Here is a 72,089-nt window from a genome sequence, read left to right as displayed (position 1 = left end):
CACAATTGCTCTTTATCATATTGAGGAAAAGCCCTTGTATTCATGGTTTGCTAGGTGATTTTATCATGGAAGGTGTTGAATTTTGTCAAATCCTTTTTCTGCGTCAATGGAGATGAACAATTTTTCCTGTGAAAAATATTCCTATGAATATTTTTCCTTCATTCTATTAATGTGGTATATTACATTAATTTTCTATGTTGAAGCACCCTTGTATTTTTGGGATAAACCTGACTTGACCATTGTGTGTACTGCTTTCAATATGCTGTTGCATTTGGGTTGTTAGTATTTTGTTGAGGCATTTTTGCATTTGTATTCATACGTGATATTGGATTGTAGCTTTTTTTTGTGTGTGGTATCTTTGGCTTTGGTATCAAGTTAATAGTGGCATCATAGAATGAGTTAAGAAGTGTTCTTTTATTTTTTGGAAGCGTTTGAGAAGAATTGGTGTTAATTCTTCTTTAAATACTCGGTAGAAATCACCAGTGACGCCATCAGCTCCTTGACTTTTCTTTGTTAGGAGGTTTTGATTAGTGTTTCCATCTCTTTAATTGCTATAGGTCTTCTCTGAAAGGTCTTCCTTCCCTAACCTCCTTTCACAAAGTACTAAATCCTCTCACTAACTTTCACAAATGCTTTTCTTTCCCTCATGAATGACTTTTCTTCCTTATTTCTTCTAAGACCTTCTTTTTATTACCTCCCATCACATAGTACTAACCTCCCTCACTTCCCCACTCAAAGTACTAACCTCCATCACCTCCTCTCTTAAAGCTCTTCTACCCCTAACCTCACTTAAACCCCCCTCCCCAACCTCACCTGTCAAATTCCTTTTTCTATCACGTCCATTCACAGAGACCTTTCCTTGCTCATTTCCCCTCACAAAGACGTTCTCTTCTTTCGTGGCTGACTTCCCTGCTTCCTCTACCCTCACGATTGACTTTCCTCTTTCACTTCCTCCTTCAAAGTCCTCCTTCTCTCAAGCCCTCTACTCATCTCTGTTCTCAAAGAACTAGCCTCTTTTACGCATGCTCATAAAGACCTTCCCTGTGTCACCTCACTCCACAAATGCCTTCCCTCCCTCATCACCACTCCAAAAGTTCTTCTTAACCTTCAGTCAAGGACCTTTCATTTTTCACCTCCCCACCATGACTTTCCTTTGCTCACCGTATAGGCCTTGTGTCCCCTTCTTCAAAAACCTTGCTTCCTTGTCTCATAAAGCCTTTTACTCCCCTCACTCAAAGGTCTTCACTCCCTAACCTCCCTTTTAAAATGACTTTATTCTCTGACTCACATTGTCCTTCTCTCTCTAAGTGATCTTCACAAAGTCCTTCCCTCCCTCAGTCAAAATCCTTCCCTTACCTCCCTATTTGCCCTCCTCTAGGCCTTTGCTCAGCCCTCTCTGACATGCCACTTTTAGCCCTTCCAGGGCTCCCCTTCTTCCCATCCACAGGTTTCTCCTCCCTGAACACCCAAAGGTACTTTTTGCCTTCCCCCAAAATGTCCGTGATTCCTCCTTCTACTTAGTGGTCTTGCTGCCACCCTTTCTTCACACACAGTCTTTCTCAACAACTCCTCCAACTCTTTCTTGTTCTTCGCCCCCAACACCCTCAAATACTTTTACTTTATCTGTGGCCTATTCTCCTTGGCTTCAAGTTGGCCTCCTCAAAAGGGCCTTATCTCCCATGGCCTGCCCTCCCTCCCAAACCCTTCACGTAGTATTCCCCTCATCTGCATAAAGACCTTGGTTTTCTCAAAGCCTTCCTCCATCCCTCAAGCTCCAACCTCAAGCCCAAACACCTTCCACCTTCCCCACCTGTAATCTCAATGACTTCTCTCTCCCTGTCCTCCCCAGAGGCCTTCCATCCCCATACCCAAGGTCCACCCACAGTCAAAAAAGGAAGCAAAAATTGGGCAGAGGCATTGTAAGCAAAAGGAACAGTGACCTCTGTATACTGTGTCACAACCGTGTGGGTTTATAACTTTCTGTGAGGGATGAAATTCAAAATTAAATAAAGTATATACTGTGCATTCTTTCATCTAAACTACTTTAAGTAAATTAGAAAAATATGACTTCCGCTGTTCAAAAACTATTGAAAGATACCCTTTAATAATGGTTTACAAACCATGTTACTTATTTTTCTACTATTCATTTAAAATACTAAAATATTTCTGAATTTCTTTGACTGTGTTGATAAACGTTAGTTGCAAATACAACTCAGATCCTTGTAAACTGAGAGCTCTTTCATTCTCTGAAAAAGTTAAAAATAACACTATAAATTGGACATTCTTTTTTCTTAGTCTGTGAATTCCTCATTTTTCTATTTCTATTTTGAGTAGATCTACAAAAAAAAAGAATACTGTTATTCAGTGTGATTTCTTTATCTCCATGAGGACTTTTTCCAATATAGGTTTACCATGTTTTTCCCTAAAAAAAACAAAACTCTGACTCATTCTTTGTATTGTCAGATTTCCCAGATTCCCAGGAGATAATATGTGACTAGCTGGACTAAATTTCATTTAAAATGATTTAACTTAATGAATGTAACTAAATGCACTGGTGTGGCTTGAATGGTGTCCCACCACCAAATAATGTTGAAATATTAACCCCCAGTACCTCAGAATGTGACCTTATTTGGAGATAAGATCTTTATAGAGGTAATCAAGTTAAAATGAGGTGGGCCCTAATACAATATGACTGGTGTCCTTATTAAAAGGGGAATTTGGACACAGAAGTTATAGAGGAAAGACTATGTGAATAGAAGCAGGGAGAAGAGAGCCATCTACAAGGAAGAAGAAAAGCCTTCCCTCACAGACCTCAAACTAACCAAGCCTGTTTACATCCCGATTTTGGACTTGTCGCCTCCAGAACTGTGAGACAATAAATTTCTGTTGTTTTAAACCACCCAGTTTATGGTGCTTTGTTGCAACAAGTATTGCAAATGTATACTGAGAGGCAAGATATGGACCTGGAACATTATGGTGAAAGCAGGGACATAGTCCTAGAGCTAAAATTCCTCTTCTCCTTCCTAGACAGACCCATCTGAGTTCTCTTAGACTTAATGCCAGGGGAATTGAGGTTGAAGGACCTGAGGTAATTCTGAAATATCTCCACTTTGAATGTTTCATGCGAGTCCCTTCTGGCTTGCAAAGTTTCTGTTGAGAAATCAGCTGACAATCTTATGAGATCTCTTGTATGTAACTAACTGCTTTAACCTTTGTCATTTTATTTATAATATGTCTCAGTGTGGGCCTCCCTGGGTTCATCTTGTTTGGACTCTGAGCTTCCTGGGCTTGTATGTCTATTTCCTTTGCCAGGTTAGGAAAGTTTTCAGTCATTATTTCTTCAAATACATTTTTAATTCCTTGCTTTCTCTCTTTTTCTTCTGGTACCTGTGGGATGTGAATGTTGTTATTACACTTGATGTTTTCCTAGAGGCCTTTTACACTATCCTCATTTTTTGTTGGATTGTTTTTTTTTTGTTTGTTTTTTTTTTGTTTTTGTTTTTTTTTTTTGCTGTTCTGATTGGGTGTTTTCTGCTACCTTGTCTTCCAAATCACTGATTCGATCCTCTGCTTCATCTAGCCTGCTGGTAATTCCTTCTAGTGCATCCTTCATTTCAACTATTGTACTCTTCACTTCTGAGTGGTTCTCTTTTATGGTTTCCATGTCATTTTTTATGCTTGCTATCTCTTTGTTGAAGTTCTCACTAAGTCCTTGAGCATACATATAACCATTGTTTTGAACTCTGCATCTGGTAGGTTGCTTGCTTTTGTTTTATTTAGTTCTTTTTCTGGAGTTTTCTCCTGTTCTTTCATTTGGGGCTTATTTCTTTGTCTCCTCATTTTGGCTGCCTCTCTGTGTTTGTTTCTATGTATTAGGTAGGGCTGCTATGTTTCCCAGTCTTTCCAGGTGGCCTTATGTATTATAGTAGGTACCCTGTGGATTCCTGGTACAGTCTCCCTGTTCACCTGAGCCAGGTGCTCCAGAGTGCCCCTTGTGTGGGTTGTGTGTGCCCTCCTGTTATAGTTGAGCTTTGATTGCTATTGGCACGTCACTGAGTGGTATTGACCCTCAGGCTGACTGGCTGTGTGGTGTGGCCATGACCACAGCTTATGGGCTACTGTGCTGGGGGCCTACCCCATGGACCAAGATTGGCCCCAGTGGGCTCTGATGCCTGTTGAGACTGCCCTTTGTGTGTGCCGCTTGTGGGGATAATTGGGTGGGGCTCTGCTGTGTTCTGAAGCCAACTTCCAGGTATGTTGGTTCTCAGGCCTCTTTGGGGGGGGCTCCAGTGCAGGCCCAGGTCAGCCACTGCCTGTCACTGGCCGGAGAGTACCTGGTAAAAGCTACAAAGTGATCCATGGTTGGTTGCTGCCTGTGCTGTACCTGGAGGCAGGTGGGAGAGACCATGCTGCAAACCGAGGATGGCTGCCACCCTTACCGGGTCTGGGGAAGCTCTGGAAAAACTGAAGACACTCTGAGGCCTGCTGCCACCTGCCAGCTCCTGTAAGGTTCAGCTGCCAATAAAGCCTTCTGCAGTATTCAGGTTGGATGAGGCAGGGTCTCAGTGAGTCAGCAGGTTGGAGCAGCAGAGCTCACCAGGCCAATCAGATTCAGATTTTGCCTGTGGGGGCGGGCTCAACACAGGAAAGATGGCGCCCGCCTGCTTGCTGTAGGGGAGAAGGGCCCCACACAGGATGAATGGAGACTATTCCTCCAGTCCTTGTCCGGAAGTTACACAACTCAGTCTCTCCGCATATGTCTCTGACGGCCCCAGAGGCACTGTCCCTCCACCAGAACCCAGGGTTAGTGCCTGCGCAGGCCCTTTAAGAGGATGTCTGGGTGTCTTAGAGCCTTTCATCCCACCTGGATGGTCGGAATCCCCAATGTTTTACACAGCCGGAAGTTTTGGGGGCTCCTCTTCCCAGCACAGTACTCTGGGCTGGGGAGCCTGGTGTGGGGGGCTGGGGTCCCTTGCTCCTTCGTGGGGAATATCTATGGCTGAGATATCTCTCCCGATTTTTAACTGCCGACACAGGGGTGTGGGACCAGCCCATTTTGTGTCTCCCCCCCTCCTACCAGTCTCCACGCATCTTCTTCTTTATATTCTTAGTTATAAAACTTCTGTTCAGCCAGATTTCAAATGGTTCTCCAGGTAGATTGTTCTATAATTTAGTTGTATTTTTAATGTGTTCACGAAAGGAAGCAGGCACAGTGTTTATTTATTATGCCATCTTGGATCTTTCTTACTCTTGGTTTTCTTAATGCGACCAGTTGTTCATATTTTTCTTTAAACTGCCTCACTTTTTACATAAACATTTACTTTAAAAGGAAAGTGTAACACAATTATAAATGGAAAAGTGGCCATATTTACTATTAATGAATTATTTATAAAAATAAATATCCTGAAAACAATGTTACTGAATTTAAAATTATAAACAATAAAAATAAATTTACTTGTTTACATTGGCACTAGGCACTTCATGTATGATTTTATTTAATCCTTACAATCCTCCAAAACAAATATTATTTCCATTTTGCTGATGGGTAAACTGAGGCAAAGAGAAGTTTACTCACTTCCCCAAGTTCACCAACTACTGTGGCAGAGCCAGAATGCAAATTCAGGTCTATTGGAGGCCATGGCCCAGGAAGGCTACAGTTTAGGTAGACCTGCAACTTACTGAAGTCCAAGCAGAATACTTTCCAAGTTGATAGATGCCATTAGCCACTGCTCCCATTCTGTCTCCTCACCCTTTCTTTAATCCAGCTCCTCATCTAAAGACCTTGCTCTGAGCAGGGCTGGCAACATAATTTGCAAAATGAAAGTGCAGGGTTTCTTGTTCAAAATTTATTACAAATTTCAAGAATATTATAGCAAAGTTGGGGCCCCTTCTAAGAACCGGACTCTGCAGATTGCACAGGTTGTATGCCCGTGAATTCTGCAGATATGCATCTGTTTTATTCCCTTTGAAATGTAGTTATATTTTCAGTCTTTTTTTTGGTAATAGGGAAATTAAAAAATAAAAATTCTTTGTGACAGGCAAACGTAATTGGTTCTTTACCTTTTCTTGCTGCGATTTAAGGAAGCTGGCTCCTAAGCTTTTGTTTGCTGAGGATGTTAATGAGTGTACATATGCAAATTAGAGGCATAGAAGATGGAATTGGTCTGCATATGAAAAGTGTTGTGGGAGGGGAAGAGGCTAGAACCTAATAGGGTGGAGAGGAAGATCTGAGAACACATGGTTGCTGGTGGAGAGAAGAAAGGAGGACAGTTGCTCCCAGGGATGAAAGAACAGTAATGTTAAAAGGAGATTTTATAAAGGTTTGCCATATGGTGAGTGATGTATACCTTGTTTGGTGTCATGATAGCTTTTATTTTAATATATATATATATTTTTATTTTTCAGTTACAGTTGACATACAATATTGTATTAGTTGCAGATGTACAACATAGTGGTTAGACATTTACATAACTTACGAAGTGATCACAATAAGTCTAGTACCCATCTGACACCATACATAGTTATTACTATATTATTGACTATATTCCTTATGCTATACTTTACAACTCCGGGATGACTTTGTAACTACCAGTGTGTACTTCTTAATCCCTTCCCCTTTTTCACCCACTCTCCAACCTCCCTCCCATCTGGCAATCATAAAAATGTTCTCTGTATCTATGAGTTTATTTCTGTTTTGTTTGCTTGTTTATTTTGTTCTTTAGATTCCATGTATAAGTGAATTCATATAGCATTTGTCTTTGTCTGACTTCACTTAGCACAATACCCTTTCGGTCCATCCATGTTTTTGCCGATGGAAAGATTTCATTCTTTTTTTATGGCTGAGTAATATTCCATTGTACATATGTACCACCATTCCTTATCCATTCATCCATCAACAGACACCCAAGCTACCTCCACATCTTGGCCACTGTAAACAATACTGCAGTGAACATATGGATGCACATATTCCCTCAAAGTACAGTTTTGGGTTTCTTCAGATAAATATCAGAAATTGGGATTACTGGCTCCTTCTTTGTGTCTTGTTATAGCCTTTGTTTTAAAGTCTATTTTTTCTGGTATAAGTATTGCTACCGCAGGGTTATTTTTCATTTGTTTGTTTCCATTTTCATGAAATATCTTTTTCCATCCCTTTGCTTTCTGTCTGTGTGTGTCTTTCAATCTAAAGTGAGTCTCTTGTAGACAGCATATGTAAGGGTCTTGTTTTCTTATACATTCAGCCACCCTTTTGATTGGAACATTTAATCCATTTAAATTTAAAGTAATTGTTGATATATATATATATATTTATTGCCATTTTATTATTCATATTTTGGTGTTGTTTTTGTTGTTGGTTTCCCTCCTCCTCCTCCTGTCATCCTGTTCCTCCTTCTCCTTCTCCTTCTTCTTCAAGTCCCTTTAACATTTCTTTGGTGTTGTTGGTGATGAGTTCTTAGCTTTTTCTTGCCTGGGAAGCTCCTTATCTGTCCTTTGATTCTAAAGGATAGCTTTGCTGGGTAGAGTAATCTTGGTTGTAGGTCTTTGCTTTTCATCACTTTGAATATTTCATGCCAATACCTTCTGGCCTGCAAAGTTTCTGTTGAGGAATCAGCTGTCAGTCTTAGGGGATCTCCCTTGTAGGTAACTAATTGATTTTCCCTTACCAATTTTAGGATTCTCTCTTTATCTTTAACCTTTGGCATTTTCATTGTGATGTATCTTGGTGTGGGCCTCTTTGGGTTCATCTTGTTTGGGACTCTCTGTGCTTCCTGAGATTGTATGTCCATTTCCTTCACCAGGTTAGGGAAGTTTTCTGTCATTATTTCTTCAAATAGGTTTTCAATTCCTTGCGCTCTCTCTTCTCCTTCTGGTACCTCTATGATGTGCATGTTTGTATGCTTCTTGTTGTCCCAGAGGCCTCTTAAACTATCCTCACTTTTTTTCATTCTGTTTTATTTTTGCTGTTCTGATACTGTGCTTTCTGCTACTTTATCTTCTAAATCACGGATGCACTTCTCTGATTCATCTAATCTACTGTTGATTCCCTCTAATGTATTCTGTATTTCAGTTATTGTATTCTTCTGGTTCTTTTTTATGTTTTCTATCTCCATTTTTGTGTTTTCTATGTCTTTGTTGAAGTTCTCTCTGAGATTATTGAGTATCCTTATAACCAGTGTTTGGAACTCTGCATCTAGTAGATTGCTTGTCTCCATTTTGTTTTTCTGGAGTTTGGTTCTAATCTTTTGTTTGGGACATGTTCCTTTGCCTCCCCATTTTGGCTTCCTCCCTGTGTTTGTTTCTATTATTAGGTAGGGCTCCTATGTCTACTGGCCTTATAAAGTGGATGTCCTGTGGAGCCCCATGGCGCAGTCTTTCTGGTCACCTGAGCTGGGTGTTCCAGATGTGTCCCATGTGTGCCTTCCTGTTGCAGCTGAGCCTTCATTGCTGTTTGTCCATCAGTGCGATGGGTTGACCCTTAGGCTGATTAGTTGTGAGGACTGGCTGTGACTACAGTGGAGGAGCTGTTGTGTAGGGACTAACCCTATAGAGCAGGATTTGCTATAGCAGGGCGCCGGTGCTTGCCCAGTGTGCCCTTTGGGTCTGTTGTCCTTGGAGGAGGCCTAGCGATGCTCTGGCTGGGTCTGAAACTGGCCACTGGCCACCAGGCTTACTGGTTCTGGGGCTTCCTGGAAGGGGCCCTGACACAGCCCAAGTTCAGCAGCAGCCTGTGCCTTGCCCAGTGCCACCTGGCAGAAGCCACAAATCAATCCTCAGATGGCCGCCACGTGTGCTGGGCTTGGAGGTGCCTTGAGAGGCCAAGGCATGAACCAAGACTGGCTACCACTTGTTCCGGGCTTGGGGCTGCTTAGCAAGAGTTATGGGGCATGCTGAGGCCAGGCTTGTTTGGAGTTTTGTGAACCTTTGAGAGATTTTGGGAAAGTCCGCAGCATGAGCCAAGACAGGCCATTTGTATGGAAAAACCGCTGGAAGCAGCTTGGGTGGTCCCACAAGTTGGATGGGGTGGGATCTCAGGAAATCATCAGGACAGGGCAATAAATATATAAATAGCAAAGGTTAAACACATCCACAGATATTCAACTATGTTCCACCTACACTCAACTTATGTAATGCTGATGGTACTCACACCACACTGGGAAATATTGCTTCAGTTAATTTGTAAATAATTGTCTTTATAGGGAAAAAAACTAGGGGTAAAGGGCAGGTTAAATGTGTTGGAGACTTTTGGTTCAGGCCTTCACTTATGGTGCCTATCTGAGTAAATATTAACTGCCTCCTCCATTTCAAATGCCCACTGAAATGACCAAAAGATCTATAATGGTTGAAAACCTGGAGAACCAAGAAGGGTGCCATCTGCCATTGATATGCTAGAAATTTGGAGAACTTTCTGAAAGATAGAAAGAAGGCCAGGCCAGGCACTACTGAGAGAATTTGCTGCAACCTGTGTTTCACCAAGGCCAGTCCTGTTAGGGGCTGGATGCTAGGATACTCACAATGGGGCATCAATCTCTATCCTGGAGGGACTCCAGAGAGCACACCACCTGCAGAAGATAACGTAGAGTGAAAACTCAGGCTGCAATGTGCTACTGCCAGCCAACACTTCCTTCGGATGATGTGCTGCTAAGGACATTGGGGAAGAGAGGGGCACTGAGTGATCAAATGTTAATACAGATCACAGGTGCTGTGGTGGCTGCTTTCAACTGTAGCTCCTTTCCTGTATGGTGTAGGGCAGCAAACCCTCTAATCTGACAAAGTGTGCCTGCCTGGCAATATTAATCTCATTTTCTCCTGTGCTGGAAGCACTCTTCCTCTTCTAAGCCCATTGTGTTGTAGCCTTCTTCTAATCGGTTTTTTTTTTTTTCAGTTTAAACATTATCTTAGAGAGGCCAGCCCCTATTTAAAGTAGGTCCCCGACCTTATACTCTGTTGGAATCCACTTCCTTCAGAGCACTCATTACAATTTGTAATTATTTAATTTGTTAGTTTACTTCATTTTTGTATGCTTTCTCCCCTATATTGTAAGCTCCATGAGGGCAGGGATCTTATCTGATTTGTTCACTGATGCTTCCCCCAAACCTAGAATATATATAGTAGACAATAAATACATATTTATTTGAGTGAGCAGGAGTTAGTAGAACACAAACAGGACAAAATGGATTATTTTTTTGTATTGTCAAGATGTGTAATATACAGTGAAGATAAAACTGTAATGAATGAACATTTATGCATAGTGTTGAAATGCATAAAACAAATAGTTTTAGAAATTCTAGTAATGGACAAAATTACAATTGTGGTGGGAGACGAATACATATCTTTTAGTCCTTGACAGAAAACATAAAGATACTGAGCATTTGAACAATGCAATTTAGTTTGATTTAACATGTATAATGAAGTTCATATTCAAATAATAAAGTTCATATCACAATAAAGTACCTTACAGGCTGAAAATACACATTCAAGTGGATGTGTATGGAACTTGGCCTCATTAAAATGTGAAAATGGATGTTATCATTGATACAAAGGAGATTTAAAATTATCAGTGAATATTGTTATGATTCAATCCAAATAATTATTTCATAAGTGAATGATTTCCTAGGAAAATTAAAATTAAATTTGACTCATGAGCACGAAGGAGTGAAAAGTTGTTAAGGAGCCACACCTCTACAAAATACAGACTCAGACTATTTATAGATGACTTTCCCCAAACGTTTAATAGATTAAATATCTCCTATGCTGTTTAAGTTGTTTCAGTATAGAAGAAAAGACAAGAAGCCTCCCAGATTATTTTATGAAGCAGATATAATCCTCATGGCAAAATCTACAGAGATAGCACACAAAAGAAAACTGCAGACACGCTCCTCTTAGGAATGTTGACCCACAAATCCTACGTAAAGCATTAGCACTTATGGGCTTTATTTCAGGAATGCAAGAACATTTTAATATTGTAAAATATATTAAAATTCAGCAATTTATAGGCAGAGGGAAATATGATAATGGCAGTAAATATTAAAAGCATTTGATAAAATCCCATTTCCATTCTTTTATTATTATTATTTTTTCTTATTTTTATTTTTCCCCCTCTTCCATTCTTGATTAAAAATGAAACAAAATAGCAACAGAAAATTTTTAGTAAACTAGGACTAGAGGAATATATCCTTAAATTAATAAAAAAATATATCTATCTTAAGCCAGCAGCCAAAGTTACACTTAATGATGAAACACTAGTGCGTTTCTGTTAAAGTTAGGATTGACTCGAGAAAGCCCGTTATCATAGCTATTATTCAGCATAGATTCAGGAGTTTTAGGCATTGCATTGAGAGAAGAAAATAAATGAGCTGTTAACATTGGAAAGAAAAGGGACAAAACCATCTATATTTAGTGACAATGTGATTGTATGGATCTGGAATGAAACTGAAGAACAGTGAGAACTAACAAGAGTCAAATAAGGTAATAAGTTAGAAAATACTTGAACCCAAGTCAATAGTTTTTATACATATCAGCAGTAATCAGCTACAAAATGTGGTGAAATAGATCACATTCACATAATGACAAAATATATGTGATACATGAGAATAATAAGAAAGGTACAGGACCTGTATGAATGCGACTATAAACCCTACTCAAAGAGATAAAAAGAGACTTGAATGAGTCGAGAAACAAACCTATTCTTGTGTGAGAAAATTTTGTAGTTATCGGTTCTCTCCAAATGAATTTACATTTAACTGAATTCATGCCTAGCACACGAGACACACAATAAAAGGGTGTTGAATGAATGTTAAATAAGTGACCATAATTACAATAAAATATTATTATAATTTTTTTAACTTGACAAAACGATTCTAAGGTTCATCTAAAAGATTCTTCAGAATTGAGAATAAAATTTTGATAATGAAGACTAATGAAGTGATTGCCAGATCAGTTATTAAAACATATAACAATATAATATAAATTATAACAGTGGTATCGGTGTATGAACAGATAGATTAGTGGAACAGAGTATAGTAAGTCAAGAAACAGAATATGGTGGCGATGTCATAAGTAGGAAAGGGTGGATTTAATAAATGGTATTTGGACAACTGGAACACAATGTATTCCTGCTTCATAACATACTCCAAAATGTATTTTAGGTGAATTAAAAGTTTCAATGTAAAAAGTGAACATATAGAAGTGTTAGAAGGAAATATTAGAGTGTAGAATGTCTAAACATGATTCGAAAGGCATTTGATTGCATAAAACGTTTTGAACTTTTTAGCTTCCCAAAACGCCATAAAAAATATAAATGTAGCTGGCTAGCTTGAAAAATATTTGGAACATATGTAGCAGATTAAAGGTTACATTCTCTACTCTGCGACAAACGTATGAAAGATGTAAGCGCACTGATGACTAAACGTGCAAATTAAGATAAAAGAGGGACCAGTATTTTAGCCATCAAACTGGAAACAACAGAAAAGTGTGGGTGCAAGAAAACTGGCACTTGCCCCCACTACTGGTAAAAGTGTACCTTGGGGCAGCCTTGCTGGAGGGTAGTTTGGTTAAGGTCAAGAACCATTTCTTAAGAATTTAATCTTAGGGATTTTTTGTGTAGATCTGAAAATATATAGCTCCAGTAATCATCACTGTAGTGTTCTTTATTTTTTTCTAATTGAGGTATAATTAACATATAACGTTATATTAGTTTCAGGTGCACAACATAATTTGATTCGATCTTTGTAATGAAATCACCACAATACATCTAGTTAACATCCATGACGATGCACAGTTACAGTTTTTTTCCTTGTGCTGAGGACTTCTAAGATTTATACTTTTAGCAATTTTCAAATATGCAATATAATATTGTTAACAGTAGTCACCATGCTGTATATTACATCCCCATGGCTTATTTATTTTATAACCAAAAGTACGTGCTTTTTTACCTCTGTCAGCCGTTTCTTCCACCCACCTCTGGCAACCAACCAATCTGTTCTCTGTATCTATGAGTTCTATGGTGTTCTTTATAATAATAAAGAACTGTAAGCTATAAACAACCTAAATGTCTTCCTTTCGGGGAATGGTTTACTCAGTTATAATAGAGCCATATAATGAAATACTGTGAAGTTATTAAACATAGTGTTGAGAAATATTTAATGATATGGACAATCCATGTTATGAAAACAAAGATGGATATCCTTTCCTCTTATACACTGTCTTCCCGAAAATAAGACCTAGCAGGACAATCAACTCTAGTGCATTTTTTGGAGCAAAAATTAACGTAAGACCCGGTATCATATTATATTATATTAGACCCAATATTATACTATGTTATGTTATGTTATATTATACTATATAAGACCCAGTCTTATATTACAGTAAAATAAGACCGGGTCTTATATTAATTTTTGCTCCAAAAGATACATTAGAGCTGATGGTCTGGCTAGTTCTTATTTTTGGGGAAACACGGTATAAGAGGGAATCATGCAAAAGAAACTAAAAGCAGGTTGTTTGAAGTAGTGAAGAAGGAGCATAAGGAAGGTTTTACATTTTCTCCCGAGGCTTTGAATTTTATCAGTAAATAAAGAAATCAACATATTTGCCAAGAGTTTCTGTGATGGGGTCTGATCTAGTTGGACTACATACTGTTTCCAAGTTGTCGATTGATTGGGCCTCTGAATGTGAATGCTGATTATCAGAAGCAAGTTCACTACTGTTAATCAGTTTACAGCATGATGGGATGTGTTGGACTATAGTTTAAGCATTTTGACATTCTGATGATGAATAGTAACTAAGCTGTTACGAGATGTAAGTACAATATCTATTAGCTCTTAGACTTGCCATTAATTAGTTGAAGCAACGTAATTACTATTAAAGGGTCATAGAGAGTTATAAATGCTTTGTATGGTGGTATTAATAGTTTCACTTTTCCTTAAGGATTCTTGAATTCTTTGTCTCCAGGTGATTATAATCAGTGGAGTGATGAAAATCCTAGTGGCCAATCTGTGAAAAAATCTTCTACATGGGACGCGATATTAAGTTTCTTATTTCCAACAAGTAAGTTCTGGTTTGATATTTTTCCTCTTGATTTCCTTGTTTGGAAAATAGTAGTTAAATGTTTAGTTGGCAGTGTGGCCTATTGGCATTGGAGTAGGATAGACCTGACTCTGTCCTTCACCTTGGGCAAGGACAAGTGAATCTTAGTGTCCTCATCTTTAACATGAAAATATTTACCACAAAGAATTGCGAGGACACACTGAGATGGTATTTTTAAGGTGTTTCATAACTGTTATTCGTTATAAAATAGTTCTCCTTCTCAAATATCTAAACCTTTTACAATTTACCTTAATGGTATTGCCTGAAATTCAGTCACCGACCCAGTTTTGTGAAATCAATATCTTCCATGGCATTAATCAGGGTTCTGTGTGGCTTTGATGTACGGAATATACCAGATGTTTTCCCATCTGTTTTCATGATAAAAACTTCAGGTTTCAAGTCACATTCTTTTGTGATTCTGTATATAATGGGTTTATCAAGTACATGATGACCCCCGAGAAGGATTAACCACAAATAAACACGTTTCACTTTATACAGCATGTGATACCCTTCAAGGAGAATCTTCAACTAAATTGATATATGTGGATTACAGAGATGAAGCTTTTATTTAAAATCGTACAGATTTATTCTAACAGAATTTGATGTGCAGATAGAAGGACAACGTTATATCCAGTGTTTAATTCCAGACTCTAGCACTGAATTCTTCTGTAACCTTGCATAAATCTCTTCATGTTTCTTTATACTGGTTTTCTCAAGTAGAAAACAGGCATTATAACACCTACTACCAATGAGTACAGCAAAATAAATGAGCTCCTTAAATAAATTAAAAATATTGTGAGGGTACAATTGAGTGGAGAAAGAGAAATCTGAGAAGGTGGTATGTTGTGAAGCTAAAAGAATGATTTAGTGAGTACCAAACTTCATCATAAACAACAATGATTTAAGCATTAGAGCTTATGAAGATAACAGATTCGAACTGTCCTATCGTCACCTATAGCTACACTATACTAACACGGAAACCACCTTTAAAAAGTCTAAATAAGATACTTATCTGCATTTCCAAAATACTCCTCGAACCTGGGCACAGTAAGTTGAGTCAAAATCAATTATATGAGAGAACGTTTTTGCCCAACAAAATCAAACTATTCTGTTTTAAGAAAAACGTCTAACCTAGGTTAATTCAAATCTTTCAAAACAGTGATTAAATATTTAGAAAATATATATGCTGTCTTCTTTGAAAAGAATAACTACAACTTCATAAAATGTGAAATACTTCTAAGCAATTTATTTCCCCTTTGTGTAATTGAAAATGAACATTCTTCCCACTTCAGCACTAGAACAAAAGGCTGTCGTTTTGTTACCAGGCTGTTTGTAAAAGATTCATCTCTTGTAGATGAAAATGATAACCTTGAGACAGACTGGCACGGAAGCTTGAGAGGTCACATGATTCTTCTCCCTTTGAACAAAATGATATGCTTAAAGCTGATAAAAATTGTTCTGCCCTTTTTAGTCTTTAAAATTACAAGTGTCTCTTAGTAATTTGAGTCTAAAAATTCATTTCAGTATCTGGCATAAAGTCCATCACATGCAATTCAAGTATGAAATAACAGAAGCTCAAATCAGAAGGGACCTTAGAGATCATCTAGTCCAGTCTCTTATAGTATTTAAAATCTCTTCTATGATTTCCATTCCTGGAAAGTGGTCTTTGTACAACGCCAATAGTGAGGAACCGAGAACGCAAGAAATCCATCCCATCTCTGACCAGGTCCTGATGATTGTCACCCTTTTCTGGATGTGTGATACCCAGCCTGAACATGGTATTTCAGATACAGCCCAGCCAAAGGAGGAGAGTCACTTGGGGCCTGGCCTAGATTTCTTAGCATATGTACCAACAAAGTAGGCTAAACCTTCACATGTCCACAATGTTTGGGAAATGAATATCCAGGCCAACTGGTAATGAATTAAATTTGTGACCTCGTCCAAGTTACTTTGATGTGTGTGTGTGTGTGTGTGTGTGTTTTAATGGAGGTCGTAGATCTCATTTTGAGAGTTTGTTGTGAAGATTAGAAATAATGTGTGTAAAGCAAGGTACCTGGCCCAAATAGGGGACCTAGTGAATGGTAGCTATTATTATTTTTACCTTAGCTTCAGGAATTGCCAATCTTTAAAGAAGTGGAATATAGTAAAATATACCAAGAGGTAAAAATAAGCTTATAACCATTACATTGTTCTTTGCTGAGGTTGAAGTGGTTTAGCATGATTATAAAACATCAGTTATTATTTTTCTAAGTCTGTAGTTGTTGGCGGTATTTAGAGATCGAACCGAATCTATGCTGGCCTTATGGCATCCTGTGGAGGTTTTCTTTTTGAATCATCATCTGATAGCTGCCTTTTTAGTTGTCATTTGTTTCTCTTATAAAGCAGGATAGGAAACAAATCAGCTATTTGAACTTGTGAGTCTTACAGATTCAATATGGATGAATTTATTGCAGTTGCGTGAATCTTGGCATTTATGCCATAAATCCTTGCCTATTCAAAGCTGTAGTCATCACCTCAGTCCAAAAGAAAGTGTCTTAAAACCTATGGTAGTGCCAATATGATAAATGTTCACAGAAGTGGGTCAGTACCAGTAGTATCACTTACCTTACTTTCCAGCAGTAAACTGTGTGAATTTTACTTAAATTCATTTCCCTTGATGCATTTATTGAGCTTCTGTACCTTAGTAAAATTGAAGGAGAGGATATCTGTGGTATTATTTTAACAAGGTGTTCGTTTTAAGCGCATTTGGCCTATTCTTGTTCCTTCTGTGTTTCACTGGTACCACTACTACTCAGCTTATGATATGTAGCACTTTTAACTACCTTACCAATGATTTGTTAACAATCTATGTTTTTCTGCAGTTCATCTATTAATACAATTGAAAATGTGATATTAAATAACTGCTGTAATTTTTAGTTCCTCTCTTATTTTGTCAGCATTCATTGCTATTTGTTATATGTTGTTCAATCTTTTCTTTAACTTTTTTTTTTTGTCTCGCAGGAACTATTTAATTAGGGAAAGTGCTTCTTAATATGCTGAACTCTCTTTCTTTGATTTTATTTCCAAAAGCATGCATTCCGAAGGAGGGTCAGGAGCTGAAGGCTTGTGATCATGGAGGAGATCTGAAGCCCAGTGCATGTTGGGAAGGCAAGTGCTGTTATTCGTCAAGTTCCACTAACTTCAGCTGTTTCGCCCCATTTAAAGATAGTAAGTTCATCTTCTTACATTTATTATATTTCTATTTTTCAATTGAATAAACAGGCACAATGGCATCAATCTAAATTTGGCTCTCCTAGCTTAACACTTAAAGGGGCCTCCCCGCCCTACATGTGTGTAGAATGTCCAGAGGTGGTCACGCCTCTATTTATGAGCAGTTTCTGCTTAGCGCTTGGTTGTGACTACGGCGGTTCAAAATTAGTCTCATCTTTTCTTTTGCTTTAGTCACTGTCTGTCTTGTCCCAAAGGTTCCAGGCTCTCTGAGATGTGACTCTCAATGCTTGGGAGAAAATACCAATCAACATGCCTTAGCTTAATTTTCTCTTCCCGTCCCATTTATCTTGTCTTCAGCAACTCAGCGACCATAGACCTCAGTGTTTCTTGTTATGGTTTGTTTCTCTTTGTTTTACTGGTTTTGAATTAGGTTCTTCTGTTAAGATTTTCCTTTCTTTACAAAGTTTTGAGACCTCGACCATCTGTTTTTGCTCCTTTATTTGGATTCTGGGGACATATTACCAGTGAGTCCCATGGTGGACATATTTGCTATGATTAAATACTAGCAAATACTATAAAATGGATGCATGCAAAACAATGTCTTACGTTAATATTGTCTCTATTCCATTTATAGCTCTTGGTCGGACATCTAGTATTAATAATGGAAACTGAAACCTGATCATGAATATAGTATTAGAATTTTAACATTGTCACATGGCGTTTATAATTCAGTGATCAGTTTAGTCTTTATATTATGTGTGAAGAGACATTTGGTTCTTGTAGAGAGAAAAATTGAACTGTGACTTACAATTCCCCAATCATATTAGAATGCATTTCCAAATAAATACAAGAGTAAAATATGCTTATTCACCTGCAAATTCTTGATTTCTTGTTTAATTTAATGTTTTATAATTTGGAGGTAAACATTTAAGAAGTCATTCCTTTATCACATTAACCATTCATAGATTAATTCACTCTTTGAATGCTCTAGGATGTATTACATATGGCTGAGGGGAAAACACACGTGTGCCATAGGAAGAAATAGAGAGTATGAATTGTAATAATCTGTTAACAAAAACAGTACAATCATTTTGTTAAGGCTTCCATTGGGAGGCACGTATTTCAAATGTAGTCTTTCGTTGCGTTTCAAGAGCATTTCTTAAACTCCTGCTACTTATAGAGTAGCAAGGATATTTACCTGTCCTATAAGAATACCACCTTATGTTACATTATTAACAGATAGGTTTTGAAGTAAAGACTTTATGAAAGAGTTCACATTTGCTTCTCTTGCTTAAGTCCTAAAACTAACAGGATATAATTAAACCAACAGAGCCTGCGCAGAGGCTCCGCCTGTTTGGATTTGGTGTGCTCAGCATGATCAGCATGGGATGTCTGCCCATTTATTTATTTGTTGTTTGTCGGAACAGGTAAGCAAACATCAACCTTTATTTGCTAATTGCTGAGTATACTTGGATATTTCTGTGTAGACTCATTCATTCGTATGCTCCACAAACACAGGGATTATATTTGGGTCCCTTTTGTTTAAAAAAAAGGTAGGTTGGGGAAAAACCTAGAAGTAGAAGTACCATAATATTTTTTAAAACACAGGTTATTTTGTTTTCTCCATAAATTTAAGACGTCTTCTTGCATAGTCTGTACCTTCCCTCATCAAGTAAAAGCCCAATGGGAAGGCAAAGTACATCAGTGAGTTGGGGGTGTGTGGAGTGGAGATGGTTATTAACTGCAAATCAGAAGAATTCCCAGAAATGTTCGTTTCCATCCAATAGATGGCCATCTACATCTATTGAAGCCTTGATCTGTCTTCAAGCCAATTTGTATCAGATTTCCTCTTAGCATCTGATACAAAATCTCAGTGGGCTATTGGCAGGATGCTTCTAGATTTTCTTTTTCTGATAGCTCCCCACCTACTTGGACAGAGTGAGTGTGGAGGTAGAAAGCAGGGCCAAGACTAAGGTGGGCTGAGTGAGGCACTTGGAACACAAAATTCAAGGAGGTTTGTGCAAGTGCAGGGATGGCACTGAGAGTAAGTACCTCCTTAAATTTTCAGGTAAAGAGAAGATGCCTATTGAATATTAAACATCTTGGATATTTTTATTTGAGTTAAAGAGAAATTGGTATTTGAGTTAGCAAAATCTGTTTAGATTTCACTAGAAGATTTAGTCTGTACACACGTTACCTAATTTTCCATAAAGATCATTAAATCTTTTTTTTTTAATTTTCTGGACATTTTCCTTGAGTCTGATGAATCTGTCATGTTCATCATTGTATCTTCTATGCATAGCAAGGTGCCTCATATGTAATGGAAGCTTAATATATTTTTGTTGAATAAATTAACGGTTGAACAAATAAAGAAAACAGTGGATGGAGTTGGCTAGCCTGGAAGGCAGTCCTATAATAATTCAAACTTTCTCATTGCTTACATCACTTTCTCAGACCATTTTGAAGACACAGTTGGGTCACAGCCTTTCAGCTCTTCCAGTATGCATATGACTGTCAATTCTTTTCTCAGTTTTCACTTGGTTTCCTATACTGAGTGGGCAATGTCTCTTCCTAGGCTGCTCTCCTTTTCTTTCTTTTCCCAGGTGATTGGGAATAGGAGTGGAATTTTTGACTCCTTCCTCTTCCCTCGGAAGCTTGATGTTATATAAGAGGTCACCCATATATGAAAATGAAATTATATTTGCTGGAAACCGATGGCTAGGATAATGCTATGCAATTTAGAGTGTCTTGTATAACAGGCCTTGCATGATCATTTCATTATGGCCCCTCTATTGTGTCTCTGCCAAGGATTTTATGGGGATGTTCAGGTACACTGGGTTTTTTTCTAAAAGGAATTCCAAAGGATTATCCCCTGACAGGAATATATTTTCTTCTTTCTACATAATACGGACTGCTTAAGAGACTGGAAAAATGTAAATAGTATATATATTGACCGCTATAAATTCTGGCTTACTATGTTTTTTTTGTTTATCTGTTTGTTTATTTGTTTTACTATTTTCCGTAAGAGTGGTATGTTCCTTCCTGAGCAGCCATCCTGAGCTGCTTGTTACAACCCCAGAGCAGGTGTCAGTTTCATCTTGCTGCTTAGCTGAATTTCCAGGAACAATGGGTGGTTTAGGGTGAATGGGGCACAGTCAGCTTTTCCTTGTGAGCTGATTTTAAGAGGCAAGGGGGATAATTGTGTTAGAACAAAGATCTTATCCTTGATACAAAACAAGGAGCTTAAATGGAGTCCAAAGCCTGCTAACCCCTCTTTTGGAGGGCAAGATATCTCTTTAGAACTATCCCCTTAACTCACTTCCTGTTCATTTCAAAGAATAAAGAGGCAAATGAGAAACAAAAACTCATAGACACAGACAATAGTTTAGTGGTTACCAGAGGGTAAGGGGGGAGGAGGATGGTAGAAAAGGGTAAAGGGGGTCATATATATGGTGATGGAAGGAGAACTGACTCCAGGTGGTGAACACACAATGGGATTTATAGATGATGTAATGCAGAATTGTACACCTGAAATCTATGTAATTTCACTAACAATTGTCACCCAAATAAATTTTAAAAAAAAAAAGAAAGGAAAGAAAGAGGTAGATATTACAGTTGGTGAAATAAATGACCCCAGAAAGTGAAATAGGATGATGCAACAGTAAACTCAGTCTGTAGTGGTTTAAAAAAGAAAAGGAAGAAGTCAAATACAATTGTTTGTCTAAACAGAAGGGCTAAAAGCCAAATGCAGATCTGTAGGACCATGATCCAGGCCTTTCGTTGGAAGAATTCTTGAGATATTGGAAGGTACTCTTAAGCTCCTCCCCTTGTTGGGTCCTGCTCTATACATTCAGTTACACGTTCCTTCGGGAAAACGCTGCTGCAGCTCTCATCTCTCGGCCTTCAACTGATATTTTGACATCCCCCCGCTCCTGCAGTGTAGACAATGCCTTTTACTTACAGATCACCTGAGGAGCTAACAACCAGCGAGAGTTGTAGGGATGAAAAAATGAGAAGTAATATGAGCAGGTAGGAGAAATGAAAGTGATTCAGATGAAACGGATAATCACTTTCCAGAGCCAAACATACATATTGCGCTCTTTGGGTGCCTCCTTCATGATTTCCACAACTGATCGTATGTAGTTACTGTTTGTGCTAGGTAATGTGGAGGATACAGCAATGTCTGAGACACAGGCCCTACTCATAAGGAGCTTACATCTGCCTTAAAATGAATCTCAAGCATGACATGTTCAATAATATAAGATGCAATATAATTAAGAACTAAAATGAGTGGTGGCAATCACTTTGAAAAGTTCCGAGGCAGGGTGAGCACAGATAAAATTTCAGGATAGTGGTGGGAGGAGAGAATAGGATGGGGGCGGGACCCCTGGGGGCTACCTACGGGGTTGGTCAAGTTCTCTTCCTCAAGCTAAACTATGGACACAGGTGTATATATTATTGCTATTTTTTTGTAGCCTTAACATAAACTAGGACATTTTTGAATGTATTTAATGTTAACTAAAGGAATATTAAAACCCATTCACTGATTGCAATTAGGTACAAAATGTGCATCCTGACGAAAGATGGTAAGAAAGTATGTACATAAGTAACAGTTACCATTAGAAGGGTGAAATTATGGGTAGTTTGTTCTTTCATGGTCTCTCATTTCCAAATGTTCTATTAAAAGCTTACGGTACAAATTTTGAAAAAGAAAGGAACGTTAAAGACAACTGCAATCTTAGGACGAGTTAAGCGTCCAGGGGAGGGAGTACCATTGGTTGAGAGGATGATAGACTTCGCTGAGGCAGAAGGGGAGGTGGGCTTAACACGTAAAAGGAATGCATTTGGAAAAATAAATCAGTCCAAAATAAATAAATAAATGCAAGCTCCGAGGTGGTGGGTGAGAATTGGGATGAGTGGGGGAGGGCAGGGTGGGCTCCACGCGGGAAGTGCTACTTGAGCTGGGTTTTGAAGGGAGGACAACATTTGGGTGTGACGGGGAGGAGCCCTGCCACAGAATTCATTACACCCAGTTAGAGTCTCCTCTGTATAAACCCCTTCACTGCTTGTCATTTCTAGCAGAGATAACCGAACTTTGCCCCCGGAATACTCTATCACCAACTTTCTAGCTCACCGGAGCCATTTGACTGGAGTTCCGGTGTGATAGGAACACAGAGAACTCAAGCCAGCCCGAACTGGTTGTACATTCTAATACAGGGAGCAGAGAGCATTAGTGCAAAGCTGTGTAAGAATTTGCTACTAATAGCCTTATTAAACTTGCATATAAGATGTGTTTGGAAATTCATTGCCTCCTCAAGGTTAAGATGTATTTTTATTCTCGTTAATAAGGATCACAAGCCTCATTAGGTTTAGGTGTCACTGGTAGGTTTAAGACTTACGTAGGGAGGGGGTGGCCGGTTAGCTCAGTTGGTTAGAGCATAGTGTTAATAACACAGGGGCCACTGTGAGCTGCGCCCTCCATATAAAAATGGGGGTGAATTGTATGGTGTGTGAATTATATCTCAATAAAGCTGTTACAAAACATTTAAAAAGAAAGACTTACGTAGATATATAGGAAAGAACACATCAGGTGGATGGGGACAAAAGAAAACCGGGGAAGGGGGCTTTAGAGGGAGAGAGGAAAATGAGGGTGGCATAGTAATAGAGTGCCAATAACAGCCTGAGTGCCAAACTCAGTTTCTGATCTTTATTTGTTTTTAGATAAAGTTTAATCTGTATGTGTATGTTAGTTAAGCGTCTGTGTATTATATAGAGATATGATAGTTGAGTGTGTACATAGCTTTGGTAAGGTGGGAACTTCAAACATTATAATACCATGCCTATGAAACTCAGATTAAGTGCATTTTCATGTCCTTTTTCTTCCTATCAGATTGAATTTGTAACTTTGAAGTCAGGAAAAATTCAGAACTGTCTGAAAATGACAAAACTGTGTTTCCTTTCAATTAATGAGTCATGTGTGTGTCTTTTTTTAAAGATGGTGGAGCATCTGATACCCAGATAGCGCATCCCCCATACACTTTCAATGATGCTACTTGCCAGATGGCCGTTCCTGAAAATTTCTACATTTAGACAAATCCTCCTGCGTGATTCTCTGTATTGTAATGTGGTTTTCATTATGCAGATAGTCTTAATACCACTTAGTTTCTTAAAATGGGAGGTAAAGAATTGGGAATAAATGTGTCAAAAATTGCCTAAAAATCATCACCCATTGAATTTTAAAAATAGGCATTTACATTTTCAAATCCCCATGTTTGTGTGTTTCATTATATAGTACACTATAATTAGTAATGTTATTTTGAGAAAAAAAAAACTTTATGCAGTAATTAGCCAACTGCTGCAAGGTTTGAAGTTCCTAGGATTATATACATATTAATTCAGAGAAAGGAAATAAAGCCTATAAATTTTAAAAGTATGGCTAGGCCCTAAGAACCTTCATAAAATATTATCCGATGAAAACGTGAGCAAATTGGAACCCTGCTCTAACATGAGTCACTATGGATTTGAAATTTGCAGAAAGCCAGTTCTTTTTGGACCCTGTTCAAGGTAACTTAGTTTCTTAAATAATGAGAACCTCATTATATGTGGATGCTATGTCTGAGGTTTTCCCATTGCAAGGACTCTGAGGGCAGCATTTGAGAATTTTGCAATACTAGATACTATTAAAAAGAACAGTTTGTTTCCAAGTAACTAATAACCTCACTGCCAAACGTAGTGGCTTTTTCTCAGTTCCCATCCAACTTGACCTTTTTATGTCGCTGTTGACTGCTCCCTTCTTGAATCTTTCCTTCCTTGGATTTCATTGTTCCCCTTACCATTCTGATCCATCACAATTTGCTTTTCTTTGTCCTCCCAAATGTGGTTGTTTCCCAAAGCCTTATTCTTATCTATCAGAGAATATTACAAGTATGTAGCAGAAAGAACATTTAAAAAAAGCTCTCTGTGTACTTCTGCCTTTACTACCAGTTTTATGGTGAGCCTAACTTTTTTTGCTATTGGTTTTCTCATAAAATTAGAGTGGAGAATTGAGTTAGGTAATTTTGAAGGTCTTTTCTAACCATAATATTCTGTGCTTCTCTGGGTGAATGACTCTTAAATCTGAATCCCCAAATCCTCACCGCTACCTGTTCCATCTCCACCTGCCCTCATGAATTAGATGTTCTGTTAGTACTTCAAAGGCAATATGTGCGAAACTGAACTTGTCTTCTTTTTCTTTCAAATCATCTCTCCTTGACACCTGTCCATTTCTGTCAGTGATTTCTTTAGTCTCACATGCTAGGAACCTTGGAGTCATCTGTGACTATTTACTTTCTTTTATCCTTAATATATCATCTGTTCTCTTAGTCTCCCTCTCATTTTTTTGGATTTCCTTCGGAATGAGTCTGGGATTTGCCTCTTTTCCCATTTCATTGTCACAGCTTAGTCCAGGTCTTGTATGTTTTCAACTACTGTCCTGGGTAAGTGGTTTCAGGAAAAGAGCAAAAGGGAACTAAGAGGTGTTAGTTTGCTAGGGCTGCTATAACAAAACGCCACAGTCTGCGTGGGTTAAACAATAGACGTTTATGTTCTCCCTGTTCTGTAGGCTAGAATTCCATGATCAAGGTGCCAGCTGGTTTGGTTTCTGGTGAGGGCTCTCTTCCAGGCTTGCGGATAACCACAGTCTTGCTGTGTGTTCACACGGCCTTTCCTTGATGCATGCAAGAGCCGGGGGAGAGAGAAAGAACAAGCTCTCTGGATTTAGTAAAAGTAGATACATACATAAAAATAAAACCCCAAAACATTAGTTTTTATAACGATACTAATTTTACTGATTGGGTCCCCACCCTTATGACCTCATTTAATCTTATTCACTTCTTTGGAGGCCCTGCACTGGGAGTTAGGGCTTCAACATATGAATTTTAGGGGTACAGTCAATTCACACCACAAGGCTAGCTAGCATCCGTGGGCAAAGGCAGGATTGGGAGCCAAGGAGGGCATCAGAGATACCCAATCCAAAGAGTTCATAGAAGAGAGACAGTAACTGGGATGGAGCTGCAAGTGGGGCTTGGGAGATGGCTAGGAGTTGGGTTTTGGGGAAGTTTCCTGGCACTTCCATAGGAATGTATGGCTGTACCCTTGGGAAGGAGGGAATGACTAAGGGTGCTGGCCAGCCCAGTTTGGACATATACCTGGACTCCTACTCTACTCTCTTTCTAATCCATCACTTAAAGTCCTGCCAGACGTATCTTTCTAAAATAGCAGGGATTCCAATCTGTCTTCTGAGTTCCTTGCTTTTCCTACTATAGAAAATAGGAAGAGAAGAAATGGAGGTAAAACACAATGGCATCTTATTGCTTCAGGTCTACTCAAAGGGCTGTGGCTTTCAATGTTATCTGTATTGGACTCATCCTATAACTCCAGTAATGTGTCTTAGAACACTCCGTGTATCTTTTGCTCCAGCCAGGGAGCTACCTTTACTTTCTCGGCATACCCCAGGCTTTAGTCTTGCCTCTGCTCTTTACTTAGCCCGTGTTGCTTCCAGATCTTGGGACTGTTCTTCTTGATCATCTTTACTTACTTGAGTTCTTTCTGACCTTCAAATTGCAGCTGCCCAAACTCTCCCATGAAGGATTCTGCAACTGCTCCAGGTCCCAATGTTTTCTCTTTGCTTGGAACCTTTTGCGGTGCTTGTATTCTTATGCACATTATCTAACATAATTATACTTGGTTCCTCGGTATTAGTTTTCTTTCTCTGGCTAAATTGGAATTCCCATGAGGATCAGAGGCATACTTCTCTGAGTCTAGAGCTGTACCAATATCATCATTATTATCCCCTGGGAACACGTAAGAAATGCATGTTCTCAGGCCCCACCGCAGATCTACAGAATCAGAAATTTTGAGTTTAAAGCCCAGCAATTTGTGTTTTACAATCCCAACAGGTAATTCTCATGCATTAATCCATCCAGGTTTGAGAACCACTGGTCTCTAAACCATGTGGTAGGCAGCTCAGTAAATAATGATTGGAATGATCTAATTAGTTATTTCTGTGGATTTTCTATCTTTGTGATGTTGCAAATGATAAGTTAAACTTATAAAATTTACTGTCTATAAAATTGATGTTATGTTTTTAACTATATTAAAGAATATATATTTTGTCATCCCAATTAACTTTAATAAATATATGTATAATGATTATATATATTATGTATAATCGTTATTATATATGATTATATAATATATGTATATTATGTATACATATATTATATAATCATATATAATATATAATACAACAATTATTATATATGTTATATATAATATATATTACATAACAATTACATATAATAGATAACAATTATATATAATATATAATATATATATAATAATTTAGTTTGTTAAGAAACATAGGAAAATCAACCCACTAGACCAGTGTCTCTCAAACTCTGGTCTGTAGATGGCTTCTATGGAAGTACCCTTGGGAATATTTAATAATACAGATGCCCAGATTGTACCCAGGAGATTCTGATTTAATAAACCCGTGGTTTGGTCCTGAAATGTGTCTTTATTTTACAGCAGTGCACATGAATCTAGCATGCAGGCCATTTGGAAGTCCACTGGACTCTCCCATTCAGCCATTTATTCATTCTTTCTGCAGACAGTTCTTGAACTCCTCCTTTGGTCCAGGCACATGGTAGCAGTTGTATTCTTCTCCATTTGATCATCTTCCTGGGCAGTTGCACTGTCCGTATCGTGAACCATCTAACCCCATAGCGTCAGAGTTCCCTACTGGACTCAGTTCTAAGGAGTCTCTTCTGTACTCTGCATGGGCCACCCACTTTTCACACCCATATCCTGAACTTTGACGTTCATCAAAAATGGAACCTCTGAGTCTCTGAATTCTTAAACTTGAAAATCCTACTCTTTAACCAATGAAGAAAACTTTGTCCTTGAGGATTTTCCTGCCTTTGCTCTTGCTACACCTGTTCTCACTGAGACCTCCAGGCTCTTTAACTCTGTTTTTCTCTGGTCTTCGATCTTTTTAATATCCTCTGATTTTTTTTTTTTTTTTTAAATCCAGCCTGGATCCTATGGCCTGATACATTACTGAATCCATTCTTTCTAAATCCTTTGTTTCTTTGAAACTGAATCCACACCACTTCTTTGCCCCTAGATCAAGGCTCCTGGGAATTCCTAGAGATAAGAATTCCCAAACTGTATGCATCTGTGTCACTGGAAATTCCCAGTGGGCCCACTCAGTGTTTCCAGCCAGGATGCAGACCTCAGCTTGCATGTCACCTCCTCTAGGAAGCTGATCCCAAATCTCCTGCCCAAACTGGGTCAGGCTTCTTCCTGTTTGTCTCCTACCAATCTGCTTACCTCTCCTTGGATTATCTCAATGTGATATAATTAGCAGCCTACATCTGTGTCTTCCTTTCTAAATTTTAATCTCCTTGAGGGCAGATCCCATGCCTTATTCATCTTTATGCCTGTAGTCTTTAGAATAATGTTTTTCTCTTAATTGAGGAAATATGTCAGTGTGTGAATGAATATGGGATTAGTTCCATACAATTGCTGGCCACAATATATGACATTTTATATGAAAAGAAGAAAATCACCTCTAGGACACCGAACAAGTCTTTTCACCTCTGCTTTCCACCTTGGGCGTTCTCGTTAGATATTGGGCAGAATATCTAAGTTTGGATCTCAGTAATGAATGTTAGAAGGCTGAACCTAAAACCAAGTCCTTTGCAGTGGGTTTTGAAATAATAAGGCTGCTACATTTTTCTTTGTTAATTAAGGTGAAATGTTCACCATTAAACTTAAAATAATAAAATCTGCAGATATAGAAAACATAGTCATTTTAATCACGTGAAGTAAGATATATTGAAGTCACAGCATTAGGAAAAAGTATGTCCCTAATTTCTTGTCTAAAATTCTGAAATTCAAAAAATTCTGCAAACTTAAAGCTTTTTTGCTAACTCATTTGACCGCCAACTCTGATCTGACCTGACCTGACATACTTTCTAGTTGTTATTTAATGCTTTGAGTGAATATTTATATATTTTGTTGTAGAAATATTACTGTTTGATCATGAGATGCTGCCTCAGATCCCATGGGAGTATCATGGGAGTATCAAGTATATTCAGTTTATCATGTGATATCGCCTTTCTAAAATCGAAAATATTCTGCATTCTGAAACACATCTGGCCCCAAGGGACTGAGAACTATGTAGTTGTTTTAGTTATTATTTTTTGAGACTGTAGTTAACAGTACTGCAACATAAAGAGGCTGTAGGTACATTATATAAATACAGTTTTGGCCTTCACCCACTATTTCATTTATGCCTGGTGACATTTTTATGATTAATTGAGGAAAAGGTGTTTATTTGCTTTCTCTGTCTTACCTAGTATAGCTCAGTGACAACCCAGTAATGTACTTTGAGGGAAGAAAAGTGAGCATTATCTTCAAAGTCATCATTTCCGAGACAGGCTTATCTATCTGGGCCCCACATACTCAGAACCTGGTTGCTCTGTAGTAAACCTGGTAGCTAAGTAGCCCCGTCAGGGACCAGGTATCCTATTCTGTACACTACCTAGCTTTGAGCTGAGGATAGGAGTATGTATTTGTCATTGCCTCTTCATAATATTATATACAAATCTTTCTTTCTCTTTTGGATTTCCATCCTTACCTGAGCTTTGAGCATTCCTGTTTTACTCCTTGGCTTGTGTTTAGGTCTTTAGAAAGTGAAAGCTCTATAAACATAAAAACCAGCTAATATTTCCTGAGCCCTCATTTGTTCCCAGGCTCTGTGGGGTAGGTAAGACTCTTACCTGAAGTTATTTCCAAGCTCCAAGCGAAAAAGAGACAGGTTAGCATAGTGGGTGCGAGATTGTGCTTGAGGTTCAGGCAGGTCTGGATTTGTATCCTGGCTCCACTCCTGAGTCACCTGGTGAGCTTGAGCAAGTTACTTTCTTTCTCGGTGCCTCAGTTTCCCCATCTGAAAAATGGAAATGATGGAAATGGTACCTGTCTCATCAAGTCATCATGCAGATTAAATAAGACTGTGTGTATGAAGCGCTTATACACAGGCCTTGGCATGTAGGAAGTCTATCGTACTTGTTATTACTAGTTATTATTCGCTAATGCTGTGATGTGGTCTACGGGAAAGTCTGTACTTCAGAGTCAGACAGACCAGGGTTCCAATGCTAGCATCTCCATTCACCAGCCATGTGTGACCTTGGGTGAGTTATCTTACCTCTGTAAGCCCCAGTTTAACCATTTGCAAAATAGGAAACATAATACTCACCGTACAGGATTGTTGGGAGGATTAAATGAGATAAATTATAAAGTGCCTAGCCATGTTCTTGGCCTATGATAAACTCTTAATTACCCCCCTCCGTCCACTGTCCACACAAGTGCAAGGAAGTGAGGACTGAAAACCAAATGATGACAATAATGAGTGAAAGGGCAAAATAATACATAAGCTGGGTCTTGAAGAGTGGGTGGCACTGATGTCAGCAGAGGGAAGCAGGACGGTATTCCTGTTGCGGAGAATCAAATGATGAAAATAGCTGTGTACTGAGTAATAATAATGGTTACAAAGAGAAATATTAGTGGGCCAAATGTAATGCTCTCTATCAGATTTATTACATTTCGTGAGTTAAACCATCAGGTGGGAATATGGAAACAGTTATGTGAGCAAATAGCCTCTTCCTTGTAACTTGCCATTTTTATTGTTCTGTCACTGTTGAGAATTAAGGTTTTACTTCAAACTTTTCATATTACAGCACTTGGGCCAATTCTTTACGTAGAAAAATTGACAAAGCTTTCAAGGATTTGAAGACGCGAAGAAACAGACAAAGGCGGGATACTGAAATGTTAGGATTGGAAATGGAAGATGAGGAAGACTTTATTGAAAGAAAGGAGGCCGAAACCAAAGGTAATTCACAATAAGATACAAAGTTGGAGAACTTGATATGTGATTCTCATTACCATCATCTTGGGTCAGTCGATGCTTGTTTTTTACCCCACAAATGTTTGGACCACGGGAATATCAGCTTCTGGAATGATATCATTAGGGATGTTTGTAAGGGAGGACGGTGATCAAGAAATGCACTGAGTTGTCTGAGCATCATGTTATTTGTCATATACGGTTTAGCCCTTCAGGGGAAACAAAGAAATGGAATCTGGCCTCTCTGACTCTGAGGCTCCATGACAGACACTCCTGCTAAATAATGGCCGTAGTCCCCCACGTATGTTGACCATACCATGTATCCATGGAGAAGGAGCCTAGCCTCAGGAGTCTGACATATCGGGGATTGAATCCTAGATTTTAGCTGTTAGTTTCAGCTCCCTGCCCCTCAAACTCACACAATGCAGTTCTAGAAGAGGTTGAGGGAGGGCATCCCAGAGTCATGCACCAGGGCCTACCTGGGCCTTACTTGTGCAAGATTACATACTCCCCGCCTTTGCTTGGGTCTCTTCCTCCTACAGTAATTGTGAAGGGGCCAAGTAAGAATAAAATGGTTGGTGAGAAAAGACATATACTTCAGGGATTAGGGTACTGGACTGGGAGTCAGGAGACTCAGGTCATTAACTAGTGGCGTTTCCATGGGCAAGTAACTCAACCTTTCAGCTCCTTAATGCAATCAACCGAGAGTTTTGTGTAGTTCAAACAAAATAATGTATGTGCAAATGCTTTGAAAATTGCAATGTGTTGTTCAAATGTAAGGTGTTCATTTCTAGCCTCAGTTACAAAGAAGCGGAGGAGTGGTATAACAGGCCATTGAATTTTGTGTCAGGAGACTGACTCTAGTCCCAGTTGTACCATTATAGTGGGAGCTTTGGCAAGTCCCTTAACTTTCCTGGGTCTCAGTTCACCAAGCTGTAAAATGAGAGGTTGGGGTAGATGAGTAAGAAAAGTGATTATCTCAGAAGAAACAAAAGAAAATACTTACCTAAGGTATTATATGTGTATGTGTGTGTATATTAGTCACATAAGGTAATATAATAAGTATATATAATAATCATACATGTATATTATTGCACATACCTCTATATTACTTTGTATAAATGTGATGCAATGAACACATGCACATATATGCACACATATATGACATTACAACTAGATGAACAAAACTTGATTTCTTTGGGCCATTCACTGGGGCATGGAAGTTACCCCTGTTATGCAGAAATGGTCATTGTAGTGGTATTTGCAATAGTGTGTCTCGTCTGTATGCCTCACAGTAATGGAAGATGATACACTAGTCAACTGAAAATACGTAAGTTAATCATAACATTAAATATAGAGAGTTTAAGAGCCTTGTTGATCATTTCCTTTTATAACAAAGCGTGATGTGTACGTACCAGTTCTTTCACATTGTTGAGCTCTCCTTCCCTTTTCTCCCGTAGCATTACTTTCCAAGTGAGAAGAGAGCAAACCATTTGGAGCACAGGAGACTGTCTCAGTCATTCAACCTTGATGGACAGTTTTAGGACAACAGCTAATTCTTATTGTTGTCATGTTTTCTTTAGAATATAAAATAAAGTTGATAGTTCTGTTTTTGTGCATCAAACCAGACTCCGGATTCTTTTTATTCAAAATAGTTTCTATGGAATGTTTAAAAACCATATGAAGAGCACTGGTGGTATTTGAGGTCCTGGATAGTGATGTGATTTGGGCAACCTGGGTTATGTTATGAACACATACTTCAGCTGGCATTAAATAAGGCAGAGATTTCATGTTATTTACCTTCCAGCAAAGTGGATGAAAAAACCAGAGATCATTTTCACTGTATATGATGCTCTGTTTATTTTGAGGGAAAGAGGTAAAAATATTTTTAGGGTTCTTCATTGTATTTTATAATTTATAACAGTATTTTTTCCACCATAAAAGTCAGACATACTTATTACAGAAAATATGGCAAATAAGGTTATATAAAAGAAAGAAAAAAATCAACCATAATCATACTAGCCAGAACTAAACATTGTTGTTATGTTTTCTTTACTTTTCAGAGAAAATTATTATATTCTGTGACATACATAAATTAATTTAAATATATATATATATATGTATATATATATATATAGTGCCAAAAAAAGTATACACATTTTAAGAAAGGAAAAAAACTATTATAATAGTTTTTGATGGTAACCACTTTGAGCACCTCTCGTAATTACAGAAGTCAAACGTGACTTGTATTCATCTTTTGTTCTTGGTATATATTGAGTATTACAATTGTAATACAGTTTTTTCCTTTGTTAAAACATGTATACATTTTTTTGTGCCCTCTGTATCTATGTGTGTATACACACACACGTACACACACACACACACACACACACACACACACTATGATTCATTTTCCCCTTTTGACATGTGTGGGGCTCAAGTTTACCTGGGCTTGTTGCTCATCCATTCAGCAAACATTGATTGAGCCACTGTTATGGGCCATGAACTTTCCATGTTCTGGGGACATAGTCATGAGTAAGATGGACTTGCCTTTCCTTCATGGAGCTCTATAGTCCAGCTGGGGAGGAAGCCAGGTAAAGAAGTAATGACAGGGCTATTATAGGAGGAGTGGCAAAGTTCTATGGGCGCACATAGCCCAGACTTTGGGAAGAGACATAAAATGAAAGATGAGAAGGATCGATAGGTGTTTACCATGTAATCACCTATTGTGTGGTGGGAATTATGTTTCAGGTACGAGGCTCACGTGCGTAGAGTATTAGCAGCACCACTAGTAGTTCAGGATGACAGTAACTTTGAGACAGATGTTAGATCAGAATATAACTCCCATCAAAGAGTTGGGTTTTATCCTCTGGACAGAAGGGAACCAATGAAGGGTTTTAAGCAAAGGAATGATACGCTTACATCTGTATCCTTACAGGTCACCCTGACCTGACCAGTGTGTGGAGAATTGGAAATGAGCAGCACTAGGGCCACGGGAACCAGCTGTGAAGCTGTTGTGTTAATATGGATGAGAAAATATGGATGGTAGCATGGACTAGGGTAGTGCTACTATGGCTAGAAGGAAATAGATCTCAGCTGTTCAGCGTGGATCATCATCAGGACTTGGTGATTCATGTGCATGGAGGGATAAATGAGGGGATTTCAAGGGGAGTATGAATTGCAGGTTTCTAAATGATGGGTCAACCGGAAAGAGAATGGTGCTATTCACTGAGATGGCACAATGAGAAGAAGGGCAGGTTTGGCAAGGGAGGATGAGTCATTTTTGGATAGGCTGAAGTGCCTATGGGCTGTCTAGGTAGAGATGACTAATCGGCTGTTAGATGCATGTGTCTGGAGCACAAGAAAAAGGTCTGTTTTAATATCAAGGTTTAAGAGTCATCGATGATAATTGAAGTCACAGTATATGATTAGTTTAAACCAGGAAGAATAAGTGAAAAAGAAGTTAATGGAATAGAATACAGAGGAACACAAGCATTTAAAGGATGGTCAGAAGTATTGCAGCAGTTAGTGGAGATTTGAGAAGTACGAGGATGAGAAGGAGAGAGCAGTACGATGAAACCCAAGAGGATGATGATATCTTTCAAGGAAGAGGGAGTGATCAACAGTATCAAAATTCTGATTCATTTCCACTGGATTTGGTAACATGGAAGTCATTTGGAGCCTTTGGCGCTAGCAGTTTCCATGAAAAGGACTGAGTTGCAGGGAGGTGAGAAAGTGAAAGCAGAGGGTGCAGACAACTTGTTGAAGAAGGCTGGCTGTGAAGGGAATCAGAGAAATACGGGACAGTGATTGGTTGGTTGTATAGGATGGGGAGAAGAAGTGTTTATGAGAGGAGAGCAGAGAGGAACATTGAGTGTAAAGGCTGGAGAGGTAGGAAGTTTCAACCTGCCCTCCTGATCCCCACCTTACCCTGCTGTTTTTTCCATAGCATTTGTCACCTGTGAACATACTCTATAATTTAGTTATTTATTGTGCTTATTGTTTATTATTTGCCTTCCCCTACTGAATATAAGCTCTCCTGGGGCAGGGAATTTTGTGTGTTTTGGTCAGTGTCCAAGTGCCTAGGACAGTGTCAGGCATATAGTAGCTGCTCAGTAAATAAAACACCTATTGGATGATTGGGTTAGAAGCAAAGATGTTTTTGTGGGCTTCTTCAGCGTGCTATGATGAACAGGCACTTCCAAGGGGAACTGACATCTTAGAAAAAGAGTCAAACCGTACAACAAGTGCTCACCAGAGTTCACTAAACAAGTGCTTGATTTTAAAGCCAATCCCCAATCATCTGATGCTGCTGCTGTAAATTTTAAGAAGTGCATTCAGGGCAAACTAAAAGGAAAAGAACAACCAAAAAAGTTCTCTGGGTAGAAATAAGTAACACAACACAATTACATAAGGAAACAACTACTTTAGAATATAAGATGGACAGTTTAGCAAAGCAGCTGCGATCTGTAAAAAAGAGAAACAGTCTGAGAAAAGCATCCATCACTGTTCTCTATCTAACAGATTACAAGCTAGGTTGCAGGGTATGCTGAGGAGAAAGAATGTGAGTTTAGAGTGGCAATCGAACAATTAAAGATGCAGAATCAACGGGACCAGACATGACAAGTTGAAGCAATTGAGGGTTGTTAACTATTAAAGATTAAAGGCCAAAGGGACCCTCACAAGAGTGGAAAGGAAATAAGGCTGTTCAGAGTGCTGTCTCCAACACCAGTGCCTAATGCACCCCTAAATCACGTCTGATGGATGACCAAGCCCTGCAAGAGACAGGTGAGCAGATCCTCAGCGTGTCGCTACCATGCAAACCTCAACAGTCACAGCCGTGTCCCTCCAGCCATTACCGGCACTGTTCCAAACGAAAAGACACCAGCTAAGTGAGAAGTACCTTTGCTGCAGAGCTTGAACTTACACCGACTGGGGTGACTGCTTTAAAGCTAGAGGTGATGGACATTCTTCCCAACTTCACGGACATTGAGACTTTAAACCAAGAATCACCAAATGGTCAAAAACAAAGATCTTTCCGTCTTAGGCCCTGGCATTGGTAGAAAAGCTGGATAGATGTAAAGTTCAGTAGCAAAGGCACCTTTTATTCATCACGGCATTTTGTGAGTACTTCTTGTCTATTTGTGGTCTAAATGATGTACAGCACTCCCTTGGGGGACTAGGAGAACGGTAATATCTGCTATGGGATTGCCCGGCTGACCCAGCTGTAATGTGTTCCATTTAGGTTAGCTGCTGCCGGCCCCAGATCTCAGGCAGAGGGTTTGCCAAGAAAACATAGCTGGACCTGGGTTATAGAAGTTCAGGGTAGAAGACACAACAGAGGGAGGTGATACTCAAATGGAATGATATTCAGGAATGGCAGGACTGGCTATGTATTGTGTGGTGCCTCGTGCAAACTGAAAATGTGGCGCTCCCTGTTCACAATTACTACAAATTTCAAGGTGGTAACAACAGAGCATTAAACCAAGTACAGGGCCCTGCTAAGAGCTGGGCCCTGTGTGACTGCACACCCATGAAACCAGCCATGGAGGATAATAGCCATCTATGGCAAATGTTGGCGTACCAAATGTCCAAACCTGTAGAGAAGTTTAATAAGTTTATTTGAGCCAAACTGACGACAGTTGTCGGCAAGAAAATCTCAATGGATTGAGAAACAGCTCCAGAGGATGGCAGTTTTGCAGCTTATTTTATACATTAGAATCAAAGGAGGAGGTGAAAGTAAAGAGGGTTACATGAAATCCATGGGTGGTAGATTAAGGGGGTGGGAGAAAGCAGAGCTGGGAAATCTCTGGGATTGGATAAAAAGTAAAATGGAGAGACACATACTTGTTTTACATTGGTGGGTACAGGATAGTTAATAATTGCCATCACAGCACACAGAGATGGTATTCGGGGAACCAGATAACAATGAGGGGTTCTGTGGTCTCCTGCTCTGGTGTCTGTGGATTGTGCCCTGAGGGGTCTGGAAGAAAGGGGATGACTCTGACATTTCAAGGGTATGTTATCTCAGAGGCAAAAAGACACTAGACAGGCTCACTTAAGGTAAAGATTGACCTTTGTCAAGGAAGCTACAGGCCTAGGATGTCCCTACCCGCCATGACCCGCTTTCAGTGGGGAATTTTTATCTTCAGACCACCCTGTGTTTTTAATTTTGGTTTCTGAGTTTGTAGGGCCTGCCATGCTGGCCTCCCCTGAGCTTGTCAGGTTTAGTATGTGGCCCCTTTCTCATCCCCACAAACCAAGTTGTCATATGTGGATCCCTCCCCCACTTTCACCCCCGCCAATGCCAAAAAAGTGACAGGGAAGTTAATGGAACTCAGTGTCAAACATAACAACTAAACATCTATCAAAGGCTTTGAGGCAGGGTCAGTTCATGAAAGGGACTGTAGGAGACGGACAAAGCCCACAGACAGAAGAGTAGGTAGGCTCAGAGCTTTCAGTTGTACTGTTTTCCCTCATTGTCCCCAGGGTCACACCCCAAATTTTAAGGTGAATATTAAGGTGAATGTCAAGAACAGATAAACCCAATCTTACCCAAATTGTTCCAAAAAGTAGAATAACAGAAAAAGCTGTCGATACTACAACCAGAAGACAGTGCAAGAAAATACTGTTAGAATCCAATTTAACTTAAAGACATAGTGTGGGGGAGGGGAAATTGCCCCTCTTAGTTCTTCTAGCTGGCCTAAGAGTTAAATTGACATGAGACAGATTATCAAGTGACAGTAACCACATATATAATTAAATGTGGTTGCTGTCACTTGATAATTGTCTTATGTCAATTTAATATAATATAGTATAATAATATATATATTTATATTATATTTATTATACATTTGTATATATTATATTATATATTATATATTATATATAATTATATACATTGTATAATTATATATTATATATTATATATTATATATATGTATATTATATATACATAGTATAATTATATAATTATATATTATATATTTTATATAATATATTATATTTATTATGCATTTATATATTATATGATATATATAATTATATACATTGTATAATTATATATATTATATAATTATATATTATTATATATTATGTATATTATAATTATTTATTATATAAAATAGATCTATTATATAATATAACATATTATATATAATATATTTTATATAATATATTATTACATTATATTTATTATGCATTTATATATATTATATTATATATTATATATTATATATTATATATTATATATAATTATATACATTGTATAATTATATATTATATATTATATATTATATATGTATATTATATATACATAGTATAATTATATAATTATATATTATATATTTTATATAATATATTTATTATGCATTTATATATTATATGATATATATAATTATATACATTGTATAATTATATATATTATATAATTATATATTATTATATATTATGTATATTATAATTATTTATTATATAAAATAGATCTATTATATAATATAACATATTATATATAATATATTTTATATAATATATTATATTTATTATGCATTTATATATTATATTATTATATGATATATTATATATAATTATATACATTATACATTATATTATATATACATTATATAATTATATATATAAAATATAATATAATATAATACAATATATATAGCCATTAGAATGTAGGACCTGAAGACAAGTGGGATGGTTGAGGCTTATACGCCATATTGAGTTAAGGAGAAAGGTCGGTAGTTGTTTGAACTTGAGTGGGGGGAGGAAAGCAGTTCACGGGCAGATGGGAAGGAGCACATGTGTGGTAAACAAATTCTTGCCAGGCCACCCAGAAACAATGGGACACTGAGGGGAGTCCCTAACAGACTTTGCTAGGTTCCTCCCTGTCTGCTACACTTAGTTCATATTGTGCTAAGCACTCTCTTCCTGGAAAAATTTCTCCGTTTAAATTCTTTTCTTTTTATTAATTAAAGTGTATTGGGGTGACAATGGTTAGTAAAGTTGCATAGGTTTCCGGTGTACAATTCTGTAACACATCATCCATTTAAATTCTTTTAGGAAGTCAGAGGAAAGGTCAAAGTTTGTTCCTGAATCTTCTGTTTCTTAAAAATAACCAGCTCAAAATAATCAGCAGTCCAAAATCGGCATATTTTGAGGTAGCAAACTCTGTTCCCCTCAATAGATACAAAAATCCTCTGTGTGTGTGTGTGTGTGTGTGTGTGTGTGTGTGTGTACTGAGTCCAACAACATGTTAAGTAGGTTTTGTTCCTGAAGGGCAAGGATGTTTCCGTGCTGGAATGCATAGGAATATAATTACATTAATAGGCTGAAGGAGAAAAATTATATGATTTTCTGAAAAGGTGCAGAAGAAAGCAATTGATAAAGTGTTTTCACACCCATTTGTGATTTAAAGGAATCTTAGCCAACTAGAAATAGAAAGGAACTCCCCTAACCTTATATAAGTAAACTAAAATGAACATACTTGGAGAAAATTTAGCAGTATTTCTCCTTAAAGGTCAGGGACAAGGAAACTGAAATCACAGCTACTATTTAGCATAATACTACAGGGTCTAGCCCAAGAAATCCTATGAAAAAAAGAAACCACTTGTAAAGACTGAATGAGGCAACGTCTGTAATTTGCATACAATGTCACTATTTACATAGACAATCCAAGAGAATCAGCAAACAATTGGGACTAAGAGAGTTAAGAGTGTCAGATTCTGCCCTGGAGTCCACATCTGGCCTGAAACAAGTCCATTGCATGTCAGACCCTTACTTCTCTGGACCGGGCCGACCACCGGGCTGACTGCTCTCCTGGTTGCCAAGGACTGAGGCATTTCTCTGGATGCAGGACTTTCCATGCTAAACCCGAGGCTCCGATTTCTTTCTTCCATTATGAACCCTGGAAATTGACTCTCCTTTCAAGGTAGGGTATGTATTAAAATTTGTTTGAGTATTACATTTTATCCAGCATTTCTAGATATTTTTAGCAGGGAGTATGGATCCACATCTGCTCTTTTGCCAGAATTCTTCTCATTAATAGGCCTTTAAAAAGAATGAAATGTTTAACGACATGGGAAAATGTTCATGTGTAGAGTGAAAAAAGCAGATTTATAGCTCTGTGCATAGTTGGGTACTGTTTAATTGTAAAACTATACCATGTATCCATATCTTTGAAAATTTTGAGTTAGCAGAACGTCTGCAGATAGAATTCACTTCAGTGCATTTGGAGGGATTATGTAAGTGGGAAGAAAAGGACTCTTATAGGATCTGCAGCTGGAAAAGGGGAAAGATGGCACAGTAGGAGGAGAAAACTGGTGAAGATTGGGCAAGGTAACAGAGGGAATGTTTCCATGGCAGTGAGAGGGTTTGTATTTTAAATACTTATGACTGATAGCTCTCTCTCTAACATGGTGTGACTTTTCTCTCACATTGGAGAGAGAAAGTGATTGAATGTTATACCTCAGAACCCTGGATCCACACTGCATGTCTCATTGAGCATGGAAATAGGTCATTGGAACAGGCATTTTAAACAATTGCTTATTAAGGTTGTTTTTTAAAAAAATCCATGCTTCAATTCAGCCAGGGTGAAAATAGAGTAAGTGAACTAAAATATATTTGAATGTTAAATATTCCTAGAAAGGTTCTGATACATCTGAGGGTTTTATTTTATTTTATTATTTTATTGTATTAATTAATTAATTAATTTTTTTTTTTTGGCAATAAAGTAAACCCATAGCTGTGAGCCCAGGCTCAAAAGAGAGCTTTGATGTGTTGTCAGGGATTTCTTGGTTATGAAAATAATGGAGGTCTGTTCTTGGAATTTTTAGGAATACCTGTGTCACAATAGGGGAATTCCGCCTGAGGCCTTAAATAGTTAAAAAAAAAATAGGTTATGTAGAGACGAGAGGTCTAACTATGGAGGTCTGACTATGAAGGAGTGGTACTGGGGAGATCTCGGTGGTGATGGACTAGTTCTGTATCTGGATTGCAGTGATGAGCCTACGTGTGATAAGATGATATAGAACTATACGTACACACTGTACCAGTGTCCATTTCCTGGTTTTGATATTAGACTGTAACTATGTGAGATGTAAGCATTGGGGGAAACTGGGTGAAGGCTAAGAGGGACCCCTCTGTTCTATCTTTGCAACTTCCTGTGAGCCCATCATTATTTCCAAATAAAAGTTTAAAATAAATAGAGAGACAAGAAAAATTAGGTCACATAGACTTCCATCTCCCAGGAAAAGCCAACCTGACCTGTAGTTATTCTCTTTGCTTTGTCTTAGTTGAGCACCAAGGCTGGGAGATGAGGTTATTTTAACAAATAACGCGTTAGACAACGGATAGCTAAATATACCTTTAAGATCCTTGTTCGTTTCCAGTTTTATATAGGCCACAGTGTCCCATTGCAGTTAGAGAAATGGTCTTCCAAAATGTCTTTTTACAACTGGTTTATTCAGAGAGTTTGTGTCAAATGACCAGTTGAATCACAGGAGGGTGAAAAAATGAGCTAATGCATTGAATGATTGACCAATCAGAATGTCAGGCCCTTTACCCAGTATAGATAGACATGGGACTCCTGTTCATGATAAAATAGCTCACAGAAGAGCTTTTAGGCAATTTGACTTACTTTTTTTTTTTTTTTTTTTTTTTAGGTAGAGGATCATGCTTGGAACACGCATTAAAAATAATTAGTACGTTGTAAAATGGATCTTAAATCTTTAAACTAAGTTTAAGTGTAATAACATTTAGGAGTAGAAAAGACCCAAAATCGCCCAATCCAATCACTTCATGTTATATGGAGCAGAGGTTTATATCTGAGTAAAAACTAAGATTCACACATATCTGGGCATCCCTTTATATAGGTTCTTTAAATCAGGCCTGGGGTCTAGGTTGCTTTGTGTCTGGCCCCTGGGGGACTTTGGTTTATGTCTGGCCTCTGTGGGCAAAATTTTGGTGACGGATGGGTGAGCAGAGTGCCAGTTTCTCTGATTGGCACCGTAGAGTAGTCTGGAGTCCTATGGGGAGAAGATTCTTTCCATTTCTCCTCAAAATATAGTGTGTGTTAAGTGCAATAAGGACTGAATGGAAGTAGCAAGTTGAGAGCACCGGGAGGTAGCATCCTGAGCAGGGCAGAATCTAAAGGAGTTAGTGGAGCTGATACCTAAGGGAACAAAGGCCCCAGGGCGGAAATGTGCCTGCCGGTTTGCAGAACAGCTAAGAGGCCTGTGTGGCTGACTCAGAGAGCAAGGAGGTGAGAGCGGTGGTCAGGGCCAGGAGACCGATAGGGCCTTGTAGGCCACAGGAGGTCGTGGGCTCTCACTCTGTGTGAAATGGCAGCTGGTGTGGGGTTTCGAGCAGAGGGGGGAGGGGACCTGGCTTGTGCTGAGAACAAACTGTAGAATGGCAAGAGGAAAGAGCCTGTTGCAGTAATGTAGGGAGCTCCAACCAGAGCAGAAGCAGGTGAGAAGTGGTGTTACGGATGTCTGATGGTGGGGATATTTTGAAGGAAGGGTTGATAGGATTTCCTGACAGTTTGGATGTGAGGTGTGAGAGAAAGAGAGTAATCCAGGAAGGATGGGAAGGATGGAGTTGCTATCAGTACTGCTAACGGGGAAGGCTGCAGGAGGAACAGGAGACGATCAGGAATGAACCATGTTGAACTTGAGATGATTATTAGATATTCAAGTAGAGATGTCAAGAAGGTCCCTGGATCTATGAGTCTGGAGTTTAGGGCTGGATAAAACCCTTTGGCAATTGTCAGCCTGTAGACGTTATTTATTGCCACAGGGTAGGATGAATAAGATAGTTCAAGAAGAGGCTCTAGGACTAATGGCTGGGGCATGCCAAAATTGATGAAGGGAAAAAGGGGAGAACCCACCAAGGAGACTGGGAGTGTCAAGTGATGTAGGAGGGAAGCCCAAAGTGTCTGGTGTTCTGGAAGTCAGGGAGGAGAGGGGAAAGGTGTGATCTATGGTGAAAGCCTGCTGATAGGTCAATCGGATGAGAGTTTAGACTCGAAAATTTATCAACATGGAGGGCATCTCAGACCTTGATGAGAGCAGCGGGATGGAATGGAAGGAGGGAAATCCTGCTTCGAATGAGTTTAAGAAAGATTTAGAATTAGAAACAGCCGGTAACAGGCAGCTCTTTTCAGCGATTTTGCTTCAGAGAGGAACAAGGTAATCAAACAGTAGTTGGTAGGTGGAGGGCAGTGAGATCAAGAGGAATGTTGTGTGTGTTTTTTTTAAGGTTATGTAGCTTATAATTCGAAAAAAAGAGATCATTTCCCCACTTGAAGTTTGTTGACAAATGCACAATTAATGTAGATTGTGTTGAATTTAGACGTGTTGTGTCAAATGGACAAAGAGGGGTAGAGCACCAGGTTTCCAAGTGAGGTGATGGGAATAGCAAAATCAGTGACACTTGGGGATATGTTAGAGATGCAAGTGTTAGGGTCCCTCCCAGAACTACTGATTCCGAAACTCTGCTGTAACAAGCCCTTCAGGTGATTCTGCTGCACCCTAAAACTTGACAGCCACTGGTGTAGAGAGCACTGTTACCAGGTGAGTATGCTTCAAAATCATTAACAGAGAATGCCTCCATTTCTTCCTGAAGAGCAGAAGGTATGTTTTTCCCCCTCTCCCTTCCCATCCCCATCTCGTTCAAGTGTCTCCACCCTCCAGGAAGGGTCTTTGTCATGGGAGAAGTAAACAGCGTATTTGTATGCTGATGGGAACGATTCAGCAAAACGGTGATCTAGGAGAAAGGGTGTATGTAAAATTGTTGGAGTATGTTTGTGCGGACAGAACCCCAGAGAGCAGTTTCCAGGCTCTCGGCCTCATGTGGGAAGGTGCTGGCTCGGGTAGCAGATGGCCGTCAGCTGTGGCCATTGAGCTGTTGGCCACTAATATAACTGCCGTGGCTGCGTTGGAGAGTCAAGGAGCGTCAGTCGGTTGGCAGCAAAGCGGACAGCAGGTCGCATGTCGTGTGAATCCAGCCTCCAGTGAGACTACAGTGGTATGACTCCCCTACCTATGGCTCCGTGGGTCTTCCTTTTTGGCCTCACTATGTCCTGCGTTCTTATGTGGGGAGCGGGAGCTGAGACCCCGCAGGCCGCCCCGCGTGACAATGTGCTTCCATAGGTGAAAATGGAGCTCTAACGGGGTAAGTGGCATGAGCTAGGAGCAAGGACGGTTCATCCACGGGAAGAGGCAAGAGAGCAGAGATTATGGGACCCAAGGCTGTGGCCATGGGAGTCTGCAAGTTCTTACTGCTTCAGTTTTCTCTTAAGTAGGAAGTCGCATCATCAGCTGTGAGTGAGGATAGGGCGTTTTGGCGTACTTGGCAACACATTTTGTGGGCAATACTCTATGAAAACAGTCATCTCTAACATCACTAGTGGCAGTGTGGAATTGCAGTGATGTCTATGGAGAGAGATTTAGCAATAGTTTAATCCTTTGACAGCAATCTCACATGTTAGGATTTTATATGTATAATAAGAGATGTCATCTTTTATATATAGCTAGAAATAGAAAATAGAGGTAGATTTATTTCCATCTTTCTAATCTGGGTGCTTTTTATTGTTTTTCCTTGTCTAATTGCCCTTTCTAGAACCTCCAGTACAATGTTGAATAAAAGTGGATAACCTTGTTTTGTTCCTGATCTTTAGGAGAAACAGCCAATCTTCCATCATTAAGTATGACATTAGCTGTACTGTTTTTATAGATGCCTTTTATCAGGTTGAGGAAGATTCCTTTTATTCCTAATTTGTTGTTGTTGACAGAGTGTTAGATTTTGTCAAATGCTTTTTCTGTGTGCATTGAGTTGATCATGTGTTGTTTTCCTTTATTTTATTGATATGGTTTAGTACAGTGATTGCTTTTTATGTGCTAAACCAACTTTGCATTCTTGAGGTAGGTAAGTCCCATTTGGTGATGGTTTATAATCCTTTTTATATGTTGCTTGATTTGGTATTTGGTTGAAGATTTTTGTGTCTATATTCATAATAGATATTGGTCTAGTTTTCTCATGATTGTGGTGTCAATTTCTGGCTTTTGTATCAGAGTAAGAATGGCCTCATAGAATGAGTTGGGAAGTGTTCTCTCTTTTTCCATTGTTTCATAGACATTGTGAAACCCAGTGAAGCCATCTGGACCTGGGCTTTTCTTTGAGGATAGTTTGAAAATTACTAACTGAATCTCTACTTTCGAAAGATCTATTTAAGCTTTTCTATTTCTTCTTGAGCCTTGGTAACTTTTACCATTCTAAGAATTTATTTCTTACCTAAATTGTCTAAACGATTGGCATATCATTTTTCATATTATTCTTTTTATTTCTATATCCTTTTTTATTTCTGTAAGGTTGGTAGTAATGGTTCCTTTTTTATTTCTGATTTTAATAATTCGAACCTTCTCTCATAGCTTGGTCAATGCAGTCAGTTTTGCAGTTAAAGCATTTGTCAGCTTTGTTGATTTGTTTGAAGAACCTTTTGCCTGCTTTGGCTTTGATTTGCTCTTCCTTCTCTTGATAGTTTTTATTTCTTCATTTCTAATCCTTATGCCTTTTATATCTTTTTCTTGCTTGATTACACTGACTGGGACCTTCAGTACAGTGTTAAATAGAATTGTTGCCAGCAGACATCCTTGTCTTATTTATGATCTCAGGGGAAATTTAAAAAATAATTTAACAATAATTATGATTTTTTATAGCTATTTATTCAGATTAAGGAAGTTCCCTTTTTTCCCAAGTTTGCTAAGAGTTGTTTTGATTTTTTGTTTTTACCCACAAGTAGGAGTTTAATTTGATCAAATGCCTTTTCTGCATCTATTGAAGTGATCATATAATTTTTTACTTTTTTTCCTGTTAATATGGTAAATAACACTAATGGATTTTCCCATAAACCCCATTTGGTCGAGATGTATTTTCATTGTTAAATATCACTGGATTAGATTTATACACACGTGTTATTTATAATTTTCATTTCTTTTTTTAAACCACTTTATTGCATTATTGACCTGTAAAAAGATGTATACATTTAATGTATACAACTTGATGAGTTTGGGGATAAGTGTACACCGTGTAACCATCACCACCATCAAGACCATAGGTACATCTATCACTCCCAAAGTTTTGTCCTGCCCCCTTTAATTATTATATGATTTTCATTTCTTGACATGTTATTTTCAATGTTGGATTATGCTGGCTTCATCAAATAAGAATCCCAGTGTTGGATTCTATTGTGTGTCCTCCTAGCTCTCTAGAAACTTGGTCTCTCAATATTCAGCTGCCTTGGCAGCTCCAGACTTTGCTTTTACATAGTCTTCCCAGCCCCATGAGGTGACCTAAAGGTGATGTACTGGCTTCTTTGTCTCATGCTCCACGCCAAATCCCGAGGGAAAGTAGTGTGCAGAAAGTAAGGTCATCTTAATGAGCTTCCCTTGTTTCTGGGTCTGGTCTCTAAGTCCTGGCTGCCTCAGTAGCCCTCTGATTCCTTCACGATAGATAGTTTTGAAAACCCGACTTTTCTAGCTTTTCTTGTTAGAACATTGGTGTGCTACAAAGCAACTCCATCATAGAAGAAGTCTTCTGAACACATGGTTAAAATGTGTGTGAGTTTCCCCTGATCGCTGTACATGGATCGAAAGGATACAGTAGCAGTAACTCTCTAGGAGCAGTGAACACACTTAGCACCTAGCTCTTTGTTTCTATACATCATTTACCACTAAGATGCATCAGGTTTCCTTGAAGAAATGGCTGGTTTCAAGGAAAGTACAAGTACAACACGAACCTGGGTATCTTTCTGTACCAGAGAGTAAGAAAATGACTAGAGCATGATGGGAACGTGTCAAAAGAACACAGGAGCTAACTTGAAGGGACATGCACTGGCTAAGTCTGGAATAATTTGAACATTAAAAATAATAATGATGGTGATATTCCTAATACACTGAGTTAAAAAACAATCCATGAATCCATGGTGATATTTAAAAGAAAAGAAAAGAAAAAAGGAGAGGAGACAAAAAGAGGAAAACTCTGTTTTTGTTTTTTAGAGAATAATGCCCACTATTAAACACAGAAGGAATGATATAATCAGAAAATTGCTGGTTTATAACCTCTAAAGTAAAAATTGGTTCAGGTAAGGAGCCTCAGTTGATCCAAATATGACTGGGGAGAATGTTGGGAACAAGTCTCAAATAGTCATTCCACAGAGTACTTTAAATAAAGGGAAAATGTGCTCTTACAATGGGTCACGCTTGGCAGTGCCAGTAGTGGTTTGGCCTGACACTGTACCTCTAGTATGACCCATTGGGAGGAACATAGTGTCATTTATGTGAGGTTCTTGCTGGAAATGTTTGATCTGAATCTCATCATGAAGAAACAGACAGTTCTACAGTGTGAGGCATGAGGAAGGACACTTGACCCAGACTCTTCCCAAGATTTGATGTCATGAAGAATAGAGGGAGGCAGGGGGTTGTTCTGGATTGTGGGAGACAACAGCCAAATGCTCCGAGTGCATCCAAGATTGGAAAAGCAGAAGCCATAAAGGACATTTGGGGAACTATAGAAGAAAACGTAGTACGGACTGTATACTGGATATTGAATATACGGTGGTTTTTATTTTATTTTATTTATTTATTTGGTCTGCTGATGTAGTAAATAGCAGGATCTTATCTTGGGAAATGCATACTGAAATATGTTGTGGTGAGGTAATGATGAACATAGCCTAATTTTCTATGATTTGGAAAAAGGGAAATGGGGTGTGGGTGTGTTGTGGGTGTCGCAAGATGTTAAGAGTTGGCAAATATAGGTGAGGGGTATACAGGTTGTAAAAATTAGAAGAAAAAACCCCTTGTAGCCTTTCACGATTTTTTTCAACAAAAATCCACAAGATGGCAGTAGAGGAACACTCTTAGCCTTTGTTTCCTTGCAGTCGTTTTTATAAGGTGACCCTATTTTCTGATTTGAAAAGCAGGTTGTGAGCTCCAACAAAGGATGTAAAAAAGGTAAAGAGGTTGGTTTGTGAATACATTTATATGAAAAGTTATACGTAAAGATGACCACAAAAAGCCATTTGGCTGTGTCATTCTACAGATTGTTTTTACTGAAATAAATACCATTTTGTTAGATTTGGTCCACATAACTCTTCAAGTGTATCTAAAATGTTGTCTTATGAGCATTTTTTCTGGTAAGAATATCCACAACTTTCACCATGTCCCCAAATAGTCGGTTATCACCCACAAAACTGAGAGAGGATCTTGAGGGGCTCAAGAAAGTAGCACTAGGTCAATGATTCGACCACATCAGAGTTGGTAGTAGTTGAAGCCTTTCCCTTTTAATAAGTTGTCTGAAAGTGTTTGAGTTTAGTGAAGCCCCCTGGCAATGAGTATTTGTTAAATGGATTGATGTAAGAATAAGTGGATGTGGGTGGATTGGAGACAGACCTACGTGTGAGTGTGACACGTATGTGTCCCCCCTCCCTACCCCACCCCCAAACTCACATACCAAGATAAAGTGTTTTTAGCAAAATGTGTGTGGTCATATAAAGCAAGTCCCTACCAAACAGGGTAAGTCATTTGTCTCTGTTTATTCCTTTTTTGCTCCCCATAGAAAAATACGTTATTTATTTATTTTTACTTTTATTTCATTTTATTTTAGTTTAGTTTCAGGTGTACAAAACAGTGTAATAGTTAGACATTTGCACCCCTCACAAAGTGATAGCCTCCCTCCCCCAATCTACTACCCCTCTGACATCGTATGTAACTGTTACAATTCCATCGACTATTCCCTATGTTGTACTCTACCTCCCCTGACTATAATTTATATGTGTGTGTGTGTGTGTGTGTGTGTGTATGTTATAGTCAGGGGACTGTATGTATATATATATATATATATATATATATATATATAAATACATATATATTAAATTGTAGTTGACATTCAATATTCAGCTTCAGCTTCAGGTGTACAGTGCAGTGATCAGGCATCTACATCATCCCTGAGGTGGTCTCCCTAATGAGACATGTGCCCATCTGACCCCCTACAAAATATTTACAACGAAAAATAGTTTATTGGTCAATGGAGATACTAGCCATATTAAAACTTTCTCTTTATAAATATTTAGCGAAAGAGTTCATTTTTTAGGATAACATGAGCAAGCTTCTTCTGGTTACAGAAAGCTTCTAGTCTCCTGTGAGTATCACCTGTACGTCTTGTTTTCCTCCAAGAGTTCCTGGTTTGTATTAGGGCTTGGTTTCTACAAATTGCAATGTGAGCAGCTTGCAATGTGAGAGCCAAGCCACACAACACTTCTCCTTTTGATGCATTGACCAAATAGCAGGCTTTATTTTCTGTGGCATTGAAAACAACTTGGCAGCTAGCTGTCTTAAGAACTTGTATATTGACTTGATTGTGAAAGAAAATCCCTGCTAAGTGCCTTGATCTGGCTGTCTGGGTGGTACAGATTTTTAAAAAGGGATCATGTATTAGAATCAACCAAGGGAAAATGGAATGCCCATTTAAGATGTGTTGGCAGTGTGTAGTTGTTTTAAAGTATCGTTTACTGGGTTCTTAAACCATTTTCCGCTCTCTCCACTTTATTAGTGTTACAGAATTCCTTACTGAGGGACTATGAGCTCCTCGTTAGCAATATGACTAAAAGTAAGAGACTATAGTAAAAGGTCATGTCTCTAGAAAGGAAATTTTAACTTCTCTCCCCCCTGCATTCCCAGTGGAAACAGCATGTCATGCTATGCTGTTGGCTAAAAGAGCTTATGTTCAGTAAAGAAGCAGTGAAATAAATTCTGACACATCCATACAATAGATTGTATGTAGCTGTTGAAAATTATGACAGACTTATAAATATTGACATGGAAAGGTATCCAAACTGAATAGTAAGAGAAACAGAACACGTTACGAAACAGCACGTAAGGTATGATCCTAGTTTGAAATACATATTTGCTATTATATGTTTAGAAAATAAGATCAGAGAGACTATATACTAATTTACTTAAAGTGGTTTATTTTTGTTGTGAGGGAAGGAATAGTATTACAATACAAGGGGACTTACATTTTCTACTTTGCATATTTTTCTGTTGTCTGGATTTTTTTATGACAATGTAATCTGAATAAATAATGATTTAAAGGGAGCATATGTTGGCACAATCCTCTGAGACCTTCATATACTGAATATAATTGTTGCTCAGTATAATCAATTCTGTCATTCATCTTGAACAGACCAAAGCCAAAGAAAGCCAATTAATTAACTTATAAATTCTATCCTTTCTACATTTGATGATGTTTACAATATTAAAAGACCTGAAATGGAACAATAAAAATAAATACATAAACTAAAACAAAACCAAATTGTGTAGAAGAAATGAGATAACCGTTTAGAAGGAATGAAATAACTATACCCGAAATAGGGAATGACTTCTCTACCGAATAGACCATAGAGTTTAGATCTGAGATTTCTGGGTCCCAAACAAAAAAGATAAAGAGGTTGGCTGTATTGTTTGTATTTACATTTGTATTTATACTAACGGAAGAATATTACCAGAAATTTATTGTGTGGTATCTTATATAAGCAACATTGAGTGACATACTGGGCAATGTTTTTTATTGTATGTTTTAAAAAGACACAGAAACTTTTGACTGAATATTTGCTCCATTTACCCTCTATAAAAACACAGCCAAAATATCAAATCACAGCTCAATCACTGAAAAAAATCTGTTTGGGTAAACTGAGGTAATAAAGTCCAGGTACATAATTTCCTGATGATCCAAACAAATAATTTTCAAATCTGGCTGCACATCAGAATCAACGGCGGGGGGGGGGTCAGGTGGGGGACTTTAGAAAGTCAGATTCCATGGTCCACCATGCATCTTCAGAGATTCTCATTCCAAAGGTCTAGCGTTGGGCTTGAGAACCTGTAGCTAATGATGCTTTGTGTGTATTCTGATGCTAATCCTGGTTTGGGAACCACTGATCTGTGATACACAATAAGCATAGCACGTTTTCCTCTGGGATATGTTTTATTTGAAGGTAAATAAATTATAAAGTTATCCTATTAAAACAATTATGAATTATGAAGCAGATGAATTATGAAGCAGAATTCAAATTTTGCATTAATTTCTGGAATAAAATATGACCCTTAGACATTTAATGCATGCAAGGGCTCATTTGAGGCTATATTTCCAAAGCCTAAGGAGGTAGAGTTCATGCCGCACTACTGTTAAAATATTCTTGATGGAAAGATTTTTTTAAAGTACAAGGGAATTGTATTAGTCAGGGTTCAGTGCTTTTAAAATACTTGGAAGGAGTAGAAGATTGGGATCAGGAAGTACCACTATTACTAGGACCCAGAGACTAGGAAGCTGCTGCTCTAGTCCCTGTCACCACTGCTGTTGCCTTCACTCCCTTTCCACCCCACAGAGCTCAGGGATGACCAGTGACACTGGACCTACAGTGACAACAGCAGCAGGAAGATGGCCTTTGCCTCACTCCCACCTTCAAAACCTTGTGCAAGCACATCTCATTGGCTGAATGGAATTCACGTCCAGAATCCTAGCTGCAAGAGAGCCTGGGAAATAGAGTTTGTAGTTTTTCCATTCCCGTAGTATGTAGGCAGGTACAGGGAAGAGAGTAGGAATGAATACTGTGTCAAAGGATTCTTTCAAGGACAATCATGAATCAAAAGTGCTAAGCAGCTGGATCTAACTAGATAAGGAAGGCCCTGAGAGATTCACAAAACATGGAGATAGTGCCATCCACATGTAAAACTGAGTGAGATACTCTTTCTGGACAGAAGCTAAAATGGAAATTAATATTTCCCCTTTTATAGAAGACATTTTATAGATGGCCGTGATCCCAAAATGGCATTTGTAATTGGCACTGACATCTGAGCCAAATACCTTCAATTGAGAATTACACTTTTTCCCAAGTAATAAAGTTGCTTATGAAAAATCTTTAAGTATGTATGTGACTGAATCTTGCTTATACGTGAACTGCTATCCTATTGTTTTGCTTGGGAGTGCGTGTGTGTACTTCCTGGAAGTTTTTATTGAGCTTCCCCTGATACATGGACCATTCCCCTGACTGTCCAGAAATGTGTTATTCAAGGCTAACTTCAGTCTGCTTGTGGCTGTGTTGGCTTCAAGTCAGAGGGGACGCTTCTCTGAGAGGATCACAGTACTGGTACATATTTACTGAGCACTTGTTCTCTGTCGCACATTGTGCGAAATGCTTTACACATATTATTTCTCGAATCTTCATGGTAACTCTTTGAGGTATTTGTTACTACCTCCATTTTACAGATAAGGAGACAGGCACAAAAAGGTTCAAGAACTTTAAGGTGACAGAGCTAGTACATGGTAGAACCAAAATTTGAACCCAGGTGTTTGATGCTAAAGCTTCCACTCCCTTACATGACATTGAAGAGAACCTCAGAAATTATGTATGGAACTGCTGAGACCTCTTTTCTCTTTGACGCTCATTATCTCCTTAGTCCCTCTCTTTTGGCCAAATGGATGACCAGACTCAGGAGCTGCAGTGTTGAGGGTAATAGTGCATTTAAAAGGGGAAGGGAGCATTTTTAGTACAAGCTAAGGTCCCCACCCAAGGATGCAGGCAAAAGTCTGTCTCATTACTGTTATTGTTGTTATTGAATGATCAACTGTTTTGGAGCAGACATAAGACAAGAACCCTCTCTTCTTTCCTCCTTGTATGCTATTTTCAGTATTAGATTGTGGGGCGAGCCTGTTGTACCTCCTGTGTATTCCTATAATGCTCAGGGTTTAGCTAGTGACATATATTGGGAAAAAATAAGGGAGAGAAATAGCACGCATTTGTATTTGTCCAATGTCTTGTCTGAACAAATTCTGAGGTAAAGCGGAAGTTTCTCTCAGGAAAGCATGAGGATTCACTGATGGGAATTTGTTGCCTGTCACAGGAGTGATGGCAACAGAATTCGAGTGATTTCTGCTCATTCTTTGTTATCCCATAATGTCACCATTTTCATGTGTGGCACAGGACCATACATGTTCAAAGTGAGGGAGGGAGAAGAGAACACTTTCCATCCGGTATAAAATACCCAACTCAACAATAAAATAAGCACGGTTACCCTTATTCCACAGGCCTCTGATACAGTGTTTCTCCAATAAGGCACAATTAGGACTGTGGGAGGGACTGTTCTTCATTGGGAAGGGTTGTCCTGAATAGATTGTTTAGGGTCTCTGATGTCAGGGCACTAAGTTCCAAGGAGTCCTGGACCCATCCTCTGGAGAGGCAGGATAGGCCAGGGTTCTGTCCCATCCAATGTGTGACTCTTAGTATAGGGCATGCTGCTCCCCTTTGGGCCGTTTCTGCAGGGAAACCTGCCTGAAACACCGACAAGTAGTTTGCTCAATGAAGGATCAACAGGTAAAATACAGGATGCCTAGTTAAATGTTAATTTCAGATAAACAATGAATAATTTTTTTATATAAATATGTCCCCCCAATTCAACTGGGTGTCCTGGATTTTTATTGGCTGAATCTGGCAAGGAATCAGGCAACTCAAACCCAAAGTTAGTTGGCAGATCAGCAATTTGAAGGCAAGCCTGTTTAGTGTGACTTCAGACTGTGTGCTTACCACTGCTCTGTAGTTCCTTCACATTTGAGCAGCTTTCATGGGCAAAAGCCATGCCTTGCGGGATGCGAATAGAGAGTTATGATTCCTGCCTTCAAATTATTTCGCTTCTCCATGATGAGAGAAGAGAGTTGGGAAGAACAGTGTGTTAAGGCTGTCTTCTTGAGGTCCTACTATGTGATGAAAGCTGAATCAGTTTATATGCTAGAGGAATTTTGAAAGTTGAAACAAGGAACTTCTGTGTTACCCTGAGGAGTCATGCAGAAACGTTCAAGTCGTTTTATAGAGCGAGATTTCTGTAGAGGCAGCACCATAAAAGGCCCAGAGGTCCTTCCGGGGAGGGACTTTCTCTTCTTCTTTAGTTCAAAGCATAGCTGATTAGGAGACTCGGTGAAGGTCAGAGGCTTATGTTAATTAATGAGTTTCACATATTACGCAGATGGTCCTACAGATCAGAATATAACCCATCCAAGTAGCTTTCTCAAGCTCACCAAGTCTTTACGAAAAATCTTCAGGACTCCAAAAACTGAAGAAGCACTTTTTCACATGAACATGTTTGTCTTCACATATGATTTTATTCATAAGACGGTGTATATGGAAGTTCTTGGCAAAGTGGAAGAGATATTTAAATAAAATAACTGAAATACCATTTAAAAAAATTTTTTTACATTTTATTTATTTTGACATTCAATATTATTTTGAAATACCATTTTGGGTCTTTGTTTTGAATGTGAAGAAACAGACAGATATCAGAAACATCAGAGTTCTGGATGAGTTAAATAGCTAAGTTGGTGGTATCGCCCTGAATGAATGTTTCCGCAACTTGCTTTATTCACTCCACATTGTTTTGCAGATTTATTTGTGTTAGTCCATATATTTAGTCCATTTCTTTTCACTGCAGTATGGTAGTCCACTGTATGAAGAAAGCACACGTTGATTTATCCATCCCCCTACTGATTAAGTTGCATTCACCTTCCTTTTTGCTATTGCAATTAGTACTACAATGAATCTGCTATAATGAATCTACAGTGAATCTCCATGTGTCTTTGTGCGCATGCATGACAGAGTTCCTAGGCTAGCAGCCTGGATGTGGTCAGTGGGATGCTAATTATGCAAATTAAAGACCACCCAGAACAATATATGTTGCTTATGAATACGTATATAGAGAGACAAGAACAGGAACATTCATGGGAAATAAACCCACCAACTTCAGGAGAATGGTTATTCTGGGGAGGGAAAAGGAGGGGAGATATAGGAAGGGTTTGGAGCTTGAGCTGTAACATTTTATTCCTTAAAACATGAAGTTCAGGAGCATATATGGTAAAATTTTCACTTCTGGTAAAGCTGGGTGGTGAGTACATGGGGCATGTTACTTTCTGTATGATGTAAATGTTTCATTAGTGGTGAGGAAAAATACTAAGTTATATAACTAAAAAGACAAGTAAAAGGAATCGAGAACACTAACCCCCCGTCTCTGACCCCTAGTTCACACTCAGATAAAAGTTGAAGACTGTGGAATTCTTTCCTTAGGCCAGTTCAGAGTCACTTCCTGAAGTGCCAGACTCCTAGAAACAGGGGACATGCTCCTTCGAACCAAAGCAAAATATACCGAAAGAAAAAAGACGTGCAGAAACTTCCTAAACAAATCCCTGTTCCATCGTGTTTCACGCTCTCTGATGGAGATGATGGTCCAGTCTCAGGTCTTAGGAGGTGAGTGGTTTAAAATGGAGGCACGGCATTTCTAAAGCTAAACAAGCTGGATTTTTGCCATTGGCAGTTTTTTGACAATTATACTGACAAATCACAGGAGGGAGCTATGGGCAAAGGGAACTGACTAGAAGAGGATTCTGGGGAAGGATATTTTGCCCTGGAAACAGACAAAAGCACTGTCCAAAATCCCTGTCTAACTACCTTTCTTAGGCCTGTTACTATGATTATGACCAAGGTCGAATGCTCTCGTGCAATTACACAGTTGATCTGAAAATAGAAGGATGATAAGAACCTCATGTCAACTCCTCAGTCCTGAATCCAAACCAAAAGGTAACTAGGACCCAAATGCTCAATTTTGAGACAACACATTTTCCTCCCTAATTAAATACAAGGATATGTCACTGTTTGATGTTACCGGAAAGATGAATGCCTGAATTCTGACACATAGCTGTGTATTTGATTGACAAACATAATATGAAAAGACAAGAATAGAAACCCAAAGACCCTATAAGCAGTTAACGAAAATCACATTTGTGCCTAATCAGAAGGTTATTTAATATTAATTGGTGCTTTATAGTTTGCAAGTATTACTCGATCGTTCATTAATTAATGTAATCTAGCAAACTGACGAGTAGGTTATGATGGTTTGCCGACCAGAGCCTAATCAATGCAGACGCCATTTCACTTCAGGTAAACCCACACTCATGTGGAAATTTTCTGCTTTATGTTTTACTGCCCCATATATTCACCCCCCTGTTGCATTTCACAGATCACATTCATGGACCAATATTAATAACAGAAATGAAAAAGATCCCAAACTTATTAACCAGCAAAGAATTCAAAAGGAGCTCGGCGTTTCCCTGTTCCCAGAACCCACACGCTGCAGAGGGCTTTGTCGTGGTTGCAAATCTGACCATGTAGGAGAAATTTGCTAAAGCGGCTTCTGTGCATGCAGCGGCATCATCGGGGCTGGCCACTGCTGTGCTTCTTTGCCAACAACTGCTATTGAACATTTGCCACCTTCCCTGCTGCTGCCGAGGCTCAGGATTAGATGCGGGGAGGCCAGCAGCCCTCAAAACTTCATCTGTTGGCGCCGCAGGGAGGCGGGAGCAAGCCGCATGGCAGAGAGAGAAACCTTTGAAATCATCAATTTGAACACCTTGCCTCGAATTGGCAAGTCTGAAGGGGAGAGGAGTAAACAGAACTTGAAGTCACAGGACCAGTCATGGTGAGAGATGGAGAGAGAGAGAGAGAGAGAGAGAGAGAGAGAGAGAGAGAGAGAGAGAGAGAGAGAGAGGAAGAGAGAGAAAGACTGATTTGGCAGCAGGTTGGTTAGGGACGGACACTTCTGATGGCGAGAAGAGTGGGAGGCAGAAGAGGTTTTGTTACTGTACCACGAGGGGTTCCAACTTAGGCACTGTGGGCTCAATGCTTCTTTGTTGTGGGGGGCTGTCCTGTAGGATGTTTACCAGCATCCCTGCTTCTTCCCCACTAGATGCCAGTAGCTCCAGATGGGACAACAAAAATATCTTCAAGACATTGCCCAGTGTCCCCTGGGGGGCAAAATCACCCCTGGTTGAGAACCACTGGTGTAGCCCGTGACGGCCCTTCCAGCAGGCTGCATGTTGGTACAGCAAATAGGGCCTGATTTACCTGTTACGAGTTGAAATGTGTCTCCCCTAAAATGATATGTTGAAGTTCTAACTCTCAGTACCTCAGTATGTGACCTTAATTGGAAGTAGGGTGGCTGCAGATGGGTAATTAAGATCAGGTGTAGGGTGGGTCCTCATGCACGACTGGTGTCCTTATATGAAGAACACTCTATGAAGACAGACACACGCACAGGGAGAAGGTCATGTGAAGAGAAGGGCAGAGATTGGAGGGAATGCTTTGCTAATAGGACAACTTTCTAACCTGTAGCTGAAATGGGGTTCAGGATTGCCTTGAAGAGCCTCAGATTAAAGACCAACAGCAAACGCAACCGAACCCCCTGGTGTATTCATGCCTGTCCTTCATCCCTTTCCTGAGTCTTCCTCTCTGATGACTTCACTCAGAAACAAAATGCACAGGTAGTAGAGCAAATATCTTTCTTACTTCCCTGACAGCCCGCATTCGTCTTAAATCCACCCAGCCTTGTGTACTTGTGGTCAAATGGTGGCAAAGTTAGGATTTCAAGCTCCTGTCACCTCCTCTTTCTTTCGGCTCTCCCTGAAAAATGCGGCTCAGCGCCAAAACTGGCTTCAAGTGAGGCGGTGCTTTCTTCGGAGACACAAGGAAGTGACTTGAAGCAGATTGACAGGGGCCACGGACAATTGAGATTCTCTTTCTTTTAAAATTTTACATCCAGGGACGTTGGCATGTTCAGAAATGCCCTAGCCCTTGGCTCCAGGGGCATCCCAGGGGTTGGAGATCTCTGCAGTGCTCGGACCCAAGTTCAAGGAAGGTGGACAGAGAAAAGGGATAACCCCAGGAGGGAGGCAGTGGGTCCTTGGAGTGGTCCCTGCCCCCACCTGGCCTGTGGCGTCTTCATTTAACTCTTACTCTGCCTTGGCAGGCCCAGCTGGGAACACAGACACATTTGTTGTTTTAAAGTGGAATGAAAGGGGCAGTGGGAGCAATCATGTGGAACAAAGTTTTACTTTTTTTCTTAAACATCGGGGTGTGGGGACACCTGATAACAGCTCCCATTTCATATGTGCTTTCGATGGGCCAAGTGCTTCATGGACTGGCCTCATGGACTTGGACAGCTACCTTTCGGAGATAAACATTATTAGACCTGTTTTCAGACGATGTCATTGAATCTCCCAGAGGTAAAAGCATTTGTTCTGAGTTTGCGCAACTGCAGGGAGCAGAGACCAATTTGAATCCAGATCTCGCTGAAGGCAAGGGCCAAACTCCTTCCATGCCACGACACTCACTGGCCCTTGTCCCCAGCTAGCCCTTGCCCCTTCTGCAAGGCCTAGAGGTCTCCACGGTGTGGCTGAGTGAAGCCGTGTGGAGAACTGGATGCAGGGGACAGACCCCCCCCAACCCAGTGTCCATGTCCTAACCCCTAGAACCTGTGAATGTGTTACCTTACATGGTGTTAGAGGTTAAATTGTGCCCCCTCCCCCTGGAAGAATGTTGATGTGCTAATCCAAGTTACCTCAGAATGTGACTTATTTGAGAATAGCGTCATTGCATATGTAATTAGTTAGTTAAGATGAGGTCATATTGGAACAGGGTATGTATGCTCTTAAACCAATCTAACTGGCGTCGGTACAAGGAGAGGGAAATTGGGACACAGGGATATCCAGAAAGGAGAAGGCCGTTTGACTATGGAGACAGACATTGGAGTGTTGCCTCTGTAAGCCAAGGAATGATTATGAAGGATCTTCCTTTAGAACCCTCGGAGGGAGCATGTCCTGCTGACATCTGGATTTCAGTTTTTCAGCCTCCAGAACTTTGAGAGAATACATTTCTATTGTTTTCAGCCACCCAGTTTGTGGGACTCTGTTATGGCAGTCCCAGAAAACTCATGCCAATGTGATGAAAGGTACAAACCTTGAGATGGGGAGATTGTCCACGTTTGTTAGTGTGGGCCCAATATAATCACAGGAGTCCTTGTAGGAGGGAGGCAGGAGAGTTGGAAGCAGAGAGATTTGAAGATACTCTGCTGCTGCTTTGAAGATGGAGGACGGGGCCATGAGCTAAGGAATATGGGTGGCCTCTAGAAGCTGCAGAAGCCAAGGTAATGGGTTCTCTTCTGTAGCCTCCAGAAGGAAGACAGCCCTCGCAGTGTGATTTGAGCCCACTGAGACCCATTTTGGACTTCTGACCTCCAGGTAGATGTATAGGATAATAAATTTGTATTGCTTTAAATTGGTAAGTTTCTGGTGATTTCATACAGCAGCCATGAGTAACGAATATGCTGGAAAACCTGGCAGCCTTGCCTCTGGCCAGCATCCAGCATCCAGCTGCCCTCTTGGACACTGGGGTTAGAATAAGGACTTGTGCTATTTCACTCACATGTCTCTGGGTGTATTCTATGAAAAAGAACAAAACGCATTATAGAGCAGATGTTTCTCCAGACACTGACAATAATATCCACATTGAAAAGAGAAAGGCTAGTACAAAATGCATAAAAATAAGTGTGTGATTGATAACAACCCCTAATATTTTTAGAGAGCTTTACATTGTACAAAATGCTTTCTCCTGTATGATTTTATTTTTCCTGTATGGTACCGTGTTTCCCCGAAAATAAGACCTAGCTGGACAATCAGCTCTAATGCGTCTTTTGGAGGAAAAATTAATATAAGACCACATCTTATTTTACTATAAGACCAGGTCTTTAATATAATTTAATATATAATATAATAAAATAGAGTATAATATAATATAATGTAATACCGGGTCTTGTATTAATTTTTGCTCCAAAAAACACCTTGGAGCTGATTGTCCGGCTAGGTCTTATTTTCGGGGAAACGGTACTAAGAGGAACACAGGCTAGGGATCCCAGCTCATGGATGAGAAAACTGTTTCAGAGATTTTAAATTACATGCTCACGATCACAAAGATAGTAAGTGGCAGGGCTGGGACGTGAAGAAAGAGGTTCTGATTCTAAGTAGAAGTCTTTTCTACTAAAGCATGCCTTCTCCTGCCAACGTGGTAATGTTTGGTTTAAAAATAATCATATAGTGGGTACAGATTTCATAGCTCACACAATTCGGTTTCACAAGCTAGTTCATTATTTATACAAGTGAATTTAGCTTCTTTCGAAAGACCTGGATCTGCCAGATGGCACAAAATATTATCTCAGTCACTTTCAGGTCTTAGCTCCCCTCAGAATCCTCCTCCTCAGCCTCTTTCCGTGACTGTTTTCTAGGTTACAGGGGATTTATAAAACCCTGTGGCATGGGGAAAGGGAGGGTCATGCCAGCCGCGGCTGTGATGTACACCACCCCCGATGGTTCTTGTCCACTGTCACCTTCATGGAGCATGCTCTGAGACTGTTGCACCTTCACGTGGCCTCCCACCATATGATCCATGCTGCTATCCAGCACTGGCCTCTCCTCGCAGCCACATCAGTCTTTGGGGCTCTCCAATCATACATTTTCTCAGGAGTAAGGGTCTCTCTCTCTCTCTCTCTCTCTCTCTCTCTCTCTCTCTCTCTCACACCATTTAGGGTGTCTCGGTCTAATTTTGCCCTTGGCATTGCCAGAAGTTATGTGTGCTATCCCATACCACGGTGGTACAAGGAACTCCTGCCAGGCTGTCACCTGACAGTCATCATTTCTGCCATGGGCTTCAAAAGCTGAAATTCAAGAGAAGGACATTAACGTTTTTCTTCTCTACGTCTCTGCTGTGACAGTCCTAACCTGTGTGCGCGTGCGTGCATGTGTGTGTGTGTGTGTGTGTGTGTGTGTAATCCTCTAGCTGTTTGGGCTTGAGTGGTGCAAGGACGTGGTGGTGTGGGAAAATATCAGTGAATATTTCAGAATGATCTACCATCGAGTCATCTTAACTCAACTATCAACTCCGTTGCAATGCATTGGTATTTGGGAAATTTTGCCATGCTGCATGTTAAAAAATACTGACTTCAGAATAATTAAGTAGGTCAAGCTGTACATACATAATTTTATGGCGATTAAATCTGGGAGAAGTTACATCACTTTACCTAGGCTCAGTTGCTGTCTGTAAAGTGGGGTTTAGCAGGATCAGATCCAGGTTCTGTAGGGCTCAAAGCTTACCCTGTTTGGGGGCCCCTCATGAAGAAAAGTAATAAGAAATTACAAAACAAAATTAGGTATATATTGAGGATTACAATTTTAATACAGTTTTCCTTTCTTAAAATATGTACACCTTTTTTTGGCACCGTCTATACTTCAGAAAGACAAAGAGATGGGAAATATGAAAGCAAGAAAAAAAAGTAATATATGGATAACATCTCTTAAAATGTGTACATTTTTTAGCACCCCCGGTATGTGTGTAAACCTAAAGAAACCCTGATGGTATAAAGTAATAAAACAGTGTCCAATTTGTGAAGTAAAAAAAATTGGCCAGAAATAAAATATTGGACAGTGAGAGCATATAGCATCATGAACTACTCTGAGCCCCTGACGCCTATGCTTTCTGGACTTAATAACCCAGATAGAGGTAGATCTGAATTTCAGATCTGGATAAATATCTGCTGCTGTTTGTTGAAACCATAGGAAACAGTGGGGACTCGTGCAACTGGCTGCCCTTTGAACATTGCACATGGCTCCAAGCTGGTCAGCTGTGCTTGTATTGCAGCCAGTTTAGCACTTCATCCTCAGGGTTCTATAACTCAGGCTAAATGGAAGAATGGATATTGGGTTGGACAACCAGAAATCTCTGCCACAGTTGTATCACTACACCTGATTTCCTTAAGTTGTCACTGGGGAGGATGAGGCTCAGAGAGGTCCCAGGGCTGATGGCTTGGAAGAGAAGGGGCAATAGTCTCGTTTTTCCGACTCTGAGTTGAATGTTTTTTTTTCTTTTTTTTCTTTTCCTCTCAGCACCATGTAGTCTTCTTGCTCTTACAGCAAAGTTATTTTCCATCCATAACTTTTTGATACAAGGGTGTTTGCTTAGAGGCTAGTTTTTAGATCTAATGTCAGACAGCTGTTTATAGATTAGCATGTCAGTTGGACCTCGTCTACAGCGACCTCAAGGCGGGTGAATTTAGGATCTCTGAGCAGATTAGGCAATTTGAGATCCCATGTTCATGACTTTCAGCCCACTCTGAGGGGAGCCTCCAGTGAACTAGAAAATAGCTTTCTTCTGCCCAGGGGTCACTTCAAACCCTAGCTCTCAAGGATCTCAGACCCTTGACAGCCTGAGGGTCATCTGACCTTGAAGTAACCAAAGATGGTAGTTTGCGTAATTGACAATAGGAGGTCGGTCCTTTTAAGTTTGTGGGACTCTGTGGATGAAGGTCAATTGTCTGATGTGACATTAGAACTGGGGAACAGTTCTAGGTAGCTTTGACGTTTTTAATAAGAGAGCTGAGTTTTTGTTTCTTTGTGTGTTTGTCTTGTTCCTTTGTTGACAATAGTTTAGTGGTTACCAGAGGGTAAGGGGGGGTGGGAGATGAGGGTAAAGGGGGTCAAATATACGGTGATGGAAGGAGAACTGACTCTGGGTGGTGAACACACAATGTGATGTATAGATAATGTATTACAGAACTGTACATCTGAAACCTATGTAACTTTACTAACCATTGTCACGCCAAAAAATATTAATTAAAACAAAAGAAATTGTATTGATCCTATACATAATTTCAAAAAAGAGAGAGACAGTTGACATTTGATAGAGAGGTTGGTGAGGTTCTAGTTGGGGGTCTTAGGTGGTCAAAGCAAGAATGATAATACGGTGGTTCTAGCAATAGTTTAGGCTGGTTTGAGGCTGGAAAGCTGGCTGCAGAATTTAGAAATAGACCACATGTAAGTTCGTCTTCAGGGATTTCAGGAAAGGGACTCTCCAACATGCCAGGAATATGACTAGCACACTTTGGAGATAATTGAATTGAGTAGTATCTTTGTATTAACAACAGCTGTTGGAGGGAAGAGAAAGATTCCTGAAGAGACCTTGACATTCTGGTAAGAGTATTTGTTTACACCAGTCAACTTAACTCTGTATTTTTATATCATGTATGAATTTTTACTTAAAACAGGTTTTGATTACATGTCGCTTATTCTTTTCAAAATTTCTCCTCACTGATTATCTCTACTCATTTTTTCTCATACTCAGCTCAGATGACACTTTCTGTAACACGTGTTATCAAACCTTGATGTCTGGGAGAGATGCTCCTTTTCTGTGTTCTCACAGTTACCTGCATGGGACACTGTGGTATAATTTCCTATTTACTTGTCCACCTGCATCCCCAGTGCCATGTGCCTGGCACCTAGCCAACTTTAGTGAATGAATACTAGTTGAATGGAAAAATGAATGAATGGACTGCAAGTACATTTTTGTGAGGGTTTGTAGGAGAAAGAAGTTGCATCTGATTGGGTAGAATATAGGATACTCCCTGAAGAGGTACTTTTTCAAGAACATATAGGATTTGATAAGGGGGGTAAAGGCAAGGGGGATTCCAGACAAAGGAAACATCACAAGCAAACCATAGAGACAGGAGAGGTAAAGGACAATTATGTGATGGCCATTCAGATTGGCTAGATTGGTGGTTCTCAAACTTGCAGTGTATCCGAATCACCTGGAGGGCCTATTGAAACTGAGATTGCTGGGCCCCACCCCCAGACCTTTTGATTGAATAATTCTGTGGTGGGGCCCTATAATGTATATTTCTAACAAGTTCCGAGGTGTTGCTGGTGCTGTTGGTCTAGAGACAATATTGAAAACTACTGAGCTGGAGAGGAACGGTGGTAAATAAAACTGGAAAGATAGATTGAGGCTACCCTGTGGAAAGTCTTTAAATGATAAGTTGAGTATTTTGTTTTATTGGTGTAGGAGAACCATTGGTGATTCCTAAGTGTGGAAGTAAATTGATCAGAGCTATTGCTTTTAGAAAATTAATCTTGTAGTAAGCTAAAGGATGACTTGATGGAGGTAGGTAGTTGGGGGTTGGATGGAGAGGTTGGAGGCAGAAGACAGGATAGGAGGTGACTTCAGTAATCCAGCTTTCAGTAAACCAGTCTATATTGCTGAGCCTTACCTTTTAAAATACTAATTATTTTGGATGGGCATCTTCCTAAAATATATTACACACTCTCTGTTCTCCTACAGAGAGAGTTCTGAACGTAATGCATCCTCTTGATGACTGCAAGTTATCATTCTGAACATCGATGATTGCGCTGAGTTGTAACACAGTGTGCTCTCCTGGGTCTGGAGGTGTGAAAGGCTTTCTGCCCAATTTAAAAGGCCCTAGAACGGCTGTGAATTTTCAGTTTTGTGTCTTCTGTTGATAACATTTCTAACTCTCACTTGGCAGTGCGTCTCTCCTTTCTAATTGGCTGATTCTAATCTGCAATGGGCTGGAAAACCAGATATAATTGTGTGTAATGTTAAGAATAAATAGAGTGTGGGTGAAACACTCCTCTATGAATAAAGTCTATAAGCTTTGGGGTATGAACTCTGCAATGTTTATTTGGGCTGCTTACAGATCTTTACATGTTCTTCCTATTTTATGGCTCCATTCCGGGCTAAGTGAGAGAGCCAGGAAGATGAGAAATAATGTGTTGTCAATGGGAGTATTTTCTTTTCAAATAAGAATACTTGAAAGACTTTAGCAGAGTCATAATTCTGAGTAAATTTACTTCAAAAGGGGGGAATGGCATTTTAAAAGACAAATTGTTTTCAGATCTCCCTACTCCCAATACCCTGACCCTGGTAGTCACTGAAATTATACGCTTGATCACAAGTCATTTGTGATATTCCTCTTGAGAAGCCACCATAATGGATGTGGAAAAGTTTCTAATGTTTGTGATGATAAAGAGTGTTTATTAAAGTGAGAAGATAAACCACTTCCTTGGTAGACTGTCGAGAGGTAGGAAGGTAGGGCAGAATCCCATTTGGTAGCATATTGAATCTCCAAACAGCCTGACTCTTTTCAAAGGAAGTGGAGTCCCGCAAAAAGTCTTCAGGCAACTGCATATGGGCCCTGTGGAGTTTATTAACTTGTTTTTCACCAAAGTGGAAATGTTGTAGATCCAAATAACAGCCGTTGGGGGAGGGGGAGGGAAAAAAAGATGCTAGGCCAAAATATCACCACGGTAACATTGTAAAGAACTTATAGAACATTGACTCATAAGTTTGAATGGGTCTGTGTGTATATATATTATTGACAGAAAAATTGATTATGAAGTCATCAAATTTTTATCCTTAAAAGAAAAAGCCAGAAAACAAGACCACAAATGACAAAACATCCTAGTTAGAGCCCAGATGGCTGCATAAAATAAATAGCCATTTCCTTGATGGAAGCATAGGCAATTTGGCTGTGTGAAGCTGCAATTCCAGCAGAGATCCTTGAAACAGATGTTGATATTGCTTGTGCATCAAAACTTTCTAAAAGAGCAAGATGCTCAGGTAGTATGAGAAACAAATAACTGGTATTTTCAAATTCTATGTCAGTGTCACAGGGAGATAGTACTCTCCCAAAGGGAGATTGCCTTGAGATACCCACAGCAGAACACATAGGAACAAAAATTAGGGAAGATGGGGTTTTTCTATAGTTCCATTATAGACTGGGAACATCTCCCAAATCTCCATGTTACTTGTATTCATTTTGATCTTTCCATTCTGCCTCTCTGTGTAGCTCTGCCTCCCTGAAGTCATGACAGAGAGAATGCTACACCAGCTGTTCCTTTGGGCGAGGATAAAGGGAGTGTAGGGAGGAGAAAGAAATTCACTCATCTCAGGAGGGCCTTGCATGAGGATGGTTAGGACTCTGACAGATGGAGGTGGGTGACGAAAAGCCTTAAAGGTAGAGGGAATGGCAGAAGCAAAGACCAGAGGTGAAAAAGAGTGTGATGTGTTTATGGGTTTATGGGTTGGTGACCAGAGAAATATGGCTAGAATGTAGGGTTTGTAGAGGGGAATGGAAGATTGGAAAGAACACTAGAAAGACAGCATGAAAAATAATGATAGGCACCTGAAATCTATGTAATTTTACTAACAATTGTCATCCCAATAAATTAAAAAAAAAGTACTCAACAAAAAAAAAGAAAAAAGAAAAATAATGATAGGTAAAATATGAATTGGAAACATTTTTTCAGGAAATCTTATAACACTACTGATAATATACTTAGAATTTTCCATCTGATATCTCATGGGGAAGAAGCACTGGATTCCTGTAACTTCTAAAACATTTACAATAGGAACAAGTATCAGGAATTTTAAAAGTGAGATGTATTTAGAAAAAATTCAGTTATCATAATAAAAGTTTTTTACAGATAGAGAAAAATCATATACTGTATCTTTTTATACCTATCCTGTAAAATATCCATCAGCAGAAATGAAAAAGAGGCCACAAAAGATGTCTCGGATATTAAAGAAATAATAAGAAATTATTAGGAAGAATTATATGTCAACAAATTGGAAAATTTAGATAAAATGGATGAATTCCTAGAAAATATAACACACAAAAGTCATTTGACAACAGTTAGAAACCAAAGAATTGAATCACTGATCAGGAGCCTTTCTACAAAGAAAATTCCAGGCCCAGATGGCTTCACTGGCAAGTTCTACCAAACAGCCAGTCCAGCAAGAAAAAAATTCCAGTTTTGCACAAAATCTTCCAGAGAACAGAAAATGTGGGAACACTCCCTGACTTGTTTCCTGAGGCCACCATAATCCTCCTACTGATGGACGAAAACATTAAGAGAAAGGAAAAATGGAACAATCTCATTCATTATAATAGATGCAAAAACCCTAAACAAATATTAGCAAATAGAATTCAGCACTATATAAATAGGATAAATCATCATGACAAAGTAGGATGTATCCCAGGAATACAAGATTACTTTTGCATTTGAAAGCCAAGCAATGTAATTCGCTACATAAACAAATTAAAGGAGAAAAATCATATGATCATCTCAATAGATGCAGATAAATCATGTGATGAAATTCAACAATCTGTCATGATAAAAATTCCTACACAAACGATGAATACAAGAAAATGCTTTAATCTGAAAAGAGGTATTCATTAAAATCGTACAGTAAAAACTGGACATGTCCAGAATGACAGAGTGAGAACCTATATAAATCTGACAACTTGATAAAAGCAATGAAATTGTTGACAAAAAATTTGTCAAAATCAACTTTTCTAGATCTATGGAAATTAATGAAAGGATTGCAACAATTTTAGGAGTGTTCAGTAAAAAAACAACAACAACAAAAACCCTGCTGAATCTCAGTGAAAACATCAGGTTCCATGGCTTTTAAACTATTTTCACCCACCTCTCCATAGTTCCATGATAGCCTTAAAAGCCACTAGCCTCACAACCATTGGACGCTGTGTAAACAAGCAGCTTTGTAGACACTGGAGGGGCACAGTGGTTTGGTAGCTCCTGAAAAAAAATCCCACCCCTGAGGAATGTCACTGTTTGACCTGTCAGGAAGGTTCCTAGAAAAGACCTATTCAGAGCTTGTCATTATTTGACCTGACTCAGAGCTCATGCTTAAGGGAAAGCCTTAGCTCCAGGATATTTGTCAACAACAATCAGTGACAATTATTTAACCTCATAGTTACATGAGGCTGTGATACCAGTGAGGCCAAACAAGAATAAGAACAAAAACGCAAATGGAATATCTGGGAATGACATGCCAATAGGGGGCTTTGATGCCACTCTTTGGGTGGGGTCTTCGCTGGTGAGTACTTCTTCTGCCTTACTGGTGTGGCTATGAGTTGGCACAGCATTCTGAGAAAAAGACTTTTTATTTCCCCAGAGGAATCTGAAAAAAAATTCTATTTTCGCTGGATGCCTTGACTGAGAAAAGACCTAAAGACTCTTGGTTGATATCCAAAAGAATCCTATCTCATTCGGTCTTCAGAATCCATTGAATGGAGAGTGACCCACAATAAATTGAGCCATGGGGAAATACAGAAACTTTTTTTTGTGTGTGGGGCAGACAATTTAGTTCTCTCTCCTCTACCAACACACCTGACTTCTAACAGGTTTCTTCCCTTTGCCTACAACCAGTTCACATTTCAGTAACTTATCTCCCTCAATAAAACAATTGACTTGAACTATTAAAAAAAAAAAGGGTGCGTTGAGAGCTCTTAAGTATTCCTGGCGATCTTAGAAGGCCAGACACATGTGCTAGGCTGTGAGAAATACAGAATTCAAACCAAACAAAATGCCATATCACTTTTAGTGAGAATAAAACCTCATATGACTAATTTGGAAAACAATTTGACATTTTGTAATGAAGTAGAAAATGAAATATAACAGTGACTCAGAAAGTATACTCCTGTGTATATTCCCTAAATCAATACATGCTTATAGATATGGTAACATTATTCCAGATTGCCCAATACTGGAAACAAACCAAATGACCATCATAGAATTTATGAGTAAATTGTGGAATATTATACAACAATGAAAATGAATTAACTACAGCCAAGCACAATGTTGACATTAGAAACATCCAATCCCGTAGAGAATTTTGATGAGTTTATTTGAGCCAAACTGACAATTGCTGGGAAGCAAAATCTCCACAGTTTGAGAAAATGCTCCGGAGAATAGCAGTTTTGCAATTTGTTCTATACGTAGAATCAAAGGAGGAGATGAAAGTAAAGAGGGTTACATGAAATCCATGGGTGGTAGATTATGGGGGTGGGAGAAAACAGAGCTGGGAAATCTCTGGGATTGGATATAAAGCAAAATGGAGACACATACTTCTTTTTTATTGGTGGGTACAGGACGGTTACATTTACAGCACATAGAGATGGTATGCAGGCAACAAGATAACACTGTGGTCTCCCATACTGGCGCCAGCGGTTATGCCTTAAGGGGTCTGGAAAAGATTACCCTGACACTCCAAGGGTATGTTACCTTAGATGTAAAAAGGCAATAGACAGGCTCACTTAAGGTAAAGACTGACCTTTGTCAAGGAAGCTACAGGCCTAAGACATGACTACCCGCCATGACTCGCTTTTAGTTAGGAATTTTTATGTTCAGACCATCTTATGTGGTTACTTTCAGTCTCTGAGTTTGTAGGGCTTGCCATGCTGTCCTCCCTCAGGTTTTAGTATGTGGCCCCTTTTGCATCCACAACATAGATGAATCTTACAACTTTTAGGTTGGTGCAAAAGTAATTGCGGTTTAAAAGGTTAAAAATAACAGCAAAAACTGCAATTACTTTTGCACCAACCTAATAGTATGCTGAGTGAAAAAAAGCAAGGCCACAAAGAAGCATACAGTGATTTCATTTATAGAGGATTCACAACCATAAAAAACTATCCTGAAAGGTTTGGCACCGCATACATATGTGATTAAACCATAAAGAAAGACAAGGAAAGAGTTACCATACAGTTTAGGATAGTGATATATTCTTCAAGGTGATCTGGAGGGGGAATATAGGGGCTCCCGGGGACCAGCAACAATCTCTTTCTTATTTGGTTGATACCTTATGCATCTCCATCTGGCTGTTCCTGAGATACCTTTTTATCATCAACTGGTGATCTATAAGGAAAATGTTTCTCTGCGTTCTGTGAACCATCGTAGCCAATTAATCAAACTTAAGGAAGGCATCATGGGAGCCTCTGATTTATAGCCAGTCGGTTAACAAGTTGGTAACAACGTGGGCTTGAGATTGGCCTCCTGAGTTGGAAGAGGGTCATTGGAAACTCCAATCGGAAACACGGGTAATAACTTGGGCTTTTGACTGGAGTCTGAAGTTTGTGTGTGGGGAATCTTAGAGGATTGAGCCCTTAACCTGCGGGATCTGATGCTATCTCCAGAAACAGGGTCAGAACTGAGTTGAAGTGCAGGAAACCCAGCTGGTATCCTAGAGAATTGATTGCAGTGGGGGGACCGACCCCTCCTACTAAGGCACTGGAATTGGGATCTGGACATTTTTAGCGGTGGTTACTTAGGTGTTTATTGTTATTTCGCTTTATGAATGCTGTATTTCACCAAAATGTAAGAAAGAGCTGCTCTTAAAATTTAACTGAAAAACAAGAAATTACTCTCTATTATAATCTTTACCTCAGCAAAAGAGAACTAGTGAGGTAAGTTTGCTGCTTAAACAGTCACATATAAAGCATGTCTCCATTTCTCTTTTCTCATGGCTTATATATTTCTATTTATTACACAAGGCATAGCTAATATGTCTGTTAATAAGCGTATGCTATGTACATATTCCAAGCTATGTTGTGTAATAATAAATATTCATGGTATACAATACATATTTTATAATATAAATATATTAAATACATATATATCCATTATATTTCTGGTGCAATACATATATATGTATATAGATATGCTATATAATATTTAAAAGGTGCTCTAGGTATTGTGATATTTGTATTACTTGTACTTGCATTGACATTTCTAAGGAGAGGGAGGTAGCTAGTGAGTACTAATAAAAAAATGTAGAAGCTTGCAGATGAAAACTCTAAGAATTTATAGAAATTTCCTTTGAAAATTATTTTTTTTACAGCTGTCTAAACAACACTAGAATATTCTGATAGTTTTGCTCAACTCAAAAATCCATTCATGTTAACTAACTAACCGTTTACCTCCATCAATCGCTCACTTTCTGTTTCTGGTTCAGTGACTTATATTGCCAGTGGCCCAGAGGACAAGCCATTCAGAATCTCTAGGTTGCCAGAGATGCTGCTAAGAGAAGTAAGGCTTTATTGCATAACATTTCTACTTAGGAATTAAGGGGCACAGGCTGTTCCTGATTTCCTACATGGCAGTGTAAACAGGTCATACTCACGAGTGGAGGCCTTTTAATAGACGGATCATTGCTTTTAATATATCTAACCATTGCACTCAGAATCCTACTTGAAACTCTTTTGATTTCTAGGGCATATAAAACAGTTTATAAATGCTCTTGAGAGCAGTGAGGACGACTGCTGTAAAAAGCACGAACATTTTTCGGCTCTGGCCCCAAGGGATTCTCAGGGGAAAGTTGTCTTGATGTAAAGGCATTATCTTTAAGACCCTGGCTTGCACTAACTATCTGATTTGCCCTTTCCAGCATTCACAGTTGTAAAAAGTTTAACTGCCAATAATGCCTGCCTGTCCACTTTTAGTTTCTGATCTTCAGCGACTAAATCAGTCCTGGAGACTGGAACACAAACGAAAACACATTTTTTTTTTTCACCATGCAAACTGCTCACCAGGATGCATCCACTCAGAAACCCATCTGGTTGACTCTAGGCGTCTTTCCAGCACAATTCCATCAACAATTGTTTCTTTGTATGTCCAGGGAGTGAATTATTTCTTGGCTAGGGTTAAATTGGTAAGGATCTCATGCTCTCAGGTCTGATCCCTTAACAATCTTCTTCACACCCATAGGTTCTTTCCCTTGAACTTCAGATAGGCACTGATTAGATATTTGATGGCAAGTAACAGGGCATGGGCCTGGCCATGAGCAGATAGAAGTCAGGGAACCAAGCAGGAGCCACCTTATTGTTATGTCCTCTAGGTTCACACAATGTGAGTCACTTCATGTAATGCAAATGATCAAACTGAAAAGAGGACAAGTCCCGGGGTCATCATGCATCCCTTACACCCCCCGTGGTGGCCAGTCACATTCTCTCTCCTTGGAAAATGTAACTGGATGAAAGTGACTCTGAGATACCTACATCATGTACTGACTTCTTTGCTGATATCCAGTATTAGGACTTTGATTTCCTCCCCCCTCCCTTTTAAAAATCTATTGCAGGATCACAGTCTGGTAGATATGGGGTGGATCATAGAGGACTTCTCATCTGGTGATTATCCTGGTGTGCTCTGGGGAGACTTCTCAGAGCCACCACAGAGGGGACTCTGGACACCCCCCCGCCCCCATCCCATTGTAATCAGAATGACTTCCCTTCATTTATTCATTCATTGAGAACATATTTTCGTAATGCCTAGTTTGTGTCAGCCTCCCCCCACCTGCCGTTTGTGTGTGTGTGTGTGTGTGTGTGTGTGAGAGAGAGAGAGAGAGAGAGAGAGAGAGAGAGAGAGACCCAGTGGCAAGCATGAACATGAGTCTTTGGAGGCACCGAGAGGTGGGCCAGTCTGACTGAACTGAGTGTAGAGTAAGGATGGAGAGGGTGAGGAGGTGATGATGACAGTGGATGACAGTGGACAGTGAAAGTCTGTTTTGTGCAGTGGATCCAGGTCTCTGGACTCACTAGATGCATTTGTTTGGGGACTGGTGTGGCTTACCCATGTCTATCTCTATAGTCCACTCTCTCAGATGGCAGATACGCTGTGAGCTAGTCATTTGGGAGAATACCTATTAGGAGGGTGCGATGTGCCTTTGATAAAAATAATTTGTTTCATTTTATTGTTTTTTATTTATAACATTCATTTTGCTCGAGTAAAACTTTGTGCCCACTGGTTAGTAACTTTCCACTTACCTGGCAACCACAATTCTACTCTGTGATTCTATGAATTTGACGATTTTAGATACGTCATCTAAGTAGAATCATGCAGTATTTGTCGTTATGTGACTGGTTTATTTCAGTTAGCATAATGTCCTCAAGGTTCATCCATGTTACTGTATATTGTAGAATTTCGCTCTTTTTAAAGGCTGAATAGCAATCCATTGTCAAAACAAAACAAAACTAATCAGTGTTGGTGAGGATGTCGAGAAATTGGAACCCTTTACACACTGTGGGAATTCAAAATGGTGCAGCCACTCTGGAAAGCAGTATGGGGGTTCCTAAAAAAATTAAAATTAGAACTATCATATGATCCAGCAATCCCACTTCTGGGTACTTATCCAAAAGAATTGAAAATGGTGAAGAGATATCAGCACTCCCACGTTTATTGTAGCCAAATTATGAAAACAACCAAAATGTCCATCAACAGATAAATG

The sequence above is a fragment of the Rhinolophus ferrumequinum genome, chromosome X, assembly GCF_004115265.2.
Source record: "Rhinolophus ferrumequinum isolate MPI-CBG mRhiFer1 chromosome X, mRhiFer1_v1.p, whole genome shotgun sequence".
Classification (NCBI taxonomy): domain Eukaryota; kingdom Metazoa; phylum Chordata; class Mammalia; order Chiroptera; family Rhinolophidae; genus Rhinolophus; species Rhinolophus ferrumequinum.
The sequence above is the reverse complement of the archived record's forward strand: the minus strand, read 5'-3'. Positions refer to the sequence as shown.